Here is a 72,089-nt window from a genome sequence, read left to right as displayed (position 1 = left end):
CCTGGGGGGGGGGGGAACATGTCACGATTATCCCGTTTCATGCACAGGTTAATAAGTTCTACTACTTGTAATTATTATATTGTTAGTAGACAGAGAATGTAGAAATTTACTCTCGCCTAATTCCCAGAGACAGAAACATATTCACTGTATATTGTTATATATGAAACATAAATATATATAAAATAACAAGCATGAGATCATTTATTAAATAGCGGTAACTTATTTATGCCACAGACTTGTAGACAGGAGAAAAACACTTTCCTAAGAACTGGGATCCTAATAACCGTACATCAGAAACAAACATGTTTTATCTTAAATGTAAATCTGATTTATCTTTATTATTTTCAATGGTTAATAAAATCCTATATTTATTTGGAATTAATAACTGAGTATTGTGTGTTCTGATTGGCAGTTATTAAATAAAATACGCTGAAGCTTCCTAATTTTTATTAAACCATTCAATAAGTTTTCTAAAAAATACTTGCAAAGTTGTCTGTTCAGGCACCAAATAAACATTTGACAGGTCAGAACTGAGCTATATAGAAAATATTAATTAACTTTTATTAAATCCTTAAACGCCAATAACATGTTTACAAATAAAAATGTTAAATATATATATATATATATACAAATGTTTTTGCTTTGTATTTTTACTCTACTAAAATGTAACTGATTTTCATGAAAATGATAATAATTCTAATAATTTAACAAACTTCTAACACGTGCCTAAAATAAGACCTAATTATTATTATTACTACTATTAGTATTGTTACTATATTTAAATGCCTTGAATAAAAGCTATATACATATTTATTTTAAATAGTTATTTTTGTACTTTAACAGGGAAATACATAATTAATCAATTTAATACAGTTTTTATCTTTATTTAACTGATTAATGACAAAGAGGAATTACTATAAACAGAATAGCTATAATATTAAACTATTGTTCTGTCTTTAAAATCTCTTGATTATCTAATCATTTGGTGAAATAAGAATTTTTAAACAAAAATAGATGATTGATGTGATATTTTTATTAGTGTATTTTAAATATATATCTAACCAACTAAATTATTTTTTTTCGTAGTATGTTTTAACTCCTAAAAATTAATTGGACAAATATATATTTAATATTCTATTATAATTGTATTGAATTATGTGAGAAAATATATAATGGCAGTAATAAAGTCATATTAAACATGTGGACAATATAAAATACAAAATAAATAGGATTATATCAGCATATGAGTAATCGTTATATGGCACAAAATATTCTATCATTTAATCACTTGTTTCAATTTACAGCAACAATTAAATTTATCCTAAGATGTATTTGTATTTGTAGATTATTATTTTTAAAATAATGGTCTAGATACAATTGGTCACTGTTTCCTAATCATTCTGAAAACACAGCCAAGAAAATTGAATGCTGAATATTAAAAGAATGAATAAGTACTTACCTGATGTGGCAAGAAAGAAGGGATGGTGGTGGTCTGGTTTGTGCAGAGGGTGGTGAGGATGGGGGGCGAGGATGGTAGGTGTTGGCATTAAGGGGTAACCATAATCTAGGAAGGGAACCCTAGAGGTGAAGGAGTTGCTAAAATGTGCAGAAGCAGATTCTCTCAATGGTTTTGGTTTATGCAGCAAAATATCTTCAATAAAAAACGAAGTTGGTCTTGCAGCAGAAACTGGATGCACAGGAGAAGTGAAATTTAAATTCATTGTCCAAAAAAGTAAAAAATATATAATTTCAATTGTAAATATAAGGAAGTGAGCAGCAATTTGCTGGGTACAACCAGAAGCTTCAGGGAGCAGAAACAGCACCAGCCTGGTTTACCCAATGTAAATCAGATTTGTTCTGTCACAGAATAGACAACTGTCCCCACAGAACCAATAGCTGCCCAGCAGGGCGGGGGAAATAGTGTCAGCTCCATTGAAAGGAATTAAGAGGTTGGATTGCATGAAGGGGTGCTTAGCTAGGTGCTAACAGGGAGCATTAATACTCATTATTACTACATGCTGTAAATAGCACTTTTTATCCATATATTTTACTGGAGAATCGCTAACATCCTTATTAGTAATGTGGTACGTTGTGTTTGTTAAGCAAATATACCAATTATTTACCATTTATAAACTACTAGAGTTAATTACAAGTATTTTTTTTATCTAAGCTTGTCTGTGTAAATAAACTTATAGGACTTACATGTAAGCATATTGCATAAAGTATATCCCTGGTTATATTATTATTATAAATACTACTACGTCTACAAATAATAATAATAACAATAACAATAAAACCAACAATTGTAATTTTTATTATTATTATTACTATGAAATACTTCTACTACTACTACAAATAATAACAATAATAATAATAACAATAAAACCAACGGTTATTATTATTATTATTATTATAAAATACTTATAAAACTACTACGTATTATAATAACAATAAAACCAACAACAATTTTAATTATTATTGTTATTATTATAAGCACAGTACTTATAGTACTACTAATAATAATAATAGTAATACAAATAAGTAATATCATTATTATTAGAAGCATTATTATTATTACTTCTATTATAATTATCATCATTATTATTTTTATTATTAATAATAATAATAATAATATTAACAATAATAATAATAATAGTATTTATAATAACAATAATGGCAATAACAATAATAATAATAATAAATAATAACAACGTTAAAAATAACAAAAATAATAATAATATTTACAATAATAATAATAATAATAACAGCAATAATAACAACAATATTAATAACATTTACAATAATAATAATAATACGTAATAATAACAATAATAATTATAATAATAACAATAATGATAATAATAATGATAATAACAATAATAAATAATAATAACAATAATAATAAGAACAACAATAATAATAATAATGATAATAACAATAATAATAAAAAATTATAATAACAATAATAATTATAATAATAATAATAACAATAGTAATAATAGTAATAAATAATAATAATAATAATATTACAATTTGGCACACACTCCTTTAGTGTAAACGGGTTACACAGCAGTATATACAGACACAAGCACACAAACATATTTTATTGCACCTGTGGGTTAATTTATACCAATCCCATTATCAGCCGCCTTTTGTGTTTGCAGATTTTAATCTAAATCATTTCCCTGAAGTCAATTTTCTCAAATTAGCGTCATATCCAACATCATAGTCAGATAATTTGAGCGCGCATCTTGCAAATTGCTCTAATTATTGATGTTAAACTCCTGGATATTAAAAAAGGTACTTTGCATCCTTCTCTTGATTTTAAGCTTTAATTTCTTGAAACTGAGTCATCATTACAATTCCAATCACTGTGGTTAATAGTTAAAAGTGTTTTAATAGAGCTGGAATTCTTTCAGCCCATCCTATTAGATAATTATGGGAGATGTTAGCGAGACTAAGCCTGATCCTTGTGCTCGGGGGCCCTGAATTCTCTCCTCTGGCAGGTAGGACAAATTAATTACCAGAATCAATTAGTTCTAAAAAAAGTCTAGTTCTTGTGACTGTGGGAGTCATGCCTTACATATGTATGAGCTGCTAAATTGTAAATAGATGTAAAACCTGTAAAAGAATAGAAATGGCAATCACACATTTAATGAATTTGCCGGCAAAAGGACACGAAACAATTCTGCTGGGTATTCACTCTTCCCCTGTATCTATATTGCTCTATATAGACCCTAAAGTGGATTAATATGAGTGAATCCCATCATGGGTGGTTTCAGTATCACACAAACCACAGGGGGAAACTCAACAGATTCGTTTTTTCTAAGAAACCTTCTGCTAACTCCCCCTCATGTTTACACAATGTATTGCTGTAGCTGCCAAATCAGATACCAGGGCCCATGGGCCACTGCTTGCATGTTAGTTATATATACACAGTGAGACACACACTTGTATATATGGACAGAGACACATGTAAATACAAACATATACACAGAGTCACAGACACATATTCACACAGTGAGACACACAATTGTATACACGTACCCACACAGAGTCACAGACACACATATACACACAGTGAGACACACATTTGTATACACAGAGACACATGCACAGACATACGCACACAGAGTCACAGACACACATATATACACAGTGAGACACACACTTGTATACACATACAGAGACACATGCATATACAGACATATGCACAGAGTCACAGACACACATATATACACAGTGAGACACACACTTGTATACACATACAGAGACACATTCACAGACAGATATACACACAGAGTCACAGACATACATATATACACAGTGAGACACACACTTGTATACACGTACACACACAGAGTCACAGACACACATATATACACAGTGAGACACACAATTGTATACACAGACAGAGACACATGCATAGACAGACATACGCACACAGAGTCACAGACACACATATATACACAGTGAGACACACACTTGTATACACAGACAGAGACATATGCACATTCAGACATACACACAGAGTCACAGACACACATATACAGACAGTGATATACACAATTGTATACACATACCCACACAGAGTCACAGACATACATATATACACAGTGAAACACACAATTGTATACACGTACACACACAGAGTAACAGACATACGTATATACACAGTGAGACACACACTTGTATACACAGACAGAGACAAATGCACAGACAGACAGGGCTGCCATCAGGGGGTGACAGGGGTGACTCCTGTCAGGGGCCCAATGGGCTAGGGGGGCCCCATGAGGCAAGAACTAAAAAAAAATATTATTTATTTATTTTTTTAAATTTTGGCAGCCACCAGTGGGTACTACAGCAGAGTGCTAATTGAGCATGGGAAATGTTATTACAAAGAGTAAAGTATTAGCATTTGAGAGGATTTCTGAGTGTGCACTAAACCACTATGCATAGTGTGAGAGAGACTTGGCACTTTGTTTGTAGAGTGTGTGCCTGAGTCAGACGGCTGATCACTTTCATTTGCAGAGGAGGTAGGAATTACTTAGCAAATGTTTTTTTATTTCTTTGTGCAATTTAAGATTGTAACTTCAGTGTGGTAGTAGTTGTATGGTGGGGCCAGGGGTCCGTAAAAACAATTTTTTTTAGCAGCAGTGTATTTATGATTATTTGACAATGCTATAGAAATTCTATATTTAAAACCATGCAGAAATGTTTCCTCCTCAATACACAAATGATATATATTACATTCCAGTTTACTGCCCCTTTATGCAATGACTTTCCAGATACAAGGAGGCATTTTATCTAAGATTTTTACATCTGCATAACATGTTATACTCTCAGACTAAGATTGCACAGTGTTGGAAATGAGACAGGTTAACTTAAAACTGTTCAGTTTACTCTACAGCTGACTTAATTTTGAAATGCATACCAACAAGCTTAAATCCTGCATTTAACCAGATCTAATGATATGAGTACCACAGCTTATGGTTCCACCAAGACCATATAGAGTACAGCATTTTCAAAATCCACAAGTACAGCTGACAGATGGGAACATTTGTACACTACATTTGAAGTGGTGCTCTTGGTTGGGGAAAATGGGGAAAATATCAAACAAACTTATGTCATCCTTTTAAAAGTACTTTTCTTCATCTAGCCATCTACCCAGATCATTAATGAACAATTTTGAATTGACAGAATTATTTTTGTTTGCACATTTACAAATATGATTCTTTAAAAAGTGATCTCTTCATTTCTGCATTTTTTTTATCATGCATGTCACACACTGTTGATTTAGGGGATGCAAGGTGCATAAATGTTTCCTCCTGTGAGTGTTTCTGTGGGTGTCTGTGTTTATGTCTTTGTGCTTTGGTTTGCGTCTCTATGAGTGTGTAGGTATTTTTTCTGTTGGTATCTCTGTGAGGGTGGGTGTGTATGTCTTTGTGCATTTTCTGTGGATGTCTGTGAGGGTGTGTGCATATGTATTTGAGCTTTTTCTATGGGTGTCTCTGTGAGGGTGGGCGTGTGTTTGTCTTTGTGTATTTTCTCTGGATGCCTCTGTGAGGGTGGGTGTGTATGTATGTGTTTTCTTTGAATGTCTCTGTGAGGGTGTGTGTGTGTGTGTGTGTGTGTGTGTATGTATGTCTGTGTTTTCTGTGGATGTCTCTGTGAGGGTGTGTATTTTCTGTGGGTGTCTCTGTGAGGGTGTGTGTATGTCTTTGTGTGTTTTCTGTGGATGTCTCAGTGAGGGTGTGTATGTATGTCTTTCTGTGGGTGTCTCTGTGTGTGTGTGTGTATGTCTTTGTGTGTTTTCTGAGGCTGTCTCTATTGGTGTTTCCTTGGGTGTATGTGCAAGTTTGAGTTTGTGTGTGTGTGTCCATTGTCTGTTCTTTTTAGGACATTTTGACCTTACTACTGATTATTCACATCTTTCTACAGACTTTGAGACTAATGAGACCTTTCCGGAAGTCACCAATCTACCATTTAACCTTTAAATTATTGTTTAGGCAGCTCAGGGCCCTTCCTTTCAGCCACTGCATGCTGTTGTCATAATTTAGTTGGCATCTTCCTTTACAAAAAAATAATCAGAACTCCATATTTTGTTTTCTAAATCTCCTTTTTTTACAAAACTTTAGTCTACCTCATTACTTGTCAGATCAATGTAAACAAGTGCTAAGTGTCTGTGTCTGAGTTTCTTTGCGTGTTTGCTAGAGTGTCTATATGTGAACCCTTATGTGTGAGTGTTTCGGTGTATTTTACTACCTTTACAACATTTCCAAGTTTAAATAGACACTTAAGAATAAAGTGCATATACGTTTTAGTCACTTGGTCAAAAATTGCACATGTCAAAGGAGGGGGGGGGGGGGCCTGATCAATGGTTAAGTCAGGGGCCCCAAAATTTCTAGTGGCGGCCCTGCAGACAGACATATGCACATAGAGTCACAGACACACATATATACACAGTGAGACACACACTTGTATACACAGAGACACATGCACATACAGACACGCACTTGTATACACAGACAGAGACACATGTACATACAGACATACACACAGAGTCACAGACACACATATACACACAGTGAGACACACAATTGTATACACATACCCACACAGAGTCAGAGACATACATATATACACAGTGAGACACACAATTGTATACACGTACACACACAGAGTCACAGACACACATATATACACAGTGAGACATACATTTATATACACAGACTGAGACACATGCACAGACAGACATACGAACACAGAGTCAGACACACATATATACACAGTGAGACAAACACTTGTATAGACAGACAGAGACCATACAGAAAGACATACGCACACAGAGTCACAGACACAAATAAATACACAGTGAGACACACACTTGTATACAAAGACAGAGACACATGCACATACAGACACACACTTGTATACACAGACAGAGACACATGCACAAACAGAAACACACACACACACAGAGTCAGAGAAACACAAATATACACATACAGACATACATACATAGTGCGGCAGACACCCGTATGTACACAATGAGACACACACTTGTATACACAGACAGAGACACATGCACATACATATATACACACAGAGAGTCACAGACACACATATGTACACAGTGAGACACACACTTGTATAGACAGACAGAGACACATGCACATACAGATATACACACAGAGTCACAGACATACATATATACACAGTGAGACACAAACTTGTATACACAGACAGAGACACATTCACAGACAGATATACACACAGAGTCACAGACACACATATAAACACAGTGAGACACACACTTGTATACACATACAGAGACACATGCATATACAGACATATGCACAGAGTCACAGACATACATATATACACAGTGAGACACACACTTGTATACACATACAGAGACACATTCACAGACAGATATACACACAGTCACAGACATACATATATACACAGTGAGACACACACTTGTATACACAGACAGAGACACATTCACAGACAGATATACACACAGAGTCACAGACACACATATGAACACAGTGAGACACACACTTGTATACACATACAGAGACACATGCATATACAGACATATGCACAGCGTCACAGACACACATATATACACAGTGAGACACACACTTGTATACACATACAGAGACACATTCACAGACAGATATACACAGAGTCACAGACGACATACATATATACAGAGTGAGACACACACTTGTATACACAGACAGAGACACATTCACAGACAGATATACACACATAGTCACAGACATACATATAAACACAGTGAGACACACACTTGTGTACACATACGGAGACACATGCATATACAGACATATTCACAGTCAAAGACACACATTTATACACAGTGGACACACACTTGTATATACACAGAGAGACACATGCACAGACAGTCATACACAGAGTCACAGACACACATATATACACAGAGACACATGCACATAAAGACATACACACAGAGTCACAGACACACATATATACACAGTGAGACACACACTTGTATACACATACAGAGACACATGCATATACAGACATATGCATAGAGTCATAGACACACATATACACACAGTGAGGCACACACTAATATACACAGACAGAGACACATGGATATACAGACATACGCACACAGAGTCACGGACACACATTTATACACAGTGAGACACACACTTGTATACACAGAGACACATGCACAGACAGACATACACACAGAGTCACAGACACACATATATACACAGTGACACATGCACAGACAGACATACACACAGAGTCACATACATACATATATACACAGTGAGGCACACACTTGTATACACAGCCAGAGACACATGCACAGACAGTCATACACAGAGTCACAGACACACATATATACACAGAGACACATGCACATACAGACATACACACAGAGTCACAGACACACATATATACACGGTGACACATGCACAGACAGACATACACACAGAGTCACATACATACATATATACACAGTGAGGCACACACTTGTATACACAGCCAGAGACACATGCACAGACAGTCATACACAGAGTCACAGACACACATATATACACAGAGACACATGCACATACAGACATACACACAGAGTCACAGACACACATATATACACAGTGACACATGCACAGACAGACATACACACAGAGTCACAGACAAACATATATACACAGTGACACATGCACATACAGACATACACACAGTGTCATAGACACACAAATATACACAGTGAGACACACGTATACACAGACAGAGACACATGCACAGACAGTCATACACAGAGTCACAGACACACATATATACACATACAGACATACACACATAGTGCTGCAGACACACATCTTTACACAAAGAGACACATGTATATATTCAGAGAGAGACACATGCACATACAGACATACACACAGAATGTCACAGACACACATATATACACATACAGACATACACACATAGTGCTGCAGACACACATCTGTACACAAAGAGACACATGTATATATTCAGAGAGAGACACATGCACATACAGACATACACACAGAATGTCACAGACACACATATATACACATACAGACATACACACATAGTGCTGCAGACACACATCTGTACACAAAGAGACACATGTATATATTCAGAGAGAGACACATGCCCATACAGACATACAGGGAGTGCAGAATTATTAGGCAAATGAGTATTTTGACCACATCATCCTCTTTATGCATGTTGTTTTACTCCAAGCTGTATAGGCTCGAAAGCCTACTACCAATTAAGCATATTAGGTAATGTGCATCTCTGTAATGAGAAGGGGTGTGGTCTAATGACATCAACACCCTATATCAGGTGTGCATAATTATTAGGCAACTTCCTTTCCTTTGGAAAAATGGGTCAAAAGAAGGACTTGACAGGCTCAGAAAAGTCAAAAATAGTGAGATATCTTGCAGAGGGATGCAGCACTCTTAAAATTGCAAAGCTTCTGAAGCGTGATCATCGAACAATCAAGCGTTTCATTCAAAATAGTCAACAGGGTCGCAAGAAGCGTGTGGAAAAACCAAGGCGCAAAATAACTGCCCATGAACTGAGAAAAGTCAAGCGTGCAGCTGCCAAGATGCCACTTGCCACCAGTTTGGCCATATTTCAGAGCTGCAACATCACTGGAGTGCCCAAAAGCACAAGGTGTGCAATACTCAAGAGACATGGCCAAGGTAAGAAAGGCTGAAAGACGACCACCACTGAACAAGACACACAAGCTGAAACGTCAAGACTGGGCCAAGAAATATCTCAAGACTGATTTTTCTAAGGTTTTATGGACTGATGAAATGAGAGTGAGTCTTGATGGGCCAGATGGATGGGCCCGTGGCTGGATTGGTAAAGGGCAGAGAGCTCCAGTCCGACTCAGACGCCAGAGAGGTGGAGGTGGAGTACTGGTTTGGGCTGGTATCATCAAAGATGAGCTTGTGGGGCCTTTTCGGGTTGAGGATGGAGTCAAGCTCAATTCCCAGTCCTACTGCCAGTTTCTGGAAGACACCTTCTTCAAGCAGTGGTACAGGAAGAAGTCTGCATCCTTCAAGAAAAACATGATTTTCATGCAGGACAATGCTCCATCACACGCGTCCAAGTACTCCACAGCGTGGCTGGCAAGAAAGGGTATAAAAGAAGAAAATCTAATGACATGGCCTCCTTGTTCACCTGATCTGAACCCCATTGAGAACCTGTGGTCCATCATCAAATGTGAGATTTACAAGGAGGGAAAACAGTACACCTCTCTGAACAGTGTCTGGGAGGCTGTGGTTGCTGCTGCACGCAATGTTGATGGTGAACAGATCAAAACACTGACAGAATCCATGGATGGCAGGCTTTTGAGTGTCCTTGCAAGAAAGGTGGCTATATTGGTCACTGATTTGTTTTTGTTTTGTTTTTGAATGTCAGAAATGTATATTTGTGAATGTTGAGATGTTATATTGGTTTCACTGGTAAAAATAAATAATTGAAATGGGTATATATTTGTTTTTTGTTAAGTTGCCTAATAATTATGCACAGTAATAGTCACCTGCACACACAGATATCCCCCTAAAATAAACAAACTAAAAACTACTTCCAAAACTATTCAGCTTTGATATTAATGAGTTTTTTGGGTTCATTGAGAACATGGTTGTTGTTCAATAATAAAATTAATCCTCAAAAATACAACTTGCCTAATAATTCTGCACTCCCTGTACACACAGAATGTCACAGACACACATATATACACAGACAGTCATACACAGAGTCACAGACACACATATATACACATACAGACATACACACAGTGTCACAGACAGACATATATACACATACAGACATGCACACAGAGTGTCACAGACACACATATATACACATACAGACATACACACAGAGTGTCACAGACATACATATATACACATACAGACATACACACAGAGTATCACAGACATACATATATACACATACAGACATACACACACACAGAGTGTCACAGACACACATATATACACATACAGACATGCACACAGAGTGTCACAGACACACATATATACACATACAGACATACACACAGAGTGTCACAGACATACATATATACACATACAGACATACACACAGTGTCACAGACACACATATATACACATACAGACATACACACAGAGTGTCACAGACATACATATATACACATACAGACATACACACACAGTGTCACAGACACACATATATACACATACAGACATACACACAGTGTCACAGACAGACATATATACACATACAGACATGCACACAGAGTGTCACAGACACACATATATACACATACAGACATGCACACAGAGTGTCACAGACACACATATATACACATACAGACATACACACAGAGTGTCACAGACACACATATATACACATACAGACATACACACAGAGTGTCACAGACATACATATATACACATACAGACATACGCACAGAGTGTCACAGACATACATATATACACATACAGACATACACACATAGTGCTGCAGACATACATATATACACATACAGACATACACACAGAGTGTCACAGACATACACACACACAGAGTGTCACAGACACACATATATACACATACAGACATACACACATAGTGCTGCAGACACACATATGTATAGAGAGATACACACTCGTATATACAGAGAGAGACTCATGCACATACAGACATACACACAGAGTATCACAGACATACATATATACACATACAGACATACACACAGTGTCACAGACACACATATATACACATACAGACATACACACAGTGTCACAGACACACATATGTATAGAGAGACACACACTCGTATATACAGACAGAGACACATGCACAGACATACACATACACAGAGTGTCACAGACACAAATATATACACATACAGACATACACACATAGTGCTGCAGACACACATATGTATAGAGAGACACACACTCGTATATACAGAGAGAGAGACACATACACATACAGACATACACACATAGTGCTGCAGACAGACATATATACACATACAGACATACACACAGAGTGTCACAGACACACATATATACACATACAGACATGCACACAGAGTGTCACAGACACACATATATACACATACAGACATACACAGAGTGTCACAGACACACATATATACACATACAGACATACACACAGAGTGTCACAGACACACATATATACACATACAGACATACACACAGTGTCACAGACACACATATATACACATACAGACATGCACACAGTGTCACAGACATACATATATACACATACAGACATACGCACAGAGTGTCACAGACACACATATATACACATATAGACATACACACAGAGTGTCACAGACATACATATATACACATACAGACATACACACACACAGAGTGTCACAGACACACATATATACACATACAGACATACACACAGAGTGTCACAGACACACATATATACACATACAGACATACGCACAGAGTGTCACAGACATACATATATACACATACAGACATACGCACAGTGTCACAGACATACATATATACACATAGAGACATACGCACAGAGTGTCACAGACACACATATATACACATACAGACATACACACAGAGTGTCACAGACATACATATATACACATACAGACATACACACAGAGTATCACAGACACACATATATACACATACAGACATACACACAGAGTGTCACAGACACACATATATACACATACAGACATACACACAGTGTCACAGACACACATATATACACATACAGACATACACACAGTGTCACAGACACACATATATACACATACAGACATACACACAGAGTGTCACAGACACACATATATACACATACAGACATACACACAGAGTGTCACAGACAGACATATATACACATACAGACATACACACAGAGTGTCACAGACACACATATATACACATACAGACATACACACAGAGTGTCACAGACACACATATATACACATACAGACATACACACAGAGTGTCACAGACACACATATATACACATACAGACATACACACAGAGTGTCACAGACATACATATATACACATGCAGACATGCACACAGTGTCACAGACACACATATATACACATACAGACATACACACATAGTGCTGCAGACATACATATATACACATACAGACATACACACAGAGTGTCACAGACATACATATATACACATACAGACATACACACAGAGTGTCACAGACATACATATATACACATACAGACATACACACAGAGTATCACAGATACACATATATACACATACAGACATACACACATAGTGCTGCAGACATACATATATACACATACAGACATACACACAGTGTCACAGACATACATATATACACATACAGACATACACACAGAGTGTCACAGACACACATATATACACATACAGACATACACACAGTGTCACAGACACACATATATACACATACAGACATACACACAGAGTGTCACAGACACACATATATACACATACAGACATACACACATAGTGTCACAGACACACATATATACACATACAGACATACACACAGAGTGTCACAGACACACATATATACACATACAGACATGCACACAGTGTCACAGACACACATATATACACATACAGACATACACACAGAGTGTCACAGACACACATATATACACATACAGACATACACACAGTGTCACAGACACACATATATACACATACAGACATACACACACAGTGTCACAGACACACATATATACACATACAGACATACACACAGTGTCACAGACACACATATATACACATACAGACATACACACAGAGTGTCACAGACATACATATATACACATACAGACATACACACAGAGTGTCACAGACACACATATATACACATACAGACATACACACAGAGTGTCACAGACACACATATATACACATACAGACATACACACAGAGTGTCACAGACACACATATATACACATACAGACATACACACAGAGTGTCACAGACATACATATATACACATACAGACATACACACAGAGTGTCACAGACACACATATATACACATACAGACATACACACATATATACACATACAGACATACATACGCACAGAGTGTCACAGACATACATATATACACATACAGTCATACACACAGAATGTCACAGACACACATATATACACAGACAGTCATATACAGAGTCACAGACACACATATATACACATACAGACATACACACAGAGTATCACAGACATACATATATACACATACAGACATACACACAGAGTGTCACAGACACACATATATACACATACAGACATACACACAGAGTGTCACAGACACACATATATACACATACAGACATACACACAGAGTGTCACAGACATACATATATACACATACAGACATACACACACAGTGTCACAGACACACATATATACACATACAGACATACATACACACAGAATATCACAGACACACATATATACACATACAGACATACACACAGAGTGTCACAGACAGACATATATACACATACAGACATACACACAGAGTGTCACAGACAGACATATATACACATACAGACATACACACAGTGTCACAGACAGACATATATACACATACAGACATACACACAGAGTGTCACAGACATACATATATACACATACAGACATACACACAGAGTGTCACAGACATACATATATACACATACAGACATGCACACAGAGTGTCACAGACACACATATATACACATACAGACATACGCACAGAGTGTCACAGACACACATATATACACATACAGACATACACACAGAGTGTCACAGACATACATATATACACATACAGACATACACACAGAGTGTCACAGACATACATATATACACATACAGACATACACACAGAGTGTCACAGACACACATATATACACATACAGACATACACACAGAGTGTCACAGACATACATATATACTCATACAGACATACAGACATAGTGTCACAGACACACATATATACACATACAGACATACACACATAGTGTCACAGACACACATATATACACATACAGACATACACACACAGAGTGTCACAGACATACATATATACACATACAGACATACACACAGAGTGTCACAGACATACATATATACACATACAGACATACACACAGAGTGTCACAGACACACATATATACACACACAGACATACACACAGAGTGTCACAGACACACATATATACACATACAGACATACACACAGTGTCACAGACATACATATATACACATACAGACATACACACACAGTGTCACAGACACACATATATACACATACAGACATACACACAGAGTGTCACAGACACACATATATACACATACAGACATACACACACAGAGTGTCACAGACACACATATATACACATACAGACATACACACAGAGTGTCACAGACACACATATATACACATACAGACATACACACAGAGTATCACAGACATACATATATACACATGCAGACATGCACACAGTGTCACAGACACGCATATATACACATACAGACATACACACAGTGTCACAGACACACATATATACACATACAGACATACACACAGAGTGTCACAGACACACATATATACACATACAGACATACACACAGAGTGTCACAGACACACATATATACACATACAGACATACACACAGAGTGTCACAGACATACATATATACACATACAGACATACACACAGAGTGTCACAGACACACATATATACACATACAGACATACACACAGTGTCACAGACATACATATATACACATACAGACATACACACAGAGTGTCACAGACACACATATATACACATACAGACATACACACAGAGTGTCACAGACACACATATATACACATACAGACACACACACAGAGTGTCACAGACACACATATATACACATACAGACATGCACACAGAGTGTCACAGACATACATATATACACATACAGACACACACACAGAGTGTCACAGACACACATATATACACATACAGACATGCACACAGAGTGTCACAGACACACATATATACACATACAGACATGCACACAGAGTGTCACAGACACACATATATACACATACAGACATACACACAGAGTGTCACAGACATACATATATACACATACAGACATACACACAGAGTGTCACAGACACACATATATACACATACAGACATACACACAGAGTGTCACAGACATACATATATACACATACAGACATACGCACAGAGTGACACAGACATACATATATACACATACAGACATACACACAGAGTGTCACAGACACACATATATACACATACAGACATACACACATAGTGCTGCAGACACACATATGTATAGAGAGATACACACTCGTATATACAGAGAGAGACTCATGCACATACAGACATACACACAGAGTATCACAGACATAATTAATTAAATGCCCTATCCTCCTGGCTTGCTGGAAAACTTTAATAACTGGAGCCATAAAACTGGCTCAACACATAACTTTGTACAAATAATAACTGGAGCCATAGAACTGACTCAACAACATAACTATGTACAACTATAACTCTTAAATAACTTTGCATAAAACTGTAATACTTGAATAACCACGCAGACACAGATATATGGGAAAAGACCCGAAGATCGCATTTATTGTAGAACGTGAGAACCGGCTGGACTCAACGGGGCCAGCTAAAACATGTGGCGGCAATCTAGTTAGGAGTAGGAACCCCCTGGTAGGAAGAATGGACCGCGCCCGTGAATGCCCACACAAGCGGAGCTCAGCTGCCGCAGAAGCTTAGGGAGTTCTCGGCATCTTAGAATGGGAGGGACCCCAGGCGCGCGCCTGCAGAGATCACCCTCCCCTGGGCAGCCGTCACTCTACTTCTGATGGCAAACCGGGGCGCGGACCAACCGCCTAACCAGGGTGTAAAGTAACGATCTCCGAACCAGTAGGACCAGGTGTGACTAGACGCGTCTCCATGCCACTACCTGGGGAGTCAAAAACTACCGTCCTTGGACTTAAGGAAACAAGCCGTGTAGCTCTCATCCAGCCTCGGACACCTAGCTGAAACACCCTGGTGATGTAGCAGCCTAAAGATTGCTGTATGAACAAGTGCAGGGAGGGAGGGAGGGACGCTGTGAAGACGAGCTGGAAAAGAGGGTTTGGGCCTTGGGAGCTGACTACTTAAAGGTAAGCTAAACCCCACCCTCACTAATGCAACATTGTTGCAACCTTCACAGCAGCACACTCCTAAGGGCCTTAATTATTATGGTCATTCTGGCCTATGCTGCCCTCCACTGTCTTAATTAATTAAATGCCCTATCCTCCTGGCTTGCTGGAAAACTTTAATAACTGGAGCCATAAAACTGGCTCAACACATAACTATGTACAAATAATAACTGGAGCCATAGAACTGACTCAACAACATAACTATGTACAACTATAACTCTTAAATAACTTTGCATAAAACTGTAATACTTGAATAACCACGCAGACACAGATATATGGGAAAAGACCCGAAGGTCGCATTTATTGTAGAACGTGAGAACCGGCTGGACTCAACGGGGCCAGCTAAAACATGTGGCGGCAATCTAGTTAGGAGTAGGAACCCCCTGCTAGGAAGAATGGGCCGCGCCCGTGAATGCCCACACAAGCGGAGCTCAGCTGCCGCAGAAGCTTAGGGAGTTCTCGGCATCTTAGAATGGGAGGGACCCCAGGCGCGCGCCTGCAGAGATGACCCTCCCCTGGGCAGCCGTCACTCTACCTCTGATGGCAAACCGGGGCGCGGACCAACCGCCACAAGAGATAGCCCAACAGGCTCACCTCTTGCCGCCACACCTATAGATGATTAAGTATAGCACGCCTCAAATTACAAAGGAACAGGTCAATGCCCCTCTCAGAGAGGTGCACCCCGTCCCTTCTGTAGAGGCACCTCTCAGCCGTTGATATGTTCCCATGTTCCACAACAAACCCTCCTGACTGCCCTAAGAAAATCCTTACTTCTCTGTTAATTTTCTTGCAGACCTGAAAAGCTGCGCGATGAGACTGCATATGGCGCCATTCTATCCTGGGGATGATGTTAGACCATCCTATCCTGACTTGGGGAATCCATGCCTGAATCGTGCGCAGATCCGACTGAATAACCGCACTGAGCTGCTTGCACGGTAGGAGCCCCATATCATTTCCACCTGCGTGGATGATAAGTACATGGGGTTTCTCCCACCTGCGCAAGGCCCCCTGCAGCAACTCAGGCAGAGCCTGCCACGTAAGCCCCCTGCGCCCTAACCACCTAACAGTGACTCGGGAAGAGGGGAACCCCAGCTGACGCCCATCAGGTCTCGCGATCGCCCGAAGCTCCGCCCAGTGGATGTACGAATGCCCCGTAATCCATACTCTCAGTGGACCGCTCCTTGGTCCTAAGAAAAGAAACAGAGGTTAACCATTGCATCTGCAAAACATAATCACTTCTAAACAGTCAAAGGCCTAACGTATAAAAGATACCTTTGCGACCTCCATCTCCCCAGAGCTCTAATATGGTCAGCCGACCATCCTAAACTAGCGGCAGTGGTGGCCGCGCCCACCCTAAAGGAATGGGGAGCAATGACCCTGGGATCAAGACCTGCCCTTGATGCTGCCCAGGCCAACACCTTCCTAAACTGGAATCTAGTCAACGGGGAACCGTCCTCGTGAACTAGAAATTGTGAGAAACCCTCAGGACGCACGTCCATATAGGCTTTAACCAGTCTGACCGGGCAGCAAACAGATTCATCATGGGCTGGCAAAGCCAACCAGGCACCTCTCCCTTCTTGGTCAGTTTTGGATCTGGGAAGAAGGACCAAGATAGACGACCCATCGTCTCTGACATGAGGCAGCAAAAGGCCGCCCGTCTTTTTCTTAGAGGGCGGGACAATTTCCCCTACCCTAAGAGCCCCGTGAAAAGCCAGCCCAAAGGCGGCTGAGAATAGGGCAGTTTCGTAGGCGGATGAACAGACCGCCGGCAAGACTCAGCACAACGTTACCAGACGCTCAATGGTAACTGGTTCCCTGAAATCCCTGACCCTGGGGGCCATACGCCCCCAGCCTCGAAGTACCTGCCTAACCAGAAAGGTCTTCGAGGCGTCAACAAGCCCATACAACTTGCAGAAAAAGGACACTGCCGCCAGGCGTGAACCCATCGCAGTCTTCGAAACACCATTACCTTTAAGTTCGGTAATCCATTCAAGCAAGCCCCACTGGTCCCCGTCACAGGAGGGACGGCACCTGAAGTCACAAAAGGCGATCCACTCCATCCAGTATTTCACATACGTAGCCCAGGTAGACGGAGCGAGGGAAGCCCGCACCATCGCAATCAAGGGGCCCCATCCAGCGCCACCTGCCATAAGTAAGTGGGACAGGACAATCCGTTAGCGTCCGCATCGGGCACCAGAGCATAAAATGCTTCCCATTGAAAACGGGAGAGCGCATCAGCAATCCTATTCTGGACGCCCGGAACATGCTTAGCACGGAACACAATATTCAGGTGCAGACACCTCAGCACCAACAGTCTCAAATACCGCACAACCGGAGGGGAACTAGATGATAGTCTGTTAACAGCATAAACAACGCTCATGTTATCTGTCCAGAAAACCACCTCACGGTCGCGAAGCTGATTGCCCCAAATGTCAAGAGCAACCAGTATGGGAAACAGCTCAAGAAGGCATAGGTTCCTGACCAAGCCTCTTTCTATCCACGCGGCGGGCCATGGGCCAGCGCTCCATTGCCCGGCCAAGAAAGCCCCGTACCCGTGGGACCCAGCCGCATCAGTGAACAACTGGATCGCCGCGTTAGAAGGAACAACCTCCCGCCACAGACAGATCCCGTTAAAGTGGAGAAGAAAATCTTCCCAGACCTTAAGATCTTCCACCATCTCAGCAGACACCCGGAACCTCCGGGTCTGCGATCTTTTCCCGCACAGCTGCCTCTCGAGCCTGCGGAGGAATATTCTACCCATAGGAATAATCCTGCCGGCAAAGTTCAGCAAACCCAATAGGATTTGAAGATCTTTTACGGAGCTATACAGCTCTGTTCTCATAGCGCGTACTGACTCCAACATGCGCTGAACTTTTTCAAGTGGCAGACGGCACTGCTCTGCCACCGAATCAACTTCAATGCCCAAGAAAGTAAGGCACGTGCAAGGACCCTGGGACTTGTCCTCCGCCAGAGGAACTCCCATTCTATCCATTAGAAACCTAGTGACTTTCATCAGGAAAGCACACTCAGATGATCCTTGTAACGGTACCAACAGGATACCAAGAGTTAACACCAGGGAACAATGTTCTGCATAGGGAAGCAGCAATTCACAACCCAGCCAGTTTTCAGGTTTAAACAGAATGAATTTTATTAAGGCTCATATGCCCAGTATTTATGCAGGTCTGACCCCCCCCCCAGAAGGGGGGTTGAAAGAATGTTGTACATTAGATGGAGGGAACACGCCCTTTTACATGATACAATAGAATACCTTGCTCAAGCTGATAACAATTTAAACACAGACACACACTTGGCTTTCCTTATCATCTAGGGTCTGCTCTCTGAGGTTGATTAAACAATGGACTGTGTATCAATAACATTAATGACAGTGCACAATAGCTGAGGCTAAAGCTGAACACAGTTAACTCTTTCAGTGCTGACAGAAGGGTCTGTCACATCTACATAGTACAATATACAGCCTATAGACAACCTTTCTTACGTTATAGTCCAGAAGTGGCTAGGTTTGCCACAATGCTCCCCCAGAACCAAGCCGGCATACACAGTCTGATCCCAACGGATCGGCTTGGGGATGTCCGGGGCGACAACTTTCGGCTCAAGTAAGCTACGGGGTGTTCTCCGCCATCTGCTCCAACTTGGCTCAGTACTGCCCCCACCCCAAACATGGAAGCGTCTCTTCCCGGAGGGACTGGGCTTGGGTAGTCACAGGGTTAACATCAGCGGGATCCATGGGAGCATAGGCAGAAACAAGGGGGGCCAAGTCATTTCCAAGGAGAACATCAGCAGGTAAGTCCTTCTTGACCCCCACATTCACAAGTCTAGCGCCCACTCCCCAATCCAAATGTACCCTGGCAACAGGTAGGCGGAACACAGTGCCCCCTGCTACCCTCACAGCCACAGTGTCTCCAGTGTGCTGTTTCTCAGGCACCAAGTTCTCTTGAAGCAAGGTCATGGTAGCACCAGTATCCCGTAGACAACTGACCTCCTTCCCATTCAATTTAACCCGCTGCCGGTTATTCCGGTGGGCAGCTTGCACGGGGTCTGCTTCATGTAGGCTGCCCCAGCATTCTGGCGCCTCTACGTAGCGGGCCGCAGGCTGAGGATTATGTGGGATTCCGCCGGCGGGTCTTCTCCAGGACTGTGCTTGATTTGCTGCGTTTAGGGGACACTCTGGTCTTTTGTGCCCTAGTCGCTTACATCCAAAGCACCGAATAGGTTGTGAGTAGCCCCGCAAATTGAACCGGGCTCTCTGAGGGTAGTTCGTGGCCGGAGGCCGTGTGATATAGCGGTGCGCTGGGGGCTGGTAACTGGCCGCTGCTGGGGTGACTGGGGGTCTGTACTCCACTCTAGCAGTGGGCAATCGGTATACCGCTCCCCCTGCCCCTCGTACTGCCACGGATCCGCCCGTGTGTACTGTATCCGGCACCAAATGGGGAGCTATCAGGGTTAAAGTAGCTCCCGAATCCCGAAGTCCCTGGACCTCCTTCCCCTCTACGGTCCCCAGCTGGCGGGGATGTTGCCAGTTATCGGCGGCCCGGACCGACATCACCTCATGCAGAATTCCCAGGGGTTCCTCGGCTTGGGTGCTCAACACCTCATGAGCGGCTGGCTCCGTTTGGTAATGGTGAGCAGCCGCCCTTGGGGCCTGGTTCTGTCTGACCTGGTTCCAAGCTTGTCTGCTCCGATTTTGGGTGCACTCACGTGCCATATGTCCCCACTGCTTGCAGGTGTGGCATTGTATATTCGCCCGTCCGTTGTTAGGCTGTAGTCCATGGTGCCTCCTGGCATCAAAATGCTGGTCTGCTAATCTGGCTGCTTCGGTTAAGGTGAGGGGTTTTCGATCTCTCACCCATTCTTGGGCTTCTGGGGACAAGCCGTTAAAGAATTGCTCCAACAGCATCAGTTGTCGCAATTCTTCCATGGTGGTAGCTTGGCTGGCCTGTATCCACCCTTGAGATGCTTGATCCAGCTTGTGGGCCCACTCTGCATGTGAATCTCTTTCTGGCTTGTGCAGGCCTCTAAACTTGCGCCGGTATGCCTCTGAGGTAATGGCATATCTTTCCAAGATCGCTCTCTTCACTTTAGCGTAATCCTTGCTGTCCTCCCTGGGTACAGCGCGATACGCTTCCGCTGCTCTACCGGCTAGCTTGCCTGCTAGCACCGGCACCCATACGGACTGTTCCAAATCATGTAACTCGCACAGTCTCTCAAAATCCTGTAAATACCCATCGATCTCATCCTTCTCCTCACAAAACATTTTAAATGCATGGTATGGGATTTTGGGTCTTACTGGGTTGCTGAGTGCGTCCAAAATGGATTCTGCTCGGGAGGATGCATTCCGCGGACTGTGTGCCATCACGTACTCCTGCACATCTGCCATTACCACGGATAGCATATCCCGTGGTACAGGTTGGGGTAAAAATTCCAGCCTGGTCCTCATTTCCCTCTGGTATAGGGTCTCCTCCATGGCTGCTGGAGGCGTAGCGCTGCGAGCTCTGTCTCCCTCCATCAGCTCAGTAATTAATATAGCCTTGGGTTTGCTGCTGCCTATCTTTCCCCTGGCTTCTAGCAGTTCCTTTAACGTTTGTCTCTTTAGCTTAGAAAAATCCATCTCCATTCACTTTGGTCCCTGGTACTCCTTCCATCTTAGTCAGTATTGTAATAATCCCCCTCTTCCTGAGGTTACTGGCTTGTGTAGTTGCTCTTCTGGGCGATAAGGTTCATTCCGTCACTTGCCACCAATTGTAACGGTACCAACAGGATACCAAGAGTTAACACCAGGGAACAATGTTCTGCATAGGGAAGCAGCAATTCACAACCCAGCCAGTTTTCAGGTTTAAACAGAATGAATTTTATTAAGGCTCATATGCCCAGTATTTATGCAGGTCTGACCCCCCCCCAGAAGGGGGGTTGAAAGAATGTTGTACATTAGATGGAGGGAACACGCCCTTTTACATGATACAATAGAATACCTTGCTCAAGCTGATAACAATTTAAACACAGACACACACTTGGCTTTCCTTATCATCTAGGGTCTGCTCTCTGAGGTTGATTAAACAATGGACTGTGTATCAATAACATTAATGACAGTGCACAATAGCTGAGGCTAAAGCTGAACACAGTTAACTCTTTCAGTGCTGACAGAAGAGTCTGTCACATCTACATAGCACAATATACAGCCTATAGACAACCTTTCTTACGTTATAGTCCAGAAGTGGCTAGGTTTGCCACAATCCTGTCCGCCCAACCAGCAGAAAATCATCCAAATAGTGTGCCAGGCCGTCGAATCCGGCCACCTCCGCAATGGCCCAGTGCAAGAAGCAGCTGAAAGCCTCGAAGTAGGCACACGAAATTGAGCACCCCATGGGCAAGCATTTGTCCACGTAGTACTGCCCCTCAAAATAGCACCCCATAAGCCTAAAAGAGGAGGGGTGAATGGGCAGGAGCCGGAAGGCGGATTCTATATCCAGCTTTGCCATCAGAGCTCCGGCCCCCGCCCTGTGAACTAGCCCCAATGCCTCATCAAATGATTGGTAAAAAACTGAGCTCAGTTCAGGGGGGATGGCGTCATTCACCGAACGACCCTTCGGGAAGGACAGATGTTGGATGAGCCGGAATTTACCCGGCTCCTTTTTTGGAACTACCCCCAAGGGTGATACAACCAGCCCTGGGAGGGGAATATCCTCAAATGGGCCTGCCATACGACCCAACCCAATTTCTTTATTCAGTTTATCCCGCAAAACCCCGGGAAACTGATACGCGGATTTTAGGTTCCTGCGTGACAAGGAACCCTCCACGTGCGATCCGACTGGGATAACAAATCCTGACCGCAGACCGCCACCAAGCAGCAAGGCGGCCTCCTTAAATGGGTATAGCAGCAGCCACTTCTCAATTACGGCCACCTTCAGAGGTGTGGCCGCCCTTACCGACAGGGAAAGGTTTGGAGCCGGCTGCTGGTCTCTCCTGGGAACGACCCGCGTCCTGGGTTCTGGTACACTCGGACCCCGAGTGGCCGCCATCGCAGGTTCTGCACGCGTGCCGAAATGCGCATGCCGCTCCCCTGGTACACGATTTGTCCTGGAAGCGCCAGCACAGCCCTGTGGCCCGCCGTCGAGAGCGCTGCGAGGCCTTAACGCCCCCCGATGCTCCGACTACTATAGCAGGCGCCGCCTGTTTTTCAGGACCCAATTGCGCCCACAAACGAGAATCAACGTCACCGAAAGTAAGAAGAGGGTTCCCAACCATCTTTCTACGGAAGGCAGCGTCGTAATCCCGCCAAGCTCCATCTCTGTACTTCTCGTACACTGTTTCAATGGAATCCTGATATTTCAGGATGTTCAAAGCTTGATCGGGAAATTTAGAGATATAACAGGACGCATAAACCCTAAAGCACTTGCGCCATTCCTCATAGGAATCAGGACGTTTAAATTTTTTCGGGCCCGTGCCATCATCCGCCATTTCTTTCTGGCGATAAGCCTCCGCAGAAAGCTCAAACATGTGCACGTACCTCCCACCCTGAATGCGCCGAACCATCTTAGATTTGAGATGTTCATGGAGGCTAAACGCAGGCCATGTGTCAGTGTCCCCATGTATAGCTGCCCTGCGCCTGTTCCCCATAACCGGGCTAACTAAGTCTGTTGACGCAGGAGGTGTCAACATAGGAACAGTGGGCTCCATGCGGGATGAACCAGGGGGGAGGGGGAGACCCATAGCCTTCCTTTCTTCCACTAACCATTTCACCATCCTATACATTCTTTTTTGCCCTTTCGCTTCCAACCCCAGGGATCTATCACTTTCAGAACCTGAATCATCCGAGGATGAACTTAAAACACTACGTTCAAAAGTAATAGTGTGCTTACCAGCTCCCAAGAGGCGTTGCACCGGGACAGGACCAGAAGAAGTGGACGGCTGTTCCTGAGACTGTGGCTCCCTTTCCACGGCACTGGGGGTGGCCTGGAGTGGCAGTAATGCAGTTCTGGGTTCCATAATGATCTGTGGAGAAAAATGTGAAAGAGGAGTACCCAGGGAAGGGGACGAAGGCCCACTAACCACATTACCACGGGACCCTAGGGAACTGGGGCTCCTGTGATCACTGCCACACTCCTCAATACCATCATCAACCATATCAGCCATACGCACATTCATCACTGCATTAGCAAACTGCACTTGTCTACTCTGTTCAGTCGCAGCCTGCGTGCCCTGACATAGACTGGGCATGATAACTGGGCCTTTCTTTGCTGAAGCCCTAGTAACAACACCTGGTGGAGCCCCGCTGAGGGCCACACCCGCGGGCGCCGCCTGCGCACCCTGTCGGGCGCTACGTTTGCTGCGTGACGCAGTACTACGGCGTCTGCTAGGCCGCGATGTATTCGCGGGCCGACGCTTGCCCCCGGCCTGCGCGATTGCGGCCTGAGGCCCTGCGACTTGTTGCGCAGTAGGCATATTCCCCGTCAGGCCTGCGGCCTGCTCATTAATGCCTGTTTCCCCAATCTGGGCCCTCCCGGGCGAACGTGTCCTTGTTCCTTGCCCCTCAGAAACCACTTGCCCCTCAGACACACCATTTGCCCTGATCGGAGCACCGTCAAGTGCTAACATACCCCCGGTCAGGCTTGCGGCCTGCTCATGAGATCCCTCATGCAACCTTCTACCCCTTTCAATGGCCGCCAAATCAGTGTCCCCTCGCGGGCGCTGAGTAATTGAGCCTCGCTGCGCACCCCCCCGCGGGCGTCGCCCCCCCCCCGGGGTACCCCTCTCTTACCTGTGTACCCCGGCGGAGACGACGATGCTGCCCGCTTGCCTCTGGATTCCGGAATGGCGTTCCCGGACGTGACGTCACCGGAAGTGACGTCACCGGAAACGGCCAAACCGGAAGAGACGGGCTCTGAAGGAGCCATGGATACCCGCGTGGGCGCACATACAGACATACACACAGTGTCACAGACACACATATATACACATACAGACATACACACAGAGTGTCACAGACACACATATATACACATACAGACATACACACAGTGTCACAGACACACATATATACACATACAGACATACACACAGTGTCACAGACATACATATATACACATACAGACATACGCACAGAGTGTCACAGACACACATATATACACATACAGACATACGCACAGAGTGTCACAGACATACATATATACACATACAGACATACGCACAGAGTGTCACAGACATACATATATACACATACAGACATGCACACACACAGAGTGTCACAGACAGACATATATACACATACAGACATACACACAGAGTGTCACAGACACACATATATACACATACAGACATACACACAGAGTGTCACAGACACACATATATACACATACAGACATACACACAGTGTCACAGACATACATATATACACATACAGACATACACACACACACAGTGTCACAGACACACATATATACACATACAGACATACACACAGAGTGTCACAGACACACATATATACACATACAGACATACACACAGAGTGTCACAGACACACATATATACACATACAGACATACACACAGAGTGTCACAGACACACATATATACACATACAGACATGCACACAGTGTCACAGACACACATATATACACATACAGACATACACACAGAGTGTCACAGACACACATATATACACATACAGACATGCACACAGTGTCACAGACACACATATATACACATACAGACATACACACAGAGTGTCACAGACACACATATATACACATACAGACATACACAAAGAGTGCCACAGACACACATATATACACATACAGACATACACACAGAGTGTCACAGACACACATATATACACATACAGACATACACACAGAGTGTCACAGACACACATATATACACATACAGACATACACACAGAGTGTCACAGACACACATATATACACATACAGACATACACACAGAGTGTCACAGACACACATATATACACATACAGACATACACACAGAGTGTCACAGACACACATATATACACATACAGACATACACACAGAGTGTCACAGACATACATATATACACATACAGACATACACACAGAGTGTCACAGACATACATATATACACATACAGACATACACACATAGTGCTGCAGACACACATATATACACATACAGACATACACAGAGTGTCACAGACACACATATATACACATACAGACATACACACACACAGTGTCACAGACATACATATATACGCATACAGACATACACACAGAGTGTCACAGACACACATATATACACATACAGACATACACACAGAGTGTCACAGACACACATATATACACATACAGACATACACACAGAGTGTCACAGACACACATATATACACATACAGACATACACACAGTGTCACAGACACACATATATACACATACAGACATACACACAGAGTGTCACAGACACACATATATACACATACAGACATACACACAGAGTGCCACAGACACACATATATACACATACAGACATACACACAGAGTGTCACAGACACACATATATACACATACAGACATACACACAGAGTGTCACAGACACACATATATACACATACAGACATACACACATAGTGTCACAGACACACATATATACATATAAAGACATGCACACATAGTGCTGCAGACAGACATATGTACACAGAGAGACACACACTCTTAAATACAGAGAGAGACACATGCACAGACATACACACACACAGAGTGTCACAGACACACATATATACACATACAGACATGCACAGACATACACACACACAGAGTCACAGACACACATATATACACATACAGACATACATATATACACATACATACATACAAACATAGTGCTGCAGACACACATATACAGTATATATATAGAGAGAGAGAGACACACACTTGTATATACAGAGAAAGACACATCTAAATAAAAACATACGCACAGAGTGTCACAGACACACATATATACACATACAGACATGCACAGAGTGTCACAGACACACATATATACACATACAGACATACACACATAATGCTGTAGACACACATATATACACATACAGACATACACACAGAGTGTCACAGACATACATATATACACATACAGACATACACACAGAGTGTCACAGACATACATATATACACATACAGACATACACACAGAGTGTCACAGACACACATATATACACATACAGACATACACACAGAGTATCACAGACACACATATATACACATACAGACATACACACAGAGTATCACAGACACACATATATACACATACAGACATACACACAGAGTGTCACAGACACACATATATACACATACAGACATACACACAGAGTGTCACAGACACACATATATACACATACAGACATACACACAGAGTGTCACAGACACACATATATACACATACAGACATGCACACAGTGTCACAGACACACATATATACACATACAGACATACACACAGAGTGTCACAGACACACATATATACACATACAGACATACACACAGAGTGCCACAGACACACATATATACACATACAGACATACACACAGAGTGTCACAGACACACATATATACACATACAGACATACACACAGAGTGTCACAGACACACATATATACACATACAGACATACACACAGAGTGTCACAGACACACATATATACACATACAGACATGCACAGACATACACACACACAGAGTCACAGACACACATATATACACATACAGACATACATATATACACATACATACATACAAACATAGTGCTGCAGACACACATATACAGTATATATAGAGAGAGAGAGAGAGAGACACACACTTGTATATACAGAGAAAGACACATCTAAATAAAAACATACGCACAGAGTGTCACAGACACACATATATACACATACAGACATGCACAGAGTGTACACATACAGACATACACACATAATGCTGTAGACACACACTAGACAGTGGAGGGCAGAATAGCCCGTAACAAACATAAGAATTAAGGCCCTTAGGAGTGTGCTGCTGTGAAGTGGCAACAATGTTGCATTAGTGTGGGTGGGAATTTAGCTTACCTATAAGAAGCTAGGTTACAGGCCCCAGACCCTCTTTCCAGCTCGTCTTCACAGCTTGCAGGATCTTCATTTTGTCTGATATCAGTGTGCTGCAGCATGGATCGCTCGGCCGGAGTACCTGTGAGGATAGAAGAGTTGGAGGAGCTGATGATAGGGGACTTTGACTCAGAGGCGGATGTCATACCGCCATCAGCCCGAGACACGGTGAATTGTGCCCCGGTCTCTTCTTTGTATCCCGAGGTGCGTGTGATCCCCCCCTCTCAGGCCCCTCTGCCTGTGTCATCCATCCATCTTGTCCCCCTCCCCTTTCTTCCCCTGTTCATCCAGTGGTTGGGCCCGGGGTCGTTGTCCCTCCATCCCAAATCCCCCCCCAATGTGTCGGTGGCTGGAGCTAGTGGGAGCATCTTGGCCTTACCTTCACCATCGGTTACCTTATCCGGCGATGCGGTGTCGGCTGCAGTTGCGCCCCTTCAGTCCCTGGCTTCGGTCCTGTAGGGCGGCGGTCTCCCTCTGGCCGTTTGCGGGATTCGGATCTCCTCTGCCATCTCCGGCTCATCGGTCAGCGTCTGCGGCCCGAGAATCTTCATCCATGCGGGCGGCCATGTCCGCTTCAGATGATGTCACTTACGGTTTGGCCGTTTCTGGTGATGTCACGTCCGGTAACGTCACTTCCGGTATGGCCAATCGGGAACAGGCAGCAAAGCGGGCAGCATCGTCTTTGCCTCCGGGGTGCCCAGGTAAGAGAGGAGTACCCTGGGGGGTGAGGCCCATGGGGGGGGCGCAGCTTGCCACTGAGGATCAGCGCTCGTGTGGGGGCAATGTGATTGGTACTTTAGGGGGCAAAAGGCGCAAGCCACGTGGGGACATTTTGCAGGGTGGTGAACTTCCTGTCAGGGCCATTACTGGAGATTATGAGCAGGCCGCAGGCCTGACTGGGGGTACGCCAGCTACATTGGATACGTTAGGGCCTCAGCAATTATCTAGTCAGACAGGGGGTAAGAAGCGGGCCAGTGGTAATTCACGGCCTAGTAGGAGCCGTGCGGCCACATTGCAATGCAATCATAGTGCATCACGGGGCACAAGTGGGTCGTCCGAGGGTGTGTGTCCCAGCGGGGCCTCTCCGGGTGTCACTACTAGGGACTCTGCTAAGAAGGTCTCTAGCATTCTGCCCAGCTTATGTCAGGGATCCGCAATATGTGCAGAACAGGGTCCTAGCAGGCAAGTTCAGTTTGCTAATGTGGTGTTGGATGTACAAGTGGGCAGTGTGTCTGAGATGATGGAGACTGCGTGTGGCTCAGGGCACAGGAGTGATAGCCCAGGGGGGATTGATGCCATGTTTGATTGGCCCTTGTCCTCCCCCCGTGGTACTCCTCTCTCTTAATTTTCGTTTCAGGATACCATGGAGTCTTAAAGTATGTTGGTAGCCATGTAGCCCTGGCCAGGTGGTCGCGGCGATGAGGAGCAGAATCGTGAGCAGCCATAAACTTTTTCCGGTCTCCTGCCTGTGCAGCGTCCTCTGGGAACTGGTAAGGCCATTTTGACTTCCGGGCTTAGGGTGTTTAGTTAATCGTCTGATGATTCTGGGTCTGAAAGTGATAGATCACTGGGGTTGAAGGCCAAGGGACAGAAGAGAATGTATAGGATGATGAAATGGTTAGTTAAGGAAAGAAAGGCCATGGGTCTCCCCCTCCCCCCTGGTTCATCCCACATGAAGCACTGTGTTCCGTTGCCGACACCTCCCGCGCCAGCGGGGTTGCTAGCTCTGAGGCGACAACTAGAAGTAAGGCGGCTATGTATGGGGACACCCATCCGTGGCCCTCATTCAGCCTTCATGAGCATCTCAAATCCAAAATGGTTAGATGGATTCAGGAAGGTAAATATGTCCACATGTTCGAACTCTCTGCCGAAGCCTATCGCCATAAAGAAATGACGAAGGACAGTACGGGCCTCAAGAAGTTCAAAAGGCCTGATTCGTTTGACGAGTAAATGTTTTCGTTTGACAGTGTAAATGTTTTCGGGTGTATGCCTCGTGCTATATCACTAAATTTCCAGATCAGGCATTGGAAATTCTGAAATATCAGGATGCCTGTCATGATTCTTACCGTTCATCGCCGTGTCACCGCGGCTCCCGGATCTCCTCTATGTGCAATCCTCCGACACTCCCTCTGATGTCACGGCTCCTCTCTGCCTTCAAATCTCGGCAGGAGATCTCACTCGGGGCCCGTTTGTTCGTTTGACTCCGGTGCTGTGAGTACTTTTGTCTGAACCTGAATCTGACATTGCTTATACCTGTACCCTCTATCTGACTCCTGGATATCGACCATTGCCTGCCTGACCTTGCTTTTGCCTTGACCCTCAATCTTTACAAACCTGCTTAAAGGGACATAATCTTTTATTTGTTACAAATCTGCTAAAAATAACTTTATCATTTGTTTGTTGCTAAACCTGCTTAAAGGGACATTTTCTTTTGTTTCTTACAAATCTACTAAAGAGAACATTTAACTTTTGTTTGCTGCAAACCTGCTTAAAGGGACGCTTATCATTTATTACAAATCTACTAAAGAGAACATTTATCTTTTGTTTGCTGCAAACCTGCTTAAAGGGACGCTTATCATTTATTACAAATCTACTAAAGAGAACATTTATCTTTTGTTTGCTGCAAACCTGCTTAAAGGGACGCTTATCATTTGTTACAAATCTACTAAAGAGAACACTTATCTTTTGTTTACTGCAAACCTGCTTAAGAGGATATTTATTATTTGAATCTGCATTATTTGTTTCCTGAGTGGGTCACGTCCTGGTTATTTCTCAGTGTGCTAGCGTGTGCTTTATTTTTTCACGCTAGCAGCTGGGTTAAATCCTGGGCTGATTCAAATACGGCTGACAATGCCATTGAAACCGTTTATGAACGGTATTGGGAAGGGGCGTGGCGTGACTATGACGTGGCATTTCGGCGGAAGAAGGCTGGTAACCCACTTCTGTCTTTCGGGGACGTAGACTCGCGGCTATAGGTGCAGTTGGGGCCTGAAAAGCAGGTCATACCTGGGCAGGTGCCCACAGGACCTTTCGGCAATAGAGCCCCTCAGCGTTCTTGATGGTGTCCCACGGTGGTTTGCTGGCGATTCCAGGATAACCTCTGCACCAAGGGAACAGCGTGCGCATTCCGCCATGCTTGTAAGCACTGTGGGGGTGGCCACTCTGGTTCTGAGTGCACCAGATCCCAGCCTTTCATTGCTGGAAAGGGTGGCCACCCCACTGAGGGTAGCCGTAATTGAGAGATGGTTGTTGCTTTATCCTGATTGGGGGGGCCGCCGATTTACTTGGCGCTGGTCTCCGATGTGGATTAACTATCCCCGTCAGCTCAGCAGTTGTGGGTTCCTCGGTTCGTAGGAATCTGAAATCGGCATATCAATTTCCCAGCATCGTGAGAGAGAAAGTGGGCAAGAAAATAGCTTTGGGCCGCACGGCCGGCCCATTTGGGGAGATTCCGATTCCGGGGTTGGTCATCTCTCCTTTAGGGGTCATTCCAAAGAAGGTGCCGTGTAAGTTTCGGCTCATTCAGCACCTTTCCTTTCCAAAGGGGCGGTCGGTTTAACAATGCTATTTCTCCTGAATTTAGTTCGGTTCATTACCAGTCCTTCGATGACGCGGTTGTGCTGGTCCGAAGGGCTGGGGCAGGGGCTCTTTTGGCGAAACTGGATGTGGAATCTGCTTTTCGGCTCCTTCCCATTCACCCCTCCTCCTTTTGCCTCATGGTGTGTTGGTTTGAGGAAAAGTATTTTGTAGACAAATGCTTGCCTATGGGTTGCTCCATCTCATGTGCCTATTTTGAAGCTTTCAGTTGTTTCTTGCACTGGGCCATTGCGGCGGTTGCTGGTTTTGATGGCTTGGCACACTACCTGGATGATTTCCTGCTTGTAGAGCGTGCCGAGTCTGCTGACTGCGCCTTCATGATGAAGGTCACTAGATTCCTGCTGGCCAGAATGGGTGTCTCTTTGGCGAAGGACCAGAGTATGTGCCTTACTTTTCTGGGCATAGAAATCGACTCGGTGGCAATGAAATGTCCCTTGCCACAGGATAAAATTGCCCTCATGTTGGGGGCTGTCAGGTCCATGAAATTGGAGCCTTACAGGTTGAGCCTCCTGAATTTCGCAGGCATGATTATTCCCATGGGTAGGATATTCCTTCGACTTCTTAATGGCAGTTGTGCGGGGAGCGCACGTGTGTCAGCCAAAATGGTTGATGACCTCGCAGTATGAGAGCATTTTCTGAGCCATTTTAATGGTATCAGCCTATGGCGGAAGGCCATTTCTTCCAACTCAGTGATTCAGCTGTTCACAGACGTGGCAGGGTCCCACAGGTATGGTTCCTCTTTGTATGCTCAATGGAGTGCCTGCCCGTGGCCTCAGTCATGCGATGAAAAGGGGCTTTTCTGTATCTTTTGGAACTTTTCCCCATCATAGTGGCCATTGAGGTTTGGGGCGAGCAGCTCTGAGACCACAAAGTGGTATTCTGGATGGATAACAGAAGCGTGGTCTTTGCCATTAACAAGCTCTCGTCTGGGTCTCCTCCGGTGATGTGATACTTAAGGCGCCTGGTGCTAAGGTGTCTGCACCTGAACATTGTGTTCTGTGCTAAGCATGTCTCTGGCGTCCAGAATAGGATTGCTGATGCGCTCTCCCGTTTTCAATGGGAAACTTTCTATGCGTTGGTTCCTAATGGCAGGTGGCACTGGATGGGAACCTTTGATCGCTATGATCCGTTCTTCACTGGCCCCTTCTACATGGAACACTTATATGAAGCACTGGTCTGAGTGGATCGCTTTCTGAGATAAGATGGGCCGGCCATCTTGTGATGGTGACCAATGGGGTCTTCTGGAGTGGGTATCGAAAGGAGAGGTTGGTTCTTGACTGACCGCCGTGTCCTTCTTCTGTAAGCTATATGGCCTTGCTAACTCTTCAAGAAACTTCCTGGTTAGGCAGGTATTGAGGGGTTGGGGGCGTATGGTGCCCAAAACAAAGGACGTTAGGGAAGCCATCACAATCGAATGATTGGTTGTCCTGTGTCAAGCTTTGCCGGCAGTGTGTTCTTCTGCCTATGAGGCTACCCTGTTCTCCGCCGCCTTCAGGTTGGCTTTTCACGGGGCACTCAGGGTGGGGGAATTGGTCCCCCCCTCGAGGAACAAGCCTGGAGGTCTTCAGACCTCTCATGTCAAGAACGACGAGTCATCTATTCTTGTGTTTATTCCCAGATCGAAGACCGACCAAGTAAGGAAAGGAATTTGGATGTCTTTACCGGCCCACGAGGGCTCAGCTTGTTGCCCAGTCAGCCTCCTTAGGACCTACATGGACGTGCATCAGGAGGGACCGTCACAGTTCCTTGTTCATGGGGACAGTTCCCCATTGACAAGATTCCAGTTCAGGAGAGTCCTGAGCATGGCAGCATCAAGAGTGGGCCTTTACCCGAGGGATATTGCTCCTCACTCATTCAGGGTTGGGGCGGCTACCACCACCATGGCTTTAGGCTGGTCTGCTGACCACATTCGATCACTGGGGAGATGGAGGTCTAAGAGATACCTGTTGTACATTAGGCCTTTAACTGTGTGAATGTTTTGTTTCAAATTGCGATGTTCCCTGTTAACTGTTGTTTCTTTGCAGGGCTGAGGGACGTACCATTGAGAGTGTGGATCACGGGTAACTCCTAAATCCATTGGGTGGAACTGAGAGGGATCGCGAGACCTGATGGACGCCAGCTGGGATTCTCTTCCTTTAGGGTCACCATTAGATGGCTAGGGCGTAGGGGTCTGACTTGGCAGGGTCTGTCTGAGTTATTGCACGGGGCGTTGCACAGTTGGGAGATTCCTCACGTTATGATATGGGGCTCTTGCCGTGCAAGCAGATCAGTGTGGTGATTCAGTCAGATCTGTGCATTTTTCAGACGTGGGTCCCTAAGGTTAGGGTGGTCCAATACCATCCCTAGAATTGAGTGGCACCATATGCAGTCCCACAGGGCAGCCTTCCAGGTCCGAAAGAAGCTTAGCAGAGAAGTTAGGATTTTCCTGGCCCAGTTAGAAGGTTTTGTTGTGGAACATGGGAACATCACAATTGCTGAGGGGAACCTCTACAGGAGGGATGGGGTGCACCTCTCTGAGAGGGGCATTGACCTGGTCCTGTGTAATTTGAGGCATGCTATTTTGTTATATCTATAAGGGTGGTGGCAAGAGCTGTGCCTGTTGGGCTGTCTCTTGTGGCGGTTGGCCCGCGCCCCGGTTTGCCATCAGAGGTAGAGTGACGGCTGCCCAGGGGGAGGGTAGTCTCTGCAGGCGTGCGCCTGGGGTCCCTCCCCCATTCTGATGATGCCGAGAACACCCTAAGCCTTCTTCATGCAGCTAAGCTCCGCTTGTGTAGGCATTCACGGGCGCGGCCCATCTTCCTAGCAGGGGGTTGCTTACTCTCCTAGCTAGATTGCCACCACCTGGTATAGGTTTGCCTTGTTGCTTCCAGACGGTTCTCTTGTTCCATAATAATAAACGTGACCCATGGGTCTTTTCCCACACTCTCGGCTAGATTATGAGTTTTGTGTTATGAGGGGTGCGGTACATACTTGCAAGTTATTGTCACTGCTCACTTACCTACAGTGCTGGTATTACAGGTTTACAGAAACCCAGCATTAAAAGGCAAGAAGTGAGCGTAGAGCAAAATTGTGCTCCACACCGCACTTCAATACCAGCGCTGCTTAAGTCAGCGGTGAGCTGGTTGTACGTGCTCGTGCATGATTTCCCCATAGACATCAATGGGGAGATCCGGCTGAGAAAAAGGTCCAACACCTGCAATAAAGCAGCGTAAAGCTCCGTAACGCAGCCCCATTGATTCCTATAGGGAAACACATTTTATGTTTACACCTAACACCCTAACATGAACCCCGAGTCTAAACACCCCTAATCTTACACTTATTAACCCCTAATCTGCCACCCCGACACCTACATTAGTCTTATTAACCCCTAATCTGCCGCTCCGGACATCGCCGCCACTATAATAAACATATTGACCCCCGCACTCCCGCATCGCAAACACTAGTTAAATATTATTAACCCCTAATCTGCCGCCCCAACGTCGCCGTCACTATACTATATTTATTAACCCCTGAATCTAAGTCTAACCCTAACACCCCCTAACTTAAATATAATTAAATTAAATCTAAATAAAACCTACTATTAATAACTAAATAATTCCTATTTAAAACTAAATACTTACCTGTAAAATAAACCCTAAGCTAGCTACAATATAACTAATAGTTACATTGTATCTAGCTTAGGGTTTATCTTTATTTCACAGGCAAGTTTGTATTTATTTTAACTAGATAGAAAAGTTATTAGTTATTAACTATTTACTAACTACCTAGCTAAAATAAATACACATTTACCTGTAAAATAAAACCTAACCTTAGTTACACTAACACCTAACCTAACCCTACAATTAAATAAATTCCCTACATTAAATACAATTAACTAAATTCAATTCAATTATCTAAATTACAAAACCCCCCCACTAAATTACAGAAAATAAAAAACAAATTACAAGATCTTTAAACTAATTACACCTAATCTAATAGTCCTATCAAAATAAAAAAGTCCACTCAAAATAAAAAAAAAAACCCTAGCCTAAACTAAACTACCAATAGCCCTTAAAAAGGGCCTTTTGCGGGGCATTGCCCCAAAGAAATCAGCTCTTTTACCTGTCAAAAAAAATACAAACAACCACCCCAACAGTAAAACCACCACCCACACAACCAACCCCCCAAATAAAACCCTAACTAAAAAAATCTAAGCTCCCCATTGCCCTGAAAAGGGCATTTGGATGGGCCATTGCCCTTAAAAGGGCATTTAGCTCTATTGCAGCCGAAACTCCTAATCTAAAAATAAAACCCACCCAATACACCCTTAAAAAATCCTAACACTAACCCCTGAAGATCCACTTACAGTTTTGAAGAGCCGACATCCATCCTCAACGAAGCCGGGAGAAGTCTTTATCCAAGCGGCAAGATGTCCTCAACGAAGCCGGCAGAAGTGGTCGGCAGAAGTGGTCCTCCAGACAGGCAGAAGTCTTCACCCCGACGACATCTTCTATCTTCATCCTTCTGACGAGGAGCAGCTCCATCTTCAAGACATCCTCTTCAATCGACGGCTTCTTCTACAATGAAGGTTCCTTTAAATGACGTCATCTAAGATGGCGTCCCTTAGATTCCGATTGCCTGATAGAATTCTGTCAGCCAATCGGAATTAAGGTTGAAAAAATCCTATTGGCTGATGCAATCAGCCAATAGGATTGAGCTTGCATTCTATTGGCTGATTGGAACAGCCGATTGCATCAGCCATTAGGATTTTTTCAACCTTAATTCCGATTGGCTGATAGAATTGTATCAGCCAATCGGAATCTAAGGGACGCCATCTTGGATGACGTCATTTAAAGGGACAGTCAAGTCCAAAAAAACTTTCATTTTTCAAATTGGGCATGTAATTTTAAACAACTTTCCAATTTACTTTTATCAACAATTTTGCTTTGTTCTCTTGGTATTCTAGTTGAAAGCAAACCTAGGAAGGCACATATGATAATTTCTAAGCCCTTGAAGGCCTCCTCTATTTTATTTACTTTTCACAGCAGGGGAGAGCAAGCTCATGTAGGCCATATAGATAGCATTGTGATCACGCTCGTGGCTAGTGGCAGACACTGCACTAATTGGCTAAAATGCAAATCAATAGATAATAACTAAAAGTCATGTGATTAGGGGCTGTCAGAAGATGCTTAGATACAAGTTAGTCACAGAAGTAAAAAGTGTATTAATATAACTGTGTTGGTTTTGCAAAACTTGGGAATGGGTAATAAAGGGATTATCTATCTTTTTAAACAACAAAAAATCTGGTGTTAACTGTCCCTTTAAAGGAACCTTCATTGTAGAAGAAGCCATCGATTGAAGAGGAGGCTCCGTGCCAGATGTCTTGAAGATGGAGCCGCTCCGTGTCGGAAGGATGAAGATAGATGATGCTGTCTGGGTGAAGACTTCTGTCCGTCTGGAGGACCACTTCTGCCGACCTCGTTTAGGACATCTTGCCGCTTGGATGAAGACTTCTCCCGGCTTTGTTGAGGATGGATGTCGGCTCTTCAAAACTGTAAGTGAATCTTCGGGCGTTAGTGTTACAATTTTTTAAGGGTGTATTGGGTGGGTTTTATTTTTAGTTTAGAGGTTTGGGCTGCAATAGAGCTAAATGCCCTTTTAAGGGCAATGCCCATCCAAATGCCCTTTTCAGGGCAATGGGGAGCTTAGGTTTTTTTAGTTAGAGTTTTATTTAGGGGGTTGGTTGTGTGGATGGTTGGTTTTACTGTTGGGGGGTTGTTTGTATTTTTTTTTACAGGTAAAAGAGCTGATTTCTTTGGGGCAATGCCCCGCAAAAGGCCCTTTTAAGAGTTATTGGTAGTTTAGTTTAGGCTAGGTTTTTTTTTCTTTTTTGGGGGGGCTTTTTTATTTTGATAGGGCTATTAGATTAGTTGTAATTAGTTTAAATATCTTGTAATTTGTTTATTATTTTCTGTAATTTAGTGTTTGTTTGTTTGTTTTTTGTAATTTAGCTAATTGTATTGAATTTAAATAATTGTATTTAATTTATTTAATTGTAGTGTAATGTTAGGTGTTAGTGGAACTAAGGTTAGGTTTTATTTTACAGGTAAATGTGTATTTATTTTAGCTAGGTAGTTAGTAAATAGTTAATAACGATTTAGTAACTATTCTACCTAGTTAAAATAAATACAAACTTGCCTGTAAAATAAAAATAAACCCTATGCTAGATACAGTGGCCTCTATTTATCAAGCTGTCAACCGCAAATACGCTGGAATTCCGCAGCGTATTTGTGGCGAGCCTGATTCGCCTTAGTTATCAAAGGCTAGAGACCGGGAAAAGTAGAATTTAGTGACGTAACATACGATCCGCCGGACTCAGTCCAACACAGATTGATGCTTACGTCACTACAGATGTTCCGAACGCAAGTTCGGCACAATCTGACTACTTTTGCTAGTTATCAAAGATCTACCAGGTACGCTCGCCACTTTTCCGGCCCAGCGTACATGGTTTTCAATCCGCCGCCCTGGAGGCGGCGGATGCCATAGGAATCAATGGGAGTCTGACAGCAGCGAAAGCTTATGTTCGCTGCTGCCCGATATCCCATTGATTCCTATGGGAAATGTCTACACCTAACACCCTAACATGTACCCCGAGTCTAAACACCCCTAATCTGCCGCCCCCTACACCGCTGCCACCTACATTATACTTATTAACCCCTAAACCGCCGCTCCCAGAGCCCACCACCACTCTAATAAACTGATTTACCCCTAATCTGCCGCCCTGACACTGCCGCCACCTACATTATACTTATTAACCCCTAAACCGCCGCTCCCGGACCCCGCCGCAACTAAATAAAGTTATTAACCCCTAAACCGCCGTTCCAAGAGCACACCACCACCTACATTATATTTATTAACCCCTAATCTGCCCCCCCATACACCGCCGCCACTATATTAATTTTATTAACCCCTAAACCTAAGTCTAACCCTAACACCTCCCTAACTTAAATATTATTTAAATTAATCTAAATATATATTCCTATAATTAAATAAATTATTCCTATTTAAAGCTAAATACCTGTAAAATAAACCCTAAAAAAGCTACAATATAATTAATAATTATAGTTGTAACTCAGGTTAGGTTTTATTTTACAGGCAACTTTGTATTTATTTTAACTAGGTAGAAAAGTTATTAAATAGTTATTAACTATTTAATAACTACCTAGCTAAAATAAATACAAAATTACCTGTAAAATAAAACCTAACCTGAGTTACAACTATACCTAACACTACACTACAATTAAATAAATTAAATTAATTAACTACAATTACCTACAATTAAATAAAATTAACTAAAGTAGAAAAAAAAAACACTAAATTACAGAAAATAAAAAAAATTACAATAAATTTAAACTAATTACACCTAATCTAAGCCCCCTAATAAAATAAAAAAGCCCCCCAAAATAATAAAAATCGCTACCCTATACTAAATTACAAATAGCCCTTAAAAGGGCTTTTTGCGGGGCATTGCCCCAAAGTAATCAGCTCTTTTACCTGTAAAAAAAGAAATACAACCCCCTCAACATTAAAACCCACCACCCACACACCCAACCCTACTCTAAAACCCACCCAAACCCCCCTTAAAAAAACCTAACACTAACCCCCTGAAGATCACCCTACCTTGAGCCGTCTTCACCCAACCGGGCCTAAGTCCTCAACGAAGCCGGGGGAAGTGGTCCTCCAGAGGGGCAGAAGTCTTCATCCAATCCGGGCAGAAGAGGTCCTCCAGACGGGCAGAAGTCTTCATCCAGGCAGCATCTTCTATCTTCTTCCATCCGACGAGGAGCGGCTCCATCTTGAAGACATCCGACGCGGAGCATCCATCCAGACCGACGACTAATGACGAATGACGGTTCCTTTAAATGACATCATCCAAGATGGCGTCCCTTGAATTCCGATTGGCTGATAGAATTCTATCAGCCAATTGGAATTAAGGTAGGAAAAATCCTATTGGCTGATGCAATCAGCCAATAGAATTGAGCTTGCATTCTAGTTGCTGATTGGAACAGCCAATAGAATGCGAGGTCAATCCTATTGGCTGATTGGATCAGCCAATCGGATTGAGCTTCAATCCGATTTGCTGATTGCATCAGCCAATAGGATTTTTCCTACCTTTAATTCTGATTGGCTGATAGAATTCTATCAGCCAATCGGAATTCAAGGGACCCCATCTTGGATGACGTCATTTAAAGGAACCGTCATTCGTCATTAGTTGTCGGTCTGGATGGATGCTCCGCGTCTGATGTCTTCAAGATGGAGCCGCTCCTCGTCGGATGGAAGAAGATAGAAGATGCTGCCTGGATGAAGACTTCTGCCCATCTGGAGGACCTCTTCTGGCCGGATTGGATGAAGACTTCTGCCCCTCTGGAGGACCACTTCGCCCGGTTGGGTGAAGATGGCTCAAGGTAGGGTGATCTTCAGGGGGTTAGTGTTAGGTTTTTTTAAGGGGGGTTTGGGTGGGTTTTAGAGTAGGGTTGGGTGTCTGGGTGGTGGGTTTTAATGTTGGGGGGTATTGTAATTTTTTTTACAGGTAAAAGAGCTGATTACTTTGGGGCAATGCCCCGCAAAAAGCCCTTTTAAGGGTTATTTGTAATTTAGTATAGGGTAGGGATTTTTTTTATTTTGGGGGGCTTTTTTATTTTATTAGGGGGCTTAGATTAGGTGTAATTAGTTTAAAAATCTTGTAATTTTTTTTCATGTAATTTAGTGTTTGTTTTTTTGTACTTTAGTTAATTTTATTTAATTGTATTTAATTATAGGTAATTGTAGTTAATTAATTTAATTTATTTTAGTGTAGTGTTAGGTGCAATTGTAACTTAGGTTAGGATTTATTTTACAGGTAATTTTGTAATTATTTTAGCTAGGTAGTTATTAAATAGTTAATAACTATTTAATAACTATTCTACCTAGTTAAAATAAATACAAACTTGCCTGTAAAATAAAAATAAACCCTGAGATAGCTACAATGTAACTATTAGTTATATTGTAGCTAGCTTAGGGTTTATTTTATAGGTAAGTATTTAGTTTTAAATAGGAATAATTTATTTAATTATAGGAATATTTATTTAGATTAATTTAAATTATATTTAAATTAGGGGGGTGTTCGGGTTAGGGTTAGTCTTAGGTTTAGGGGTTAATTCATTTAATATAGTGGCGGCGGTGTAGGGGGGGCAGCTTAGGGGTTAATATGTATAATGTAGGAGGCAGTGGGCTCCGGGTGCGGCGGTTTAGGTGTTAAACATTTTATTTAGTTGCGGCGGGGTCCGGGAGCGGCGGTTTAGGGGTTAATAACTTTATGTAGGTGCGGCGGGGTCCGGGAGCGGCGGTTTAGGGGTTAAACATTTTATTTAGTTGCAGCAGGGTCCGGGAGCGGCGGTTTAGGGGTTAATAACTTTATGTAGATGCAGTGGGGTCCGGGAGCGGCGGTTTAGGGGTTAAACATTTTATTTAGTTGCGGTGGGGTCCGGGAGTGGCGGTTTAGGGGTTAATAACTTTATTTAGTTGCGGGGGGTTCCGGGAGCGGAGGTATAGGGGGTAAACAGTATAGTATAGTGTGGGTGCTTAGTGACAATATAGCAAGAAAGCTGTAAAAAAGCCGAAGAGCAGCGAGATCGATGACTGTTAGATAACAACAGTCCGCTGCTCATCGCCCCGTACTTGGTTCGCGGCTTTTTGACAGCTTTCTTGATAATTTTGGAGAGCGTATGAGCGTATGTTTTGTAGATTATCTATTTATAAAGTTTTTAAAAAAAAAAAAAATTTTAGTTTTGCTTATTTTTAAATAACATTGCTCAGATTTTCAGACTCCTAACCAAGCCCCAAAGTTTTATGTGAATACCGTCAGCTACCTTCTCCAGCTTGCTCCTGTTTGTGTAAAGGGTCTTTTCATATGCAAAAGAAGGGGGAGGGGGGAGTGTCTTATTTCTCACTTGCAGAGGGCTTTCCAGCTGCCTTTTCAACAAAGCTAAACTGAAAGCTTCTAAGTAAGTTTTTAAACAGTTTTATACTGGATTTTTATATCGGTATATTTGCATCTTATTCTTTATAGTAGTGTCTATTACATGCAGTTTTATGAAAATGAGTGTATACTGTCCCTTTAAGTTAGGGGATGTTAGGGTTAGACTTAGATTTAGGGGTTAATAAATTTTGTATTCTGGCGGAGACGTTGGGGGCGGCCGATTAGGGGTTAATAAATGTAGGTAGGTGGTGGCGATGTTAGGGGCGGCAGATTAGGGGTTAATAATATTTAACTAGTGTTTGCGAGGCGGGAGTGCAGCAGATTAGGGGTTAATAATATTTAACTAGTGTTTCCGAGGTGGGAGCGGCAGATTAGGGGTTAATAATTTTCTTTTAGTGTTTGCGATGCGGGAGGGCCTCAGTTTAGGGGTTAATAGGTAGTTTATGGGTTTTAGTGTACTTTTTAGCACTTTAGTTATGAGTTTTATGCTACAGCTTTGTAACGTAAAACTCATAACTACTGACTTTAGAATACGTTACGAATCTTGATGGGATAGACTGTACCGCTCACTTTTTGGCCTCCCAGGACAAGCTTGTAATACCGGCGCTATGGAAGTCCCATTGAAAAAAGACTATACGCAATTTGCGTAAGTTGATTTGCGGTAAGGCCAAAAAGGCGTGCGGTGCCCCTAAATCTGCAAGACATAATAGCAGCGGTAGTAAAAAAGCACCGTTATGAGACTTAACGCTGCTTTTTTACTCATAACGCAAGACTTGTAATCTAGCGGTCTGTGTTTTGTGTTTATTTATAAGTTATAAGTTATTATTATTATTGTTCAGTCAGTTCTATGACTGTTATGTAAAAATCCGGCAAGCCAGGAGGATAGGGCATTTAATTACTTATGTATACACAGAGAGACACACATATATACACATACAGACATACACACATAATGCTGCAGACACACATATGTATAGAGAGACACACACTCGTATATACAGAGAGAGACACATGCACAGAGTCACAGACACACATATACACACATACAGACATACACACATAATGCTGCAGACACACATATGTATAGAGAGACACACACTCGTATATACAGAGAGAGACACATGCACATACAGACATACACACAGAGTGTCACAGACACACATATATACACATACAGACATACGCACAGAGTGTCACAGACACACATATATACACATACAGACATACACACAGTGTCACAGACACACATATATACACATACAGACATACACACAGAGTGTCACAGACACACATATATACACATACAGACATACACACAGAGTGTCACAGACACACATATATACATATAAAGACATGCACACATAGTGCTGCAGACAGACATATGTACACAGAGAGACACACACTCGTAAATACAGAGAGAGACACATGCACAGACATACACACACACAGAGTGTCACAGACACAAATATATACACATACAGACATACACACATAGTGCTGCAGACATACATATATACACATACAGACATACACACATAGTGCTGCAGACAGACATATGTACACAGAGACACATGTATATACAGAGAGACACATGCACAGACATACACACACACAGAGTCACAGACACACATATTTACACATACAGACATACACACATAATGCTGCAGACACACATATGTATAGAGAGACACACACTTGTATATACAGAGAGAGACACATGCACATACAGACATACACACATAGTGCTGCAGACACACATCTGTACACAAAGAGACACATGTATATATTCAGAGAGAGACACATGCACATACAGACATACACACAGAATGTCACAGACACACATATATACACATACAGACATGCACACACACAGAGTCACAGACACACATATATACATATAAAGACATACACACATAGTGCTGCAGACAGACATATATACACATACAGACATACACACAGAGTGTCACAGACACACATATATACACATACAGACATACACACAGAGTGTCACAGACACACATATATACACATACAGACATACACACACACAGAGTCACAGACACACATATATACACATACAGACATACACACAGAGTGTCACAGACACACATATATACACATACAGACATACACACACACAGAGTCACAGACACACATATATACACATACAGACATACACACATAGTGCTGCAGACATACATATATACACATACAGACATACACACAGAGTGTCACAGACACACATATATACACATACAGACATACACACAGAGTGTCACAGACACACATATATACACATACAGACATACACACACACAGAGTCACAGACACACATATATACATATAAAGACATGCACACATAGTGCTGCAGACAGACATATATACACATACAGACATACACACACACAGAGTCACAGACACACATATATACACATACAGACATACACACACACAGAGTCACAGACACACATATATACACATACAGACATACACACAGTGTCACAGACAGACATATATACACATACAGACATACACACACAGAGTGTCACAGACACACATATATACACATACAGACATACACACAGAGTGTCACAGACACACATATATACACATACAGACATACACACAGAGTGTCACAGACAGACATATATACACATACAGACATACACACAGTGTCACAGACATACATATATACACATACAGACATACACACATAGTGCTGCAGACACACATATGTATAGAGAGACACACACTCGTATATACAGAGAGAGACACATGCACAGACATACACACACACAGAGTCACAGACAGACATATATACACATAAAGACATGCACACATAGGGGGGTAGTTATCAAGCCGTCAACCTCAAATACGCTGGAATTCCGCAGCGTATTTGTGGCGAGGCTGATTCGCCTTAGTTATCAAAGGCTCGAGACCGGCAAAAGTAGAATTTTGTGACGTAAGCTTCGATCCGCTGGACTCAGTCCGACACAGATCGATTCTTACGTCACTCCAGATGTTCCGCACACAAGTGCGGCACATTCTCACTACTTTTGCTAGTTATCAAATGACTACCAGGTACGCTCGGCACTTTTACGGCCCAGCGTACCTGGTTTTCAATCCGCCGCCCCTGGAGGCGGCGGATCCCATAGGAATCAATGGGAGTCTGACCATAGCGAAAGTACAAGTTCGCTGCTGCCCGACATCCCATTGATTTCTATGGGAGCTGTCTGCACCTAACACCCTAACATGTACCGCGAGTCTAAACACCTCTAATCTGTCCCCCCCTACACCGCCGCAACTAAATAAAGTGTTTAACCCCTAAACCGACGCTCCCGGAGCCCACCGCAAGCTATACTAAATATGTTAACCCCTAAACCGCCGCTCCCGGAGCCCACCGCAACTATAATAAATGTATTAACCCCTAAACCGCCGCTCCCGGAGCCCACCGCAAGCTACTCTATACATATTAACCCCTAAACCGCCGCTCCCGGAGCCCACCGCAACTATAATAAATGTATTAACCCCTAAACTGCTGCTCCATGAACCCGCCGCAACCTATATTAAATGTATTAACCCCTATCCTGCCCCCCCTACACCGTCGCCACCTATAATAAATTTATTAACCCCTAATCTGCCCCCCCTACACCGTCGCCACCTATAATAAATTTATTAACCCCTAATCTGCCCCCCCTACACCGTCACCACCTATAATAAATGTATTAACCCCTAATCTGCCCCCCCTACACCGTCGCCACCTATAATAAATGTATTAACCCCTAATCTGCCCCCCCTACACCGTCGCCACCTATAATAAATTTATTAACCCCTATCCTGCCCCCCACTACGCCGCCGCCACTGTAATAAAATTATTAACCCCTAAACCTAAGTCTAACCCTAACCCTAACGCCCCCCTAACTTAAATATTAATTAAATAAATCTAAATAATATTTTTATTATTAACTAAATGAATCCTATTTAAAACTAAATACTTACCTGTAAAATAAACCCTAATATAGCTACAATATAAATAATAATTATATTGTAGCTATCTTAGGATTTATTTTTATTTTACAGGCAACTTTCAATTTATTTTAACTAGGTACAATAGCTATTAAATAGTTATTAACTATTTAATAGCTTACCTAGCTAAAATAAACTGAAATTTACCTGTAAAATAAATCCTAACCTAAGTTATAATTACACCTAACACTACACTATACTTCAATAAATTATTCCTATTTAAAACTAAATACTTACCTGTAAAATAAACCCTAATATAGCTACAATATAATTAATAATTATATTCTAGCTATCTTAGGATTTATATTTATTTTATAGGTAACTTTGTATTTCTTTTAGCTAGTTAGAATAGTTATTAAATAGTTATTAACTATTTAATAACTACCTAGCTAAAAGAAATACAAAATTACCTGTAAAATAAATCCTAACCCAAGTTACAATTAAACCTAATACTACACTATCATTAAATTAATTAAATAAACTACCTACAAATAACTACAATTAAATTCAATTACATAAACTAACTAAAGTACAAAAAATAAAAAAAGCTAAGTTACAAAAAATAAAAAAATAAGTTACAAACATTTTAAAAATATTACAACAATTTTAAGCTACTTACACCTAATCTAAGCCCCCTAATAAAATAACAAACCCCCCCAAAATAAAAAAAATGCCCTACCCTATTCTAAATTAAATAAAGTTCAAAGCTCTTTTACCTTACCAGCCCTTAAAAGGGCCTTTTGTGGGGGCATGCCCCAAAGTTCAGCTCTTTTGCCTGTAAAAGAAAAATACAACCCCCCCCCCAACATTAAAACCCACCACCCACATACCCCTAATCTAACCCAACCCCCCCTTAAAATAACCTAACACTAATCCCCTGAAGATCATCCTACCTTTAGTTGTCTTCACTCAGCCGAGCCACCGATGGAACTGAAGAGGACATCCGGGCCGGCAGAAGTTATCCTCCAAGGGGCGCTGAAGAAATCTTCCATCCGATGAAGTGATCCTCCAAGCGGCGCTGAAGAAATCTTCCATCCGGGCGAGGTCATCTTCCAAGAGGCGCTGAAGAAGTCTTCTATCCGGGCGAGGTCATCGTCGAAGCCGGGTCTTGAATCTTCATCCCGCCGACGCGGAACATCCTCCTTTCCCGACGAACTACCGACGAATGAAGGCTCCTTTAAGGGACGTCATCCAAGATGGCGTCCCTTCAATTCCGATTGGCTGATAGGATTCTATCAGCCAATTGGAATTAAGGTAGGAAAAATCTGATTGGCTGATGGAATCAGCCAATCAGATTCAAGTTCAATCCGATTGGCTGATCCAATCAGCCAATCAGATTGAGCTCGCATTCTATTGGCTGTTCCGATCAGCCAATAGAATGCGAGCTCAATCTGATTGGCTGATTTATTTTACAGGTAATTTTGTATTTCTTTTAGCTAGGTAGTTATTAAATAGTTAATAACTATTTAATAACTATTCTAACTAGCTAAAATAAATACAAAGTTACCTGTAAAATAAATATAAATCCTAAGATAGCTACAATATAATTATTATTTATATTGTAGCTATATTAGGGTTTATTTTACAGGTAAGTATTTAGTTTTAAATAGGAATAATTTATTAAAGTATAGTGTAGTGTTAGGTGTAATTGTAACTTAGGTTAGGATTTATTTTACAGGTAAATTTCAGTTTATTTTAGCTAGGTAAGCTATTAAATAGTTAATAACTATTTAATAGCTATTGTACCTAGTTAAAATAAATTGAAAGTTGCCTGTAAAATAAAAATAAATCCTAAGATAGCTAGAATATAATTATTATTTATATTGTAGCTATATTAGGGTTTATTTTACAGGTAAGTATTTAGTTTTAAATAGGATTAACTTAGTTAATAATAGAAATATTATTTAGATTTATTTAATTAATATTTAAGTTAGGGGGGTGTTAGGGTTAGTGTTAGACTTAGGTTTAGGGGTTAATAATTTTATTACAGTGGCGGCGGTGTAGGGGGGGCAGGATAGGGGTTAATAAATTTATTATAGGTGGCGACGGTGTAGGGGGGGCAGGATAGGGGTTAATAAATTTAATATAGGTTGCGTCGGGTTCAGGGAGCGGCGGTTTAGGGGTTAAACTATTTATTTATTTGCGGCGAGGTGCGGGATCAGCAGGATAGGGGTTAATAACTTTATTATAGGTGGCGACGGTATAGGGGGGGCAGGATAGGGGTTACTAGGTATAATGTAGGTGGCAGCGGTGTCCGGGAGCGGCGGTTTAGGGGTTAATACATTTATAAGAGTTGCGGCGTGGTCTAGGAGTGGCGGTTTAGGGGTTAATACAATTATAAGACTTGCGGCGGGGTCTAGGAGCGGCGGTTTAGGGGTTAGTAACTTTATTTAGTTGCGGGGGGCTCCGGGGGTGCCCTTATAGGGGTTAGAGCAGTGTAGTTTAGTGTGAGTGCTTAGTGACAGGCTAGCAAGAAAGCTGTCAAACAGCCGAAGAGCAGCGAGATCGGATGAGTGATAACTCTCACAGTCCGCTGCTCATCGCCCCGCGGCTTTTTGACAGCTTTTTTTGATAACTTAGGCGTATTTTTTCAGGTCCGCGGCGGCGAAGGTAGGCGAGCTTAGGCGGGCGTATTGGGCCGGCGAAGGCAGGAAAGTTGACACGTTGATAACTACCCCCCATAGTGCTGTAGACAGACATATGTACACAGAGCGACACACATGTATATACAGAGAGAGACATATGCACATACAAAAACAGACATAAAAGCAGACATAAATATATACATGCACACATAGATACAGAAAGGCACAAGTAGACAGAAACACAGACACACAAAGGCATGTGCACTCACACTCACACACACAGAAACATAACATAAAAAAGACATATATATATATACCCAGATTGAAAGACACACTCACAGATACACACTCATATACAAAGAGTGACACACACATACATACACAAAAAAATATTCACAAACACATACAGCATTATGCACGCAAACAAATATACACATAGCTACACACAGATAAAAACAGACAGAAGGATACACATAGACACACTCTCATACACATGCACACACAAACACATGCACACAAAAATATACATAAACACATACACATTCATGCATATATACATTGTAAATGCACACACATGAGCACATACACACATACATAAACACACACACAAGCACTCATGTACATACACACATACTCACACATATACACACACACATATATATATATATATATACACATATATATTTACACATACACACACACACATATATATAAAGTATACACATATACAGATACATAGACACATATATACACATATATAAATATATATTTACACACAAATATATATATACAGGGGGGCAAAAAAGTATTTAGTCAGCCAGCAATTGTGCAAGTTCTCCCACTTAAGAAGATGAGAGAGGCCTATAATTTTCATCATAGGTATACCTCAACTATGAGAGACAAAATATGGAAACAAATCCAGACAATCACATTGTCTGATGTGGAAAGAATTTATTTGCATATTATGGTGGAAAATAGGTATTTGGTCAATATCAAAAGTTCATCTCAATACTTTGTTATATATCCTTTGTTGGCAATGACAGAGGTCAAATGTTTTCTGCAAGTCTTCACAAGGTTGTCACACACTGTTGCTGGTATGTTGGCCCATTCCTGCATGCAGATCTCCTCTAGAGCAGTGATGTTTTGGGGCTGTCGCTGGGCAACACAGACTTTCAACTCCCTCCAAAGGTTTTCTATGGGGTTGAGATCTGGAGACTGGCTAGGCCACTCCAGGACCTTGAAATGCTTCTTACGAAGCCACTCCTTCGTTGCCCGGGCGGTGTGTTTGGGATCATTGTTATGCTGAAAGACCCAGCCACGTTTCATCTTCAATGTCCTTGCTGATGGAAGAAGGTTTGTACTCAAAATCACATGATACATGGGCCCATTCATTCTTTCATGTACACGGATCAGTCATCCTGTTCCCTTTGTAGAGAAACAGCCCCAAAGCATGATGTTGCCACCCCCATGCTTCACAGTAGGTATAGTGTTCTTTGGTTGAAACTCAGCATTCTCTCTCCTCCAAACACGACGAGTTGTGTTTCTACCAAACAGTTTTACTTTGGTTTCATCTGACCATATGACATTCTCCCAATCCACTTCTGGATCATCCAAATGCTCTCTAGCATACTTCATACGGGCCCGGACATGTACGTGCTTAAGCAGGGGGACACGTCTGGCACTGCAGGATCTGAGTCCCTGGCGGCGTAGTGTGTTACTGATGGTAGCCTTTGTTACGTTGGTTCCAGCTCTCTGCAGGTCATTCACTAGGTCCCCCCGTGTGGTTCTGGGATGTTTGCTCACCGTTCTTGTGATCATTTTGTCCCCACGGGGTGAGATCTTGCATGGAGCCCCAGATCAAGGGAGATTATCAGTGGTCTTGTATGTCTTCCATTTTCTAATTATTGTTCAAACAGTTGATTTCTTCACACCAAGCTGCTTGCCTATTCAGTCTTCCCATCCTGGTGCAGGTCTACAATTTTGTTTCTGGTGTCCTTCGACAGCTCTTTGGTCTTCACCATAGTGGAGTTTGGAGTGTGACTGTTTGAGTTTGTGGACAAGTGTCTTTTATACTGATAACAAGTTCAAACAGGTGCCATTAATACAGGTAATGAGTGGAGGACAGAGGAGCCTTTTAAAGAAGAAGATACAGGTCTGTGAGAGCCCGAAATCTTGCTTGTTTGTAGGTGACCAAATACTTATTTTCCACCATAATATGCAAATAAATTCTTTCCAAATCAGACAATGTGATTGTCTGGATTTGTTTCCACATTTTGTCTCTCATAGTTGAGGTATACCTATGATGAAAATTACAGGCCTCTCTCATCTTCTTAAGTGGGAGAACTTGCACAATTGGTGGCTGACTAAATACTTTTTTGCCCCACTGTACATACACACATACTCACACATATACACACATATATATTTACACATATATAAATATACACATATACAGATACATAGACACATATATACACATATATAAATATATATTTACACACATACATATTTACACATACACACACATATATATATATATATATATATATATATATACTTATATGCATAAACACACACATATAAATACATACATATTGACACACACGTACATATAAACACACATATACACACAAACAGACATATATACACATGATGACATGGTCTAATCAATGTGATAATGATGTAATGTCACTAGCAATCACATGATCTAATGATTGTGATAATAGTGTAATGTCACCGGCAATCACATGATCTAATGATTGTGATAATGATGTAATGTCACCAGTAATCATATGGTCTAATGATTGTGATAATGGTATAATGTCACCAGTAATCATATGGTCTAATGATTGTGATAATGATGTAATGTCACCAGTAATCATATGGTCTAATGATTGTGATAATGGTGTAATGTCAAAGGGTAATCATATGGTCTAAAGTAGCGGTCGCCAACCAGTGGTCCATGGACCACTGATGGTCCATGAGAAGATGTTGGTGGTCCTTGACACCATCAAGCAGGAATTAGTCTCCTCTGATGGTGTCACCCTGTCGTGCCGCAACTCCCTACAGTGCCTGGCTGGGCATCAGTGAAAATGGAGGAGGAGTTAAATTACAATCTCCCTACGCAATCTCCCTACTCATTAGGAAGTATTCTCTCAGTTTTGTCATTCAGTTAATTCCAAAAAATAATTCTTAAACATGTAAATATATACATAATGTAAACTTAGCTATGGTTATACTAGTTATATACAGTATGTGTGTGTTTGTATATATATATATATATAACAATTATTATTATGTTAGTGGTCCACAGGATTCAAAATTGTGAGTTTTGTGGTCCCTGAGGTCCGAAAGGTTGGCAACGCCTGGTCTAAAGAATGTGATAATGATGTAATTTCAAAGGGTAATCATATGATCTAATGATTGTGATAATAGTGTAATGTCGCCGGCAATCACATGGTCTAATGATTGTGATAATGATGTAATTTCACTGGAAATCACATGGTCTAAAGAATGTTATAATGATGTAATGTCAAAGGGTAATCATATGATCTAATGATTGTGATAATAGTGTAATGTTGCCGGCAATCACATGGTCTAATGATTGTATTAATGATGTAATGTCGCCAGCAATCACATGGTCTAATCAATGTGATAATGATGTAAAGTCACTGGCACTCACATGGTCTAATGATTGTGATAAGGATGTAATGTCACAGAGAATCACATGATCGAATGATTGTGATAATACTGTAATGTCGCCGGCAATCACCTGGTCTAATGATTGTATTAATGATGTAATGTCGCCGGCAATCACATGGTCTTATCAATGTGATAATTGTGTAATGTCAGCGGCAATCACATGGTCTAATGATTGTGATAATGATGTAATGTCACTGACAATCACATGATCTATTGATTGTGATAATGATGTAATGTCACTGGCAATCATATGATCTAATGATTGTGATAACAATGTAATGTCACTGGCAATCATATGATCTAATAATTGTGATAATAATGTAATGTCACTGGCAATCACATGATCTAATGATTGTGATAATGATGTAATGTCACCGGTAATTACATGTTCTAATCAATGTGATAATGATGTAATTTCACTGGCAATCACATGATCTAACGATTGCGATAATGGTGTAATGTTGCCGGCAATCACATGGTCTAATGATTGTGATAATGATGCAATGTCACCGGCAATCACATGATCTAATGATTGTGATAATGATGTAATGTCGCCGGCAATCACATGGTCTAATGATTGTGATAATGATGTGATGTCGCCTGTAATCACATGGTCTAAAGATAGTGATAATGATGTTATGTCACCGGCAATTACATGGTCTAATGATTGTGATAAGGATGTAATGTCACTGGCAATCACATGATCTAATGATTGTTATAATGATGTTATGTCACCAGCAATCCCATGGTCTAATGATTGTGATAATGATGTAATTTCACTGGCAATCACATGGTCTAATGATTGTGATAAGGATGTAATGTCACCGGCAATCACATGATCTAATGATTGTAATAATGATGTAATGTTGCGTCAATCACATGGTCTAATGATTGTGATAATGATGTAATGTTGCCGGCAATCACATGGTCTAATGATTGTTATAATGATGTTATGTCACCGGCAATTACATGGTCTAATGATTGTGATAAGGATGTAATGTCACTGGCAATCACATGATCTAATGATTGTGATATTGATGTAATTTTGCCGGTAATCACATGGTCTAATGATTGTGATAATGGTGTAATGTCACTGGCAATCACATAGTCTAATGATTGTGATAATGGTGTAATGTCACCGGCAATCACATGATCTAATGACTGTGATAATGGTGTAATGTCCCCGGCAATCACATGATCTAATGATTGTGATATTGATGTAATTTTGCCGGTAATCACATGGTCTAATGATTGTGATAATGATGTAATCTCATTGGCAATCACATGATCTAATGATTGTGATATTGATGTAATGTCACTGGTAATCACATGGTCTAATGATTGTGATAATGATGTAATGTCACTGGCAATCACATGGTCTAATGATTGTGATAATGATATAATGTCACCGGCAATCACATGGTCTAATGATTGTGATAAGGATGTAATGTCACCGGCAATCACATGGTCTAATGATTGTGATAAGGATGTAATGTCGCTAGCAATCACATGGTCTAATGATTGTGATAATGATATAATGTCACCGGCAATCACATGGTCTAATGATTGTGATAAGGATGTAATGTCACCGGCAATCACATGGTCTAATGATTGTGATAAGGATGTAATGTCGCTAGCAATCACATGGTCTAATGATTGTGATAATGATGTAATTTCACTGGAAATCACATGGTCTAAAGAATGTGATAATGATGTAATGTCAAAGGGTAATCATATGATCTAATGATTGTTATAATAGTGTAATGTCGCCGGCAATCACATGGTCTAATGATTGTATTAATGATGTAATGTCGCCAGCAATCACATGGTCTAATCAATGTGATAATGATGTAAAGTCACTGGCAATCACATGGTCTAATGATTGTGATAAGGATGTAATGTCACAGAGAATCACATGATCGAATGATTGTGATAATGATGTAATGTCGCCGGCAATCACATGGTCTAATCAATGTGATAATGATGTAATGTCACTGGCAATCACATGATCTAACGATTGTGATAATTGTGCAATGTCGGCGGCAATCACATGGTCTAATGATTGTGATAATGATGTAATGTCACTGACAATCACATGATCTATTGATTGTGATAATGATGTAATGTCACTGGCAATCATATGATCTAATGATTGTGATAACAATGTAATGTCACTGGCAATCATATGATCTAATGATTGTGATAATAATGTAATGTCGCTGGCAATCACATGATCTAATGATTGTGATAATGATGTAATGTCACCGGTAATTACATGTTCTAATCAATGTGATAATGATGTAATTTCACTGGCAATCACATGATCTAACGATTGCGATAATGGTGTAATGTTGCCGGCAATCACATGGTCTAATGATTGTGATAATGATGCAATGTAACCGGCAATCACATGATCTAATGATTGTGATAATGATGTAATGTCGCCGGCAATCACATGGTCTAATGATTGTGATAATGATGTGATGTCGCCTGTAATCACATGGTCTAAAGATAGTGATAATGATGTAATGTCACTGGTAATCACATGGTCTAATGATTGTTATAATGATGTTATGTCACCAGCAATCCCATGGTCTAATGATTGTGATAATGATGTAATGTCACAGGCAATCACATGGTCTAATGATTGTGATAATGATGTAATTTCACTGGCAATCACATGGTCTAATGATTGTGATAAGGATGTAATGTCACCGGCAATCACATGATCTAATGATTGTAATAATGATGTAATGTTGCGTCAATCACATGGTCTAATGATTGTGATAATGATGTAATGTTGCCGGCAATCACATGGTCTAATGATTGTTATAATGATGTTATGTCACCGGCAATCACATGGTCTAATGATTGTGATAAGGATGTAATGTCACTGGCAATCACATGATCTAATGATTGTGATATTGATGTAATTTTGCCGGTAAGCACATGGTCTAATGATTGTGATAATGGTGTAATGTCACCGGCAATCACATAGTCTAATGATTGTGATAATGGTGTAATGTCACCGGCAATCACATGATCAAATGACTGTGATAATGGTGTAATGTCCCTGGCAATCACATGATCTAATGATTGTGATATTGATGTAATTTTGCCAGTAATCACATGGTCTAATGATTGTGATAATGATGTAATCTCATTGGCAATCACATGATCTAATGATTGTGATATTGATGTAATGTCACTGGTAATCACATGGTCTAATGATTGTGATAATGATGTAATGTCACTGGCAATCACATGGTCTAATGATTGTGATAATGATATAATGTCACCGGCAATCACATGGTCTAATGATTGTGATAAGGATGTAATTTCACCGGCAATCACATGGTCTAATGATTGTGCTAAGGATGTAATGTCGCTAGCAATCACATGGTCTAATGATTGTGATAATGATGTAATTTCACTGGAAATCACATGGTCTAAAGAATGTGATAATGATGTAATGTCAAAGGGTAATCATATGATCTAATGATTGTGATAATAGTGTAATTTTGCCGGTAATCACATGGTCTAATGATTGTATTAATGATGTAATGTCACCAGCAATCACATGGTCTAATCAATGTGATAATGATGTAAAGTCACTGGCAATCACATGGTCTAATGATTGTGATAAGGATGTAATGTCACAGAGAATCACATGATCGAATGATTGTGATAATACTGTAATGTCGCCGGCAATCACCTGGTCTAATGATTGTATTAATGATGTAATGTCGCCGGCAATCACATGGTCTAATCAATGTGATAATGATGTAATGTCACTGGCAATCACATGATCTAACGATTGTGATAATTGTGTAATGTCGGCGGCAATCACATGGTCTAATGATTGTGATAATGATGTAATGTCACTGACAATCACATGATCTATTGATTGTGATAATGATGTAATGTCACTGGCAATCATATGATCTAATGATTGTGATAACAATGTAATGTCACTGGCAATCATATGATCTAATGATTGTGATAATAATGTAATGTCACTGGCAATCACATGATCTAATGATTGTGATAATGATGTAATGTCACGGTAATTACATGTTCTAATCAATGTGATAATGATGTAATTTCACTGGCAATCACATGATCTAACGATTGCGATAATGGTGTAATGTTGCCGGCAATCACATGGTCTAATGATTGTGATAATGATGCAATGTCACCGGCAATCACATGATCTAATGATTGTGATAATGATGTAATGTCGCCGGCAATCACATGGTCTAATGATTGTGATAATGATGTGATGTCGCCTGTAATCACATGGTCTAAAGATAGTGATAATGATGTAATGTCACTGGTAATCACATGATCTAATGATTGTGATAATGATGTAATGTTGCCGGCAATCACATGGTCTAATGATTGTTATAATGATGTTATGTCACCAGCAATCCCATGGTCTAATGATTGTGATAATGATGTAATGTCACAGGCAATCACATGGTCTAATGATTGTTATAATGATGTTATGTCACCAGCAATCCCATGGTCTAATGATTGTGATAATGATGTAATGTCACAGGCAATCACATGGTCTAATGATTGTGATAATTATGTAATTTCACTGGCAATCACATGGTCTAATGATTGTGATAAGGATGTAATGTCACCGGCAATCACATGATCTAATGATTGTAATAATGATGTAATGTTGCGTCAATCACATGGTCTAATGATTGTGATAATGATGTAATGTTGCTGGCAATCACATGGTCTAATGATTGTTATAATGATGTTATGTCACCGGCAATCACATAGTCTAATGATTGTGATAATGGTGTAATGTCACCGGCAATCACATGATCTAATGACTGTGAAAATGGTGTAATGTCCCCGGCAATCACATGATCTAATGATTGTGATATTGATGTAATTTTGCCGGTAATCACATGGTCTAATGATTGTGATAATGATGTAATCTCATTGGCAATCACATGATCTAATGATTGTGATATTGATGTAATGTCACTGGTAATCACATGGTCTAATGATTGTGATAATGATGTAATGTCACTGGCAATCACATGGTCTAATGATTGTGATAATGATATAATGTCACCGGCAATCACATGGTCTAATGATTGTGATAAGGATGTAATTTCACCGGCAATCACATGGTCTAATGATTGTGATAAGGATGTAATGTCGCTAGCAATCACATGGTCTAATGATTGTGATAATGATGTAATTTCACTGGAGATCACATGGTCTAAAGAATGTGATAATGATGTAATGTCAAAGGGTAATCATATGATCTAATGATTGTGATAATAGTGTAATTTTGCCGGTAATCACATGGTCTAATGATTGTATTAATGATGTAATGTCACCAGCAATCACATGGTCTAATCAATGTGATTATGATGTAAAGTCACTGGCAATCACATGGTCTAATGATTGTGATAATGATGTAATGTCACTGACAATCACATGATCTATTGATTGTGATAATGATGTAATGTCACTGGCAATCATATGATCTAATGATTGTGATAACAATGTAATGTCACTGGCAATCATATGATCTAATGATTGTGATAATAATGTAATGTCACTGGCAATCACATGATCTAATGATTGTGATAATGATGTAATGTCACCGGTAATTACATGTTCTAATCAATGTGATAATGATGTAATTTCACTGGCAATCACATGATCTAACGATTGCGATAATGGTGTAATGTTGCCGGCAATCACATGGTCTAATGATTGTGATAATGATGCAATGTCACCGGCAATCACATGATCTAATGATTGTGATAATGATGTAATGTCGCCGGCAATCACATGGTCTAATGATTGTGATAATGATGTGATGTCGCCTGTAATCACATGGTCTAAAGATAGTGATAATGATGTAATGTCACTGGTAATCACATGATCTAATGATTGTGATAATGATGTAATGTTGCCGGCAATCACATGGTCTAATGATTGTTATAATGATGTTATGTCACCAGCAATCCCATGGTCTAATGATTGTGATAATGATGTAATGTCACAGGCAATCACATGGTCTAATGATTGAGATAATGATGTAATTTCACTGGCAATCACATGGTCTAATGATTGTGATAAGGATGTAATGTCACCGGCAATCACATGATCTAATGATTGTAATAATGATGTAATGCTGCATCAATCACATGGTCTAATGATTGTGATAATGATGTAATGTTGCCGGCAATCACATGGTCTAATGATTGTGATAAGGATGTAATCTCACTGGCAATCACATGATCTAATGATTGTGATATTGATGTAATTTTGCCGGTAATCACATGGTCTAATGATTGTGATAATGGTGTAATGTCACCGGCAATCACATAGTCTAATGATTGTGATAATGGTGTAATGTCACCGGCAATCACATGATCTAATGACTGTGATAATGGTGTAATGTCCCCGGCAATCACATGATCTAATGATTGTGATATTGATGTAATTTTGCCGGTAATCACATGGTCTAATGATTGTGATAATGATGTAATCTCATTGGCAATCACATGATCTAATGATTGTGATAATGATGTAATGTCACCGGTAATAACATGGTCTAATGATTGTGATAATGATGTAATGTCACCGGCAATCACATCGTCTAATGATTGTGATAATGATGTAATGTCACCGGCAATCACATGGTCTAATGATTGTGATAATGATATAATGTCACCGGCAATCACATGGTCTAATGATTGTGATAAGGATGTAATGTCACCGGCAATCACATGGTCTAATGATTGTGATAAGGATGTAATGTAGCTAGCAATCACATGGTCTAATGATTGTGATAATTATGTAATTTCACTGGAAATCACATGGTCTAATGATTGTGATAATGATGTAATGTCACTGACAATCACATGATCTAATGATTGTGATAATGATGTAATTTCACTGGAAATCACATGGTATAATGATTGTGATAATGATGTAATGTCGCAGGCAATCACATGATCTAATGATTGTGATAATGATGTAATGTCACCAGTAATCACATGGTCTAATGAATGTGATAATAATGTAATGTCACCGACAATCACATGATCTAATGATTGTTATAATGGTGTAATGTCGCTGTGTCAGGGTTTTTTCCTGCCTTGTTTTCCATGTGCTGCTGGCAGCCATTTTACTCACCTCTCTTGCTGACTTTAGGGCATTCTGGGAGATGCTGCTCACTTCCTGTACTTCCTTTAATGGCCAGACTGGTTTACATCATCCTTGTGAGACAGGATGCAGTCTCAGAATTGTGATGTCATCACTTATTATTTAAAGGGCCTCTGTTCAGTATGCTTTGCCCTTGCGTTGTCTCAGACCTGTTTGTGAGAGCTCCTGTGTATTACCTGGCTGTCTGATGTCCCTCCTGGTTCCTGATCCCTGGCTTGTTCCTGACTCTGCTGTTCTCCTAGTTCCTGATTCCGGCTTGTCTGACTACTCGCTTTGGCTCCTGACTCGGCTTGTCTGACTACCAGCTCTGGTTTTGACTCCTGGCTTGTTATTTGACTTGTGGACTTTTTATTATTTTTTGCTATTAATAAAGGTGTGATTATTTTTGCACTTCTCGTCTTAGTCTGATTCCAGGCACTCTGACATTACCCAAGGGCCATGAATCCTGATGGTGCTAATAATCCACCTTTACCTGCCATAATTTCCAGGATGGATGAACAGGATCACCGCTTGGATCAATTTGCACTAGACCTGCAAACCCTGCTGACTCGCACTTCATATTTGGACTAAAGTGTCCGGGTTTACCCTCTGTCTGTTGCGGAGAATTGTGCTATGGAGGAGTATGTTTCCGATGCTCTGTCGCGGGGGATCATCCGCAAATCCTGCTTTCCTGCAGGGGCTGGCTTCTTCTTTGTGAAGAAAAAGGGTGGCGAGTTAAGACCATGCATCGATTATAGGGATCTTAATTTTCTTACCATTAAGAATGCTTACCCTATTCCGCTCATTATGGAACTCTTTGACCGCCTCAAGGGAGCTACGGTCTTTTCTAAACTTGATTTGAGAGGAGCGTACAATCTCGTTAGGATCAAGGAGGGCCACAAATGGAAAACAGCATTTAACACCAGGAGCGGGCATTATGAGTATCTTGTAATGCCCTTTGGCCTATGTAATGCTCCTGCTGTTTTCCAGGAATTTATTAATGATGTCCTACGAGATATGTTGCAACAGTGTGTTGTGGTGTACTTAGACGACATCCTCATACTCTCACCCACACTTGAGGCTCATCGTTCTAATGTTACACGGGTTCTTCAGAGACTATGTGAGAACGGCCTGTTTTGTAAACTTGAGAAATGTGAGTTCCATCAGACTCAAGTAACCTTCCTAGGTTATATTATCTCCGTTGCAGGGTTCTCCATGGATCCTGACAAGTTATCTGCAGTTCTGCAGTGGCCTAGCCCAGTTGGTCTTAGGTCTATTCAACGTTTTTTGGGGTTCACCAATTACTATAGAAAGTTTATTTAAAACTTTTCTTCCTTGGTCAAACCTATCACAGACATGACCCGTAAAGAGAATGATCCACTCCATTGGTCACCTACTGCCATTAAGGCCTTTGATAGTCTTAAGACTGCCTTTGCTGCCGCTCCAGTTCTGGCTCATCCTAACCCTGTCCTGCCTTTCGTTCTTGAGGTTGATGCGTCTGAGACTGGAGTAGGTGCCCTCTTGTCTCAACGTCCTACATCTGATGGTTCCTTGCATCCGTGTGGTTTCTTCTCTAAGAAATTGTCTCCAGCGGAGTGCAATTATGAAATTGGCGACAGGGAATTACTGGCCATAATTTTGGCACTCAAGGAATGGAGGCATCTTCTCGAGGGTACTAGCGTGCCAGTGCTCATTCTTACTGAACACAAGAATTTAACTTATCTATCTGAAGCAAAACGTTTGTCGCCCCGACAGGCCAGATGGGCTCTATTTTTGTCTCAGTTTAATTATGTGGTCTCCTACCTGCCTGGTAGTAAGAATTTTAGGGCTGATGCCCTCTCTCGACAATTTTCACCTCTGTCCAAGGAGGAGTCTGTACCTTCTCCAGTTATACCTCCTGACCATATTTTGGCTACCATACGTACTAATTTGACTTCTCCCTTGGGGGAGGAGATCCTGGCTGCACAAACCAATGCACCTCCTGAGAAACCTAGAGGTAAGTGTTTTGTTCCTGAGAATCTTTGAACTAAACTTTTGCACACTTTCCACTATCCTAAAGCCGCAGGTCACCCAGGCAAAAACCAAATTATTTGGTCTGTCACTCGACAATTCTGGTGGCCAGGTCTTCGTTCTAATGTTGCTGCGTATGTTGCCTCCTGCTCAGTTTGTGCACAGAATAAGACTCCTCAACGTCTTCCTGTGGGTCTTCTTCAACCTATTGCTAATGGTAAGCCTCCTTGGACACATCTTTCCATGGACTTCATTGTCGAGCTCCCTGTTTCCAATGGCAATACTGTTATCCTTATGGTGGTTGACCGTTTTTCTAAAATGTCACATTGCATTCCCTTGAAGAAGTTGCCTACCGCTCAGGAGCTTGCTTCAATTTTTGCCCGTGAGGTCTTCCGTTTACATGGGTTACCCAAGGAGATATTGTCGGACTGGGGTAGCCAGTTTGTCTCCAGATTTTGGCGTTCCTTTTGTGCTCAAATGGGGATCCAGCTCTCCTTCTCCTCGGCATATCACCCTCAATCCAATGGGGCTGCGGAACGGTCTAATTAAGCTCTGGAATAGTTCCTCCGTTGCTATGTCTCAGATCACCACAATAATTGGTCTGAACTGTTACCTTGGGCAGAGTTTGCTCATAATAGTGCTATTAATGCTTCCTCCAAGTTATCCCCGTTCATGGCGAATTATGGGTTTCAACCATCCTTGTTGCCCGATTCATTCATGTCTCAGGGTATTCCGGCTTTGGATTAGCATCTCCGGCAACTCCGTTCCACGTGGGTGCACATTCAGGATTGCCTTCATCGTTCTATGCAGCTCCAAAAGTTCCAGGCTGATCGTAGGCATCTGCCTGCACCTTCCTACCAGGTTGGTGAGAGAGTTTGGCTGTCCTCCCGCAACTTGAACCTTTGTGTGCCTTCCAATAAACTGGCTCCCCGTTATGTTGGTCCTTTTCAAATACTCCGACGGGTCAATCCTGTGGCCTACGCTCTTGACCTTCCTCCTGCAATGCTCATCTCCAATGTTTTTCATGTCTCCCTCTTGAAACCATTGGTTTGTAATTGGTTTACCACTGTGTTGCCTCGTCCCCGTCCTATCTTTGTTGACAACCATGAGGAGTATGAGGTCAGCAGCATTATTGACTCTCGTATGTCCAGGGGCCGCGCACAGTATTTGGTTCATTGGAGGGGCTACGGTCCAGAGGAGGGTTCATGGGTTCCCTCCTCTGATGTTCATGCTCCCACCCTCCTCCGTGCCTTCCATGCCCGTTTCCCCAATAAGCCTTTTGTCCTCCCGCGGGGGAGGGGTCGTTGAGGGGAGGGTACTGTCAGGGTTTTTTCCTGCCTTGTTTGCCATGTGCTGCTGGCAGCCATTTTACTCACCTCTCTTGCTGACTTTGGTGCATTCTGGGAGATGCTGCTCACTTCCTGTACTTCCTTTAATGGCCAGACTGGTTTACATCATCCATGTGAGACAGGATGCAGTCTCAGAATTGTGATGGCATCACTTATTATTTAAAGGGCCTCTGTTCAGTATGCTTTGCCCTTGCGTTGTCTCAGACCTGTTTGTGAGAGCTCCTGTGTATTACCTGGCTGTCTGACGTCCCTCCTGGTTCCTGATCCCTGGTTTGTTCCTGACTCTGCTGTTCTCCTAGTTCCTGATTCCGGCTCGTCTGATTACTCGCTTTGGCTCCTGACTCGGCTTATCTGACTACCAGCTCTGGTTTTGATTCCTGGCTTGTTATTTGACTTGTGGACTTTTTATTATTTTTTGCTATTAATAAAGGTGTGATTATTTTTGCACTTCTCGTCTTAGTCTGATTCCTGGCACGCTGACACGCTGGCAATCACATGGTCTAATAATTGTGATAATGGTGTAATGTCACTGGCAATCACACGGTCTAATGATTGTGATAAGGATGTAATGTCACCGGCAATCACATTGTCTAATGATTGTGATAATGATGTAATGTCACCGGCAATCACATGATCTAATGATTGTCATAATGGTGTAATGTCACCGGCAATCACATGATCTAATGATTGTGATAATAATGTAATGTTGCTGGTGATCATATGGTCTAATGATTGTGATAATGATGTAATGTCACCGGCAGTCACATGGTTATGATTGTGATAATGATGTAATGTAACCGGCAATCACATGATCTAATGATTGTGATAATAATGTAATGTCACCGGCAATCACATGGTCTAATGATTGTGATAAGGATGTAATGTCACCGGAAATCACATGGTCTAATGATTGTGATAATGATGTATTCTCGCCGGTCATCACATGGTCTAATGATTGTGGTAAGGATGTAATGTCACCGGCAATCACATGATCTCATGATTGTGATAATGGTGTAATGTCACCGGCAATCACATGATCTAATGATTGTGATAATGATGTAATGTCACCAGTGATCATATGGTCTAATGATTATGATAATGATGTAATGTCTTCGGCAATCACATGGTCTAATGATTGTGATAATGGTGTAATATCACCGGCAATCACATGATCTAATGATTGTGATAATGGTGTAATGTCACCAGCAACCACATGGTCTAATGATTGTGATAATGGTATAATGTCACCGGCAATCACATGATCTAATGATTGTGATAATGATGTAATGTCACTGGCAATCACATGATCTAATGATTGTGATAATGATGTCATGTCACTGGTGATCACATGGTCTAATGATTGTGATAATGATGTAATTTCACTGGCAATCACATGGTCTAATGATTGTGATAAGGATGTAATGTCACAGAGAATCACATGATCTAATGATTGTGATAATGATGTAATGTCGGCGGCAATCACATGGTCTAATTATTGTGATAATGTTGTAATTTCACTGGCAATCACATGGTCTAATGATTGTGATAATGATGTAATGTCACTGGTAATCACATGATCTAATGATTGTGATAATAGTGTAATGTCACCGGCAATCACATGATCTAATGATTGTGATAATGATGTAATGTCACTGGCAATCACATGATGTAATGATTGTGATAATGGTGTAATGTCAGCGGCAATCACAGGATCTAATGATTGCGATAATGGTGTAATGTCACTGGTGATCATATGGTCTAATGATTGTAATAATAGTGTAATGTCACTGGCAATCACATTATCTAATGATTGTGATAATGATGTAATGTTACCGGCAATCATAAGATCTAATGATTGCGATAATAGTGTAATGTCACACTCAATGACATGAGCTAATGATTGTGATAATAATGTAAAGTCACCGGCAATCACATGATCTAATGATTGTGATAATGATGTAATGTCACCGACAATCACATGATCTAATGATTGTGATAATGATGTAATGTCACCGACAATCACATGATCTAATGATTGTGATAATGATGTAATGTCACCGGCACCTACATGGTCTAATGATTGCAATAATGGTGTAATGTCACCGGCAATCACATGATCTAATGATTGTGATAATGATGTAATGTCACCGGCAATCACATGATCTAATGATTGTGATAAGGATGTAATGTCACCGGCAATCACATGATCTAATGATTGTGATAATGGTGTAATGTCACCGGCAATCACATGATCTAATGATTGTGATAAGGATGTAATGTCACCGGCAATCACATGATCTAATGATTGTGACAATGATGTCATGTCACTGGTGATCACATGGTCTAATGATTGTGATAATGGTGTAATGTCACTGGCAATCACACGGTCTAATGATTGTGATAAGGATGTAATGTCACCGGCAATCACATTGTCTAATGATTGTGATAATGATGTAATGTCACCGGCAATCACATGATCTAATGATTTTGATAATGGTGTAATGTCACCGGCAATCACATGATCTAATGATTGTGATAATAATGTAATGTCGCTGGTGATCATATGGTCTAATGATTGTGATAATGATGTAATGTCACCGGCAGTCACATGGTTATGATTGTGATAATGATGTAATGTAACCGGCAATCACATGATCTAATGATTGTGATAATAATGTAATGTCACTGGCAATCACATGGTCTAATGATTGTGATAAGGATGTAATGTCACCGGAAATCACATGGTCTAATGATTGTGATAATGATGTATTCTCGCCGGTCATCACATGGTCTAATGATTGTGGTAAGGATGTAATGTCACCGGCAATCACATGATCTCATGATTGTGATACTGGTGTAATGTCACCGGCAATCACATGATCTAATGATTGTGATAATGATGTAATGTCACCAGTGATCATATGGTCTAATGATTATGATAATGATGTAATGTCTTCGGCAATCACATGGTCTAATGATTGTGATAATGGTGTAATATCACCGGCAATCACATGATCTAATGATTGTGATAATGGTGTAATGTGACCAGCAACCACATGGTCTAAAGATTGTGATAATGGTATAATGTCACCGGCAATCACATGATCTAATGATTGTGATAATGATGTAATGTCACTGGCAATCACATGATCTAATGATTGGGATAATGATGTCATGTCACTGGTGATCACATGGTCTAATGATTGTGATAATGATGTAATTTCACTGGCAATCACATGGTCTAATGATTGTGATAAGGATGTAATGTCACAGAGAATCACATGATATAATGATTGTGATAATGATGTAATGTCACCGGCAATCACATGATCTAATGATTTTGATAATGGTGTAATGTCACCGGCAATCACATGATCTAATGATTGTGATAATAATGTAATGTCGCTGGTGATCATATGGTCTAATGATTGTGATAATGATGTAATGTCACCGGCAGTCACATGGTTATGATTGTGATAATGATGTAATGTAACCGGCAATCACATGATCTAATGATTGTGATAATAATGTAATGTCACTGGCAATCACATGGTCTAATGATTGTGATAAGGATGTAATGTCACCGGAAATCACATGGTCTAATGATTGTGATAATGATGTATTCTCGCCGGTCATCACATGGTCTAATGATTGTGGTAAGGATGTAATGTCACCGGCAATCACATGATCTCATGATTGTGATACTGGTGTAATGTCACCGGCAATCACATGATCTAATGATTGTGATAATGATGTAATGTCACCAGTGATCATATGGTCTAATGATTATGATAATGATGTAATGTCTTCGGCAATCACATGGTCTAATGATTGTGATAATGGTGTAATATCACCGGCAATCACATGATCTAATGATTGTGATAATGGTGTAATGTGACCAGCAACCACATGGTCTAAAGATTGTGATAATGGTATAATGTCACCGGCAATCACATGATCTAATGATTGTGATAATGATGTAATGTCACTGGCAATCACATGATCTAATGATTGGGATAATGATGTCATGTCACTGGTGATCACATGGTCTAATGATTGTGATAATGATGTAATTTCACTGGCAATCACATGGTCTAATGATTGTGATAAGGATGTAATGTCACAGAGAATCACATGATATAATGATTGTGATAATGATGTAATGTCGGCGGCAATCACATGGTCTAATTATTGTGATAATGTTGTAATTTCACTGGCAATCACATGGTCTAATGATTGTGATAATGAAGTAATGTCACCGGTAATCACATGATCTAATGATTGTGATAATAGTGTAATGTCACCGGCAATCACATGATCTAATGATTGTGATAATGATGTAATGTCACTGGCAATCACATGATGTAATGATTGTGATAATGGTGTAATGTCAGCGGCAATCACATGATCTAATGATTGTGATAATAGTGTAATGTCACACTCAATGACATGATCTAATGATTGTGATAATAATGTAAAGTCACCGGCAATCACATGATCTAATGATTGTGATAATGATGTAATGTCACCGACAATCACATGATCTAATGATTGTGATAATGATGTAATGTCACTGACAATCACATGATCTAATGATTGTGATAATGATGTAATGTCACCGGCACCCACATGGTCTAATGATTGCAATAATGATGTAATGTCACTGACAATCACATGATCTAATGATTGTGATAATTATGTAATGTCACCGGCAATCACATGATCTAATGATTGTGATAAGGATGTAATGTCACCGGCAATCACACAATCTAATGATTGTGCTAATGGTGTAATGTCACCGGCAATCACATGATCTAATGATTGTGATAAGGATGTAATGTCACCGGCAATCACACAATCTAATGATTGTGCTAATGGTGTAATGTCACCGGCAATCACATGGTCTAATCAATGTGATAATGATGTAATTTCACTGGCAATCGCATGATCTAATGATTGTGATAATGATGTAATGTCACCGGCAATCACATGGTCTAATCAATGTGATAATGATGTAATTTCACCGGCAATCACATGGTCTAATGATTGTGATAAGGATGTAATGTCACCGGCAATCACATGGTCTAATGATTGTGATAATGATGCAATGTCACCGGTAATCACATAGTCTAATGATTGTGATAATGATATAATGTCACGACAATCACATGATCTAACGAATGTGATAATGATGTAATGTCACTGGCAATCACATGGTCTATTGATTGTGATAATGATGTATTGGCACCGGCAATCACATGGTCTAATAGTTGTGATAATGATGTAATGTCACCGGCAATCACATGGTCTAATGCAGTGTTTTTCAACCAGTGTGCCGTGAGAGATCCTCAGGTGTGCCGCGGCAGACTGACAACAGTGCGGGGGTGTCCCTCTTTCAAATTTTGAAATATTGGGAAGTATCTGATAGGCTCATCAGGCATACATCATTTACAACCATGACATTGACATTCATTCACAGACAATCATTATGATGTCAATATGTCATGTATAGTTTGTAGGAGGTATGGCATGACAGCACAGTACAGTGTGTGTGTGTATATATATATATATATATATATACATACATATCCTGTATTAGGCTACAATGTGTCATTTTGTAAAATTTTGGGATGGTGGTGTGCCACAGGATTTTTTAATGTAAAAAAGTGTGCCACGGCAAAAAAAAGGTTGCTACTGATTGTGATAATGATGTAATTTCACTGGTGATCACATGATCTAATGATTGTGATAATGATGTAATGTCACCTTGTCACTAGATATACTATTCCAAAGTACTGCTACTAGATTCATTACATTAACGTAGTTCTGTGTGTAGGCTTAGGTGTCTTCATAAGTACCGTATTAATTATAAGAGGCTTTAATGGTCCGTATCCATCTTAGCTGAAATACAATTATATTATGTCCTTGCAACACCAGAGAATTTGTTTATTAATAAAATAACATCTGGTGTCTGAAACATTCACTACAATTGTATCAAACACTTGTTTTATTATTATCATTATAGCTATTATTATTGTTATTAATCCCAATTACAATGTATTACTATGTTAACCAAGTTCTTTATAAGAATAAAAACTGCACATATCAGAGACACTGACGACAAAGCTAATCTCTCCCCACTCTCTGTCTCAGCTGCCGGCATTTAATCAATATGAGCTGATTTTAGGATGAATGTAGTAATAGGAATGTTTTCATTTCCTACACAAATGTGTGTACAAATTATTGCTGTAACCCATTGGGTGATCTAGTTTTATGCTGCTGTAGGTACCATCTCATTTGTCATTCTCCTACTTGTTTTAATACTTTTATTGACAGACGCTCCCATGTATTGTAGGAAGATACTTTATGCACATACAGGGCAAGACTAAAAGTAGAGCGCAAAAATATTAGTGTTATTAAGTGCTAACACCACTCAAGTTAAATCAATAACTCTGCTATTCTTGTGAAAAGCATCATCTGGAAGTATGTATGTGTGTATGTATGTCTGTGTGTGTATGTCTGTGTATGTGTATGTATGTCTGTGTGTGTATGTATGTCTATGTGTGTGAGAGTGTGTGTGTATGTGTATGTATGTCTGTGTGTGTGTGTATGTATGTCTGTGTGTGTATGTATGTCTGTGTGTGTATGTCTGTCTGTGTGTGTGCATGTATGTCTGTGTGTGTATGTCTGTCTGTGTGTGTGCATGTATGTCTGTGTGTGTATGTATGTCTGTGTGTGTATGTCTGTGTGTGTGTATGTATGTCTGTGTGTGTATGTATGTCTATGTGTGTGAGAGTGTGTGTGTATGTGTATGTATGTCTGTGTGTGTGTATGTATGTCTGGGTGTGTATGTATGTCTGTGTGTGTATGTATGTCTGTGTGTGTGCATGTATGTCTGTGTGTGTATGTATGTCTGTGTGTGTATGTATGTCTGTGTGTGTATGTATGTCTGTGTGTGTGAGAGTGTGTGTATGTGTATGTATGTCTGTGTGTGTGTATGTATGTCTGTGTGTGTATGTATGTCTATGTGTGTGAGAGTGTGTGTGTATGTGTATGTATGTCTGTGTGTGTGTATGTATGTCTGGGTGTGTATGTATGTCTGTGTGTGTATGTATGTCTGTGTGTGTGCATGTATGTCTGTGTGTGTATGTATGTCTGTGTGTGTATGTATGTCTGTGTGTGTATGTATGTCTGTGTGTGTGAGAGTGTGTGTGTATGTGTATGTATGTCTGTGTGTGTGTATGTATGTCTGTGTGTGTATGTATGTCTGTGTGTGTATGTCTGTCTGTGTGTGTGCATGTATGTCTGTGTGTGTATGTATGTCTGTGTGTGTATGTATGTCTGTGTGTGTGCATGTATGTCTGTGTGTGTATGTATGTCTGTGTGTGTATGTATGTCTGTGTGTGTGAGAGTGTGTGTGTATGTGTATGTATGTCTGTGTGTGTGTATGTATGTCTGTGTGTGTATGTATGTCTATTAGTGATGTCCCAAACTGTTCGCCCAGGAACGGTTCGCTGCGAACATAGCTTGTTCGCGTTCACGGTTGCGGGCGAACACATGGCGATGTTCAATCCCCCCCCTATGTGTCATCATTGAGGAAACTTTGACCCTGTATGTCACAGCCGTCTGACATATTAGAGCCAATCAACATCAGACACTCCCTCACAGACCCTCCCAGCTACTCGGAAGCCGCC

The 72,089-nt window shown here is 41.3% G+C and overlaps 1 protein-coding gene across 1 annotated transcript in view; it reads right to left on the bottom strand.

The window, feature by feature from the left end:
• Positions 1–1,721, bottom strand: part of BSX (brain specific homeobox) — a 2,963-nt gene extending 1,242 nt beyond the window's left edge. Inside the window, exons 1-2 of the mRNA XM_053689823.1 lie at positions 1,460–1,721; position 1 (exon numbers count right to left, since the gene is read on the bottom strand). The exon at position 1 is cut by the window's left edge and continues 190 nt beyond it. Of these exons, the coding sequence (XP_053545798.1) occupies position 1; positions 1,460–1,721 (263 nt within the window). The remainder of the gene's footprint in view (positions 2–1,459) is intronic.
• Positions 1,722–72,089: the final 70,368 nt, after the last annotated feature.

This window comes from Bombina bombina, chromosome 8 (assembly GCF_027579735.1).
Source record: "Bombina bombina isolate aBomBom1 chromosome 8, aBomBom1.pri, whole genome shotgun sequence".
NCBI classification, from domain to species: domain Eukaryota; kingdom Metazoa; phylum Chordata; class Amphibia; order Anura; family Bombinatoridae; genus Bombina; species Bombina bombina.
This window is presented reverse-complemented; position numbering and strand designations above follow the sequence as displayed.